This window comes from Gossypium arboreum, chromosome 6, assembly GCF_025698485.1.
Source record: "Gossypium arboreum isolate Shixiya-1 chromosome 6, ASM2569848v2, whole genome shotgun sequence".
NCBI classification, from domain to species: domain Eukaryota; kingdom Viridiplantae; phylum Streptophyta; class Magnoliopsida; order Malvales; family Malvaceae; genus Gossypium; species Gossypium arboreum.
The window spans coordinates 56,433,128-56,505,216 of NC_069075.1; the positions used below are offsets into that span (position 1 = coordinate 56,433,128).

The 72,089-nt window shown below is 35.4% G+C and overlaps 3 protein-coding genes across 3 annotated transcripts; 2 read left to right on the forward strand and 1 right to left on the reverse strand.

Moving 5' to 3' along the window:
• Positions 1-33,274: 33,274 nt before the first annotated feature.
• LOC108485503 (uncharacterized protein At5g01610-like) lies at positions 33,275-34,312 on the forward strand. Its single transcript, XM_017789355.2, has 2 exons — positions 33,275-33,881; positions 34,074-34,312. The coding sequence occupies exons 1-2, from the start codon at positions 33,449-33,451 to the stop codon at positions 34,127-34,129; spliced, it is 489 nt and encodes a 162-aa protein (XP_017644844.1). The 5' UTR covers positions 33,275-33,448; the 3' UTR covers positions 34,130-34,312.
• Positions 34,313-43,904: 9,592 nt separating this feature from the next.
• On the forward strand, positions 43,905-46,376 carry LOC108486677 (pentatricopeptide repeat-containing protein At1g55890, mitochondrial-like). The gene is made up of 2 exons (XM_017790852.2): positions 43,905-45,444; positions 45,967-46,376. Exon 1 carries the CDS (start codon positions 43,978-43,980, stop codon positions 45,100-45,102), a length of 1,125 nt encoding a protein of 374 aa, XP_017646341.1. The 5' UTR covers positions 43,905-43,977; the 3' UTR covers positions 45,103-45,444; positions 45,967-46,376.
• On the reverse strand, positions 45,684-47,133 carry LOC108486678 (oxygen-evolving enhancer protein 3, chloroplastic-like). The gene is made up of 3 exons (XM_017790853.2): positions 46,463-47,133; positions 45,998-46,293; positions 45,684-45,885 (listed from the first exon to the last, which is right to left on the reverse strand). Exons 1-3 carry the CDS (start codon positions 46,761-46,763, stop codon positions 45,787-45,789), a joined length of 696 nt encoding a protein of 231 aa, XP_017646342.1. The 5' UTR covers positions 46,764-47,133; the 3' UTR covers positions 45,684-45,786.
• Between the last annotated feature and the right edge of the window lie 24,956 nt (positions 47,134-72,089).

Below are 72,089 nucleotides of genomic sequence, written 5' to 3' on the forward strand. Positions count from 1 at the left end.
AGCTTATTTTTGTCCACATGGGCATGTGTCTCAGCTGTATGTGACGCACGGTTACATTACACGGCTGTGTGTCCCCTGGTGTTGAAATTAAAATCAAGTCATTATGCTCCACACGGCCTCACACACGGGAGTTTGACTTGGCTGTGTGGCATAAGTCAGTATACCCTACAAGTTTGGCACGGCCTAGCACACGGCTTGGCACATGGACATGTATGGCTATTTTTAGGGCACACGGGTTAGCCCACACGAGCATGTGTGTTGGATGTGTGACCCAAGTCAGAGCGTTACATAGGGTCGGACACAGGCTGGGACACAGTCATGTGCTTCCATTTCCAATGTCCACACCCCTATTTTTGAGAAAATTTTCTAAGTGTTCTAATAATTTCTAAAGTTATCGGTTTAGTCCCGAACCACCCCGAATGCATGTTTAGGGCCTCGTAGGCTCGTATTAGGGACAATATGTTTGAGATTGATTGATGATTGCTTGAAATGTGAAAATGTTTTCAAAATGAATGTCTAATTGGTATATAAGTTCGGTAATGCTCCATAACCCTATTCCGACGTTGAATACGGGCGAATGGTGTTACATAATCATCCCTACTCCATTAGCATCACATTGCACTACTAGATTCACCTTCTTAGAAAATTTCAAACCATTGATTTTCTTACAAAGAGCTTCAACTTGATTTGCTAACATAGAAACTACATCAGTATTAAAAACACTAGTTGCTTTAATTGGTTTCTTTCTTATGACTTGCCACTGATAGGTATTCAGTGACATCTCCTCAATAAACTCTTAAGCTGCCTCAAGTGTCTTATTATTCAATGTTCCGCCAACTATTACATCAATTAGTTGCCTAGTGGAGGGATTTAAAACCGTTGTAAAAGTTTTGAACTTGTAACCACAAAGGTAACCCATGATAAGGGGCCCAAAAGATCCTTAAATCTCTCTCATGCATCATATAATATCTCCAAATCAATTTGAACAAAATAAGAGATGTTCCTCAATTTAGTTATTTTAGCCAATGGGAAGTACTTCAACAGAAACTTCTCAATCAACTGCCTTGCTCCTCAACCAAAATGGGAACAATCATAAGCATATGGCATCATTAGTAACGACATTGATCTTGAAAGTGTCGCAAACCTCTAGAAAGTTAGCCAAATGAGCATTCAGATCTTCATCTTGTAACCCATCAAACTGAACATACTATTGTACCATTTGAATTGTGTTAGGTTTCAGCTCAAAATTATTTTCAGCAATAGTCAGTCTGACAATACTCAATTCAGCCCCAATTAGAGTAGGCTTAGTATAATAAAACATAGTATGAGGAGCAAGGGATTCAAGAGGCTACTGATTATTTTGATTATCATCCATCTCCACAGTAATATCCTTTACCTCTATATTGTCTATTAAAACCTATTGGTCATGCTTTGCTTCTCTAACTTCTCTTCATTTTTTGCGAGCAGTCTTTTCAATCTCATTGTTAAAAATTAATAGTTTCTATGGGTTTCCTCTAGTCATAAACCAAAAGAACCTGTCATAATCAAGCATACAAAAAATTAGAATGTAAAAATTAAATTAAAAACAAAATATTAAATTAAATTAAAAATTGCTAAATTAATAGAAATAAAGTTTTCCTAATATTTTAGTCCCTAACAACAGCGCCGAAAACTTGCTGCAATCGTAAACCAACTAAAAATCTGACTAAGGCAAGTGCACCTATTAATTAATAGTATAGCTATAGTAAGCAAAGATATCATCCCCACGAAGACTAAAAGTACTAGTAATTACTACCTTTTTATTATTTAACAGATAAATTTGTGTAATAGCCTGATTTCCAATGGTTTCGGGACCACATTTTTTATATTTCAGTCTGTAAATATTAATTATTTAATATTTACAAGATCATTAATGTCGTATTAAATTTTGGTTAAGAAATTTTAATGTTTGATGAGTTCATTAAAGGAAAAGGACTTAATCGTAAAAGCTTGAAAAGTTGGTTCTAATAGTTAAAAGTATTAAATTGTAACAGCCCAATTTTAGGTCTTGTTGGAATAGTGGTTTTGGGACCACAATTCCAACATAGAAAAAAATTTATTTTTATTATATTTTTATGGTCTACAATTTTAGGGAATGATTTCATGAAAATTTCGTTCGAAAATTTTGACGTTTGAGCACGCAATTTAGCAAAAAGGATTAAATTGTAAAAAGTACAAAAGTTGAGTTCTACATGCTAGAGGTGTCCAATTGTTATGAAATTTAAATTGAAGGTCCTTAGATGGTAATTAGACCATTTCTTAAGTTGGGAGACAAAAATAGACATGAAGTAAGAGAATTTTAGTGTTTTAAGAAAAGGGCATTTTGGTTATTTAGTTAATAAAAGAATTTTATAATCAAATTAAAAGCCAATTTTTGCTCCTGTTCTACCCATGGCCGAAAATTTCAAAGGGGAACCATAGCTAGGGTTTTTTCATCTTTTAAGCTCGATTATAAGTCCGTTCTTGTCCCGTTTTTAATGCTATTTACATTTTTGAAGTCGTTATCACTCGATCTACCTATTTCTACCCCTAATTTGAGAAATAATTAAGGTCTAGGGTTTGACCCATGTTAGACATGTGTGTATTTTGATGTTTAATGATAGATTATGTAAGTTTGATTTTTGATAAACGACTTTTACTAAGTGATTTTCGATGAAAATGCCTAAAGGACCTATTTTTAAAAGTTATAAAATTAGTAAAAGTGTGATTGAATGAAAAATTTGGGCTGGTATGAGTACAATAAAGATTTGGCTAGGCTTGGGTAATGAAGAAATTTGATAAAAATCATTTTACAAGCCTAGGGACCAAAGTGTAAAAATGTCAAAGTTTAGGGGAAAAAACGTAATTTTTCCATAATGCGATTATTGAATTGAATTGAGTAATGTGAATAATAAATGAGATAAATTTTCTATTATAGATCAAGAGAAATGAGGTTCGGACCTAGATCAGGGGAAAAACAAAGTGTTTGACAATTAGGTCCCATTTCTACTATTTTTGTACCGAGGTAAGTTCATATGTAAATAATGCATTGTTTTAATTAATTTTTAAATGCTTTATTATCTTATGAATTGTGATTGGCCCTTAGACGTATTCGACAAAGTTTCAACAGGTGTCAAATCCCGATTGAACCTTTGGAATAGATAGGATACAAATGTCATGACATTAGGGTTACCAAGATTATGTGTAAGACCACATCTGGGATATGGCATCGATATGAGATTTCGTGTAAGAACATAGCTGGGCTATTGGCATCGATATGAGATTACATGTAAGACTATATCTGAGATATGGCATTGATATGGTAATGTGTGAATGAGATTCTCGAGTATACTTTACTATTCCAACTGGTTCAATGGGTAATTTAACGAGTATGTCAAAGATGAATTGTGTAAAAATCCAAGTTCGAGATGACTCAGGTATGTACGTAAAACTCATACGATATGAGCTCGTTATGTGATGAACCCTCGGTAAGGTTATGATTGAGTAAGTTTGACTATGAGATTAATAATAACATTTACGTTAATTTACCTCATGTTAATTGTATGTTAAATGTGTGTTCATGATGCTTATTATTTTATAGGAACTTACTAAGCTTTATAGCTTACTCCTATTTCTTTTTCCTTGTTTTATAGTGTCACCAAGCTAGCTCAAGGATAGGAGACTGTCGAAGATCCACTCACACTATCAACTTATTATTTTGTGTACCAATGAATTCAACATTTTGAGTTATGGCCTGTATAGGGACTTGGTCATTTTTTATGGGTGATAATTGAATTGGCCTAATGTGTTGGCCTATGTTAGTTGGTAATTCATCTTGTAAATGGCCATTTGAAATTGGCTAATATTGGTATAAGTATATATGTTTATGATGATACTTTTCATTAATGTGAGAAGTTGCATAATTTGAATTGATAAACGTTAGTATGTGAATGAGGTGTTGGTGTCTCGGTTGTGGCTGACTTGGTTGTATGCATATGCTTGGATTGGTGTTATATGTTGTTGTGTAGGTGTGTATAGCAAAAGGTGACAAAATGGCTTGGTAAATAACCTTATTTTTGTCCACACAGGTAGACACACGGGTGTGTGTCTAGACCGTGTGTGATACATGGCTTGCCCCACGAGTATGTGTTTAGGCCATGTGTCCCCTACACCTTAATTTTGAGAAACAGAATGCTTAGAATTGAGCTCACGGGCGTGTGTCTCAGCCGTGTGGATGACACTGCCTCAGGCACGGGCGTATGTACTAGGTGTGTGAAGTTTGCACCTATTTTATGAAAAATCAAAATTATCAAATCAACCACACGGCCTAGCACACGGGCATGTGACTTGGGTGACAAATAGAGAGTTACACGGGTTTGGGACACGGGAGTGTGTGACCACATGACCTGCCCACACGGGCATGTCCCAAGCCACCCGGGCGTGTGACCCCTGTTTAGTGAAAATATTTACTAAATGTCATTAAAATTTCTAAAGTCCTCAGTTTAGTCCTGAACCACCTCCAATGCATGTTTTGGGCTTCGTAGGCTTATAATAGGGACTTTATGATTAATTGCAAAAATTTTTAATTTGTACGAAAATTCATGACTCGGAAATGTATGTTTACTTGTGTTTGAGTTCGGTAATGCCTCGTACCCTATTCCGGCGTCGGATACGGGTAAGGGGTGTTACATAAATGGTTAGTAAAATGTGAGTTGATGGACCTATGTGTTAATTAAACCATATAACAATTTGATGGGCAATTATAGACTAAGTTTGATTAGTCATTTTGTTATATTAAAAAGGGTAAAATGGTAAAATAATAATTAAAGCTATCATAAACAAATAATAATAATAATGCAAATCATCATCATCTTTATGACATAGCCGAATTTAGGAGGGTGAAAACCACCATTTTCAGGTTTGAGTTTCGGCAAAGCTTGGAGTAGTGCATGTAAGTGATTTTAAATCTCTTTTAGTAATTTTTATGTTTTTGTAATCGTTTTAGCTTAATCTAGTTAACCCGGGGGTTAATTTATAAAAATATTAAAGTTTTGGTAGATGCCATTAATGAATATTGTAGATTTTTGAAGTTTAATGATGGATTACTATGTTTAAATGTTAAATAGAAAGATTTTGTTAAGAGATTTTTCATGGTTGTACGTTTAGGGATTTGTTTGAATAAACTAAATTAAACATGATTTTCTTGTGAATTTTTTATCATATGAGGACTAATTGGGATAGTTATAAATTTTGTTTAATAGATATGATGTCCAATTATGGGAAATAATCATATTTTGATCTTAGGGACCAAATTGTGTAAAATGTAAAAATTTGGGTCAAATGTGCAAAATGGTAAATAAGAAGTTATATGTATTAAAATGAAATGTATATGAAATTAAGGCTAATAATTGAAATAAACTATATTATATATCAAGAACAAGTAGATAACCGAGGAAAAGGGAAAGTTGTGGAATAAGCCCTAACTTTTATTGTTTTTGTAGTTAGCCTTGGTAAGTTCGCACGGTTTAATTTTGTATAATTTAAATATTTTTTTTATTTATGAATTGAAATTGTTAAATGTCTTGAAAGCGTTGAATTGTATTAAGTGGATTGATTTGAGAAAGTAAATATATTAAGCGTTACTATTCAATAAATAATTGAGTTGATGAACGTAGGATAGGATACAATTGGCATGCCAATAGGTTATATTATGTGTTGTACAGGATTGATTGGTGTTAAGATGATTTTTATTTATTTATTCTTGTTTACTAAATATACTGAAGTTCAGCATTTGTTGCAGACTATCGTGTTATATTATAGTGATTCAGGTGTGTTTTCGGGGGCAAATGTAAAGCCTTCGGGCTTGGCACTCAGTGTGAAGGTGTGTTTTGGAGAGGTGTAGCCTATGGGCTTGGCACTTGGTGCCTAGGTGCGTTCTTGGATGGTTAGCTCATATGAGTGATTTGATATGTTCTAGATGGTTAACCGTGTATCTGAATCTGTTATAACGTTCATCGAGCATGTTTTCAATGATATAATGTACTTGATTGGATTGTATCGTTTGCATTTAAGCATAAAGCTTACCCGTGATTTGATTGTGATTGATAGGATTTTGATTTATTATCTATATTATGTAATAGATATGTTTATTTGGTAAGTTTATTATTTTAACAGTTGAATTTACTAAGCTCAATTAAGCTTACTTGTGTATTTTCTCTTATTTCCTTGTAGATACATTTTTGAGGAAATAGGCGATTAGATTGACTCAAATAATCACACTATCCAGAAACCTTTTGGTAGCTTTTGAATGTTCACCTTAGGTTATACATCATGTAATAGGTGAATTGTAATTGTGTTGGTTATTTGTGAAGTTTGTTAAACTTGAATGATGTTTGTCCTTTGATAGATTTTGGTACATGTGAATATGTTTTTGGTTTAGTATATATTTATGTTTGGAGCTTGTTTGGTCTATTTGGTATAATGAAAGTGTGGGTGAATATGGAAATTTCAATTATAGATTGAAAGGAATGGTGTTTTGGTATGAATTGTTAAAGGTGTTTTAATACTTTGAATGCAAGTACTTTCGTTTGAAATGTGATATTGATTTGACTATTGAATTGTGGTGTCAATGAGGGCACATTGGTTAGGCACCTAGGATGGATGTTTTGACATGTTTTGAGCTTGTGTAATTGTGTTTTGAGTAGGTATAAATTATGGAAATTGGGTTGCTTGATGTCCAAGTAAGCATGTTTCGATAGACTTGATTTTAAAGTTACAATTAGGAGCACACAGCCTGGGACACGAGCTGTCACACGGCCGTGTGCCACACAAAGCCCCTCCATACGACCCCTCCACACGACCGTATGTCATTGTTGTTTTAGGTGCAGGTTTCACACAACCTACGACTCGGTCGTGTGTCTCAAGTCAGTTTGTAACACAGTTTGTGTAACAGCCTGATTTTGGGCCTAATCGAAACAGTGGTTTCGGAACAACAAATCTGAGGTCAATAAATTATTTTAATATTATTTTATGTGTTATAGCATGATTATATGAGTGCGTGAAAATTTTGATGAATTAATTTTAGTGTTTGTGAGCTTAATTGCGAAAAAAGACTAAATTGCATAAAGGGCAAAAGTTTTGTTTTACTAACCAAATATGTTAAATATCTAGGGAACCAAAATTGGAGGTCTTTAAAGTGCAAATAGGCCCTTTTGGGGAGTGATGGCCGACCATAGGTACAAAAAAATTTGAAAAGTCAAAGGTTGGTGGCATTAGATGACTTTTTTTGTAATAAAATAAAATAAGGAAAAACAGGTTGTCATCTTTTTTATTTCTTCTTCTTCAACTACCGAAAATGGCAGCAAACATGGGGGTTTTGAAGCTCAAATTTTCAGCAACTTAAATCCTTTGCTTGTAAGTGAAATTTGTGGCTGTTTTTGTTCATTTTTGTATTTTTGGAACCCTTGTAGCTTAATCTAGCTAGTGGGGGGATTATTTTGTAAAATGGTTGAAAGTTTAGGGTTTTCCCATGAGAGCATTTATGTTGTTTGCTGAATTTTTATGGAAGAAAATGAGTCTTGTTTGTGTAATAAACATCTTTTATGAAAGGATTTTCATGAAAACACCTAAAAGGACCTTTTTATGAAGTTTATAAAATAGGTTGTAAATGTGTGAAATAATTGGAATTGTAGGTTGCTTCTAGTATAAAAAGAATTCGGCTAGGCTTGGTTAGTGAGAAAATTCAATAAAAATCGATTTACGAGCCTAGGGGTAAAATCATAATTTTGTGAAAGTTTAAGGGCAAAATGGTTATTTGGCCAAAGTATAAATATGGAATGTATTGGTTAATGTGATGATTAATGTAGTGGATTTTATTATTTTAGATCAAGAAAATCGAGATTCGGGCTTAAATCAGGAAAGTATGAGATTATGGACCAAAATGAAATAATTAGCCGTTCTCGGATTCTAGGTAAGTTCGTATGATAATAATAATGCAATATTATGTTTGAATTGTAATTCTTTACTATTATTGCATAAATTGTATGATTGAATACATTGGAAAAGTTGATTGAATGGTGTACATGATGTGGAAATATGACATAGAAGAATGTTACACGAAATGCAAGAAAACAATGATATATGACAAGTGATATTGGAAATAGGTGATATATATATATATATATGTTTAAATGTTTTCTTGCTATCATGTATCATAATCTTACTTGTTACCACGAAAGTATAAATAATGTGATATAAAAGTAACCTACATTATGAGCAACTATGACGACATCGAGTTAGATATGAAATCCTGTTGAACCTCAGGAATAGTATTGGATACAACAAGTATATCATGAGGAACTATGTGGTCTGAACTCATGAGTTGTGTCTGAGTTCATGAGATAAATGTTATATGTAATGTGGGTCCGGGTACTGACTTCGTGACCAAACCCATGAGTAACTCATTGAGCGAGCATTTCATGTCAACACTATATGGGTCCGGGTGCTGACTTTGTGTACAAACCCGTGAGTAGCTCAATGAGCAGGTGTTACATGATAGTGTTATGGGGTCCGGGTACTAACTGATGAATAGGCCCGTGAGTAGCTCAAAATGCAAGCATTACATAGTATGAGGTAGATCTGGCTTCTTACATGGCACTTAGGTGCAAAGTTCCCATGTATCCAATAGTATTCTGAGTGTTCAACGGGTAATGCAATACACATGATGAAAGTCCTAAGGAGGGCATGTTAAAGAGGTATGGTTATATGATATATTACGATGATTACAATTATGTACACTAAGCTTATGGCTATTGAGACTTTGAAATGTTGAGACATCAATGAGCTAAGATGTATGAATTATGATTATAAATTTTGTTGCAATATCATGCTAAATTATATTGTGCATTTGAACATGGAATGCATGAAATGGTGAGTTCATGATTAGTCGAAAGGTAACTTATGATAGTTATCATCATATTGCACCAAAATAGTGTTGGACAACAGCAGTTGTATGACTTTGAAAATCTACCAAAAATTGTGGAAATTGAGTTAGAGGCTAAATAAAATATGAAATTAAATCTTAATAAGTTTAGTTTTACATAGAAGAAACAATGTAAGCAAAAGAGTTTCATATTATGAAATATTTAAATTGTTGTAAGACGAGTTAGAATGATTTCAAAATACCCTATTCTGATTTGAGGAAATCATTGAAAATTGTACAAAAATAGTTATGGGTTATAATTTATATGCTTAGAATTATTAATGAGTTTATTTTCAAGAGAAATAGACAGGAACATCATCCAAGTCTCGTCTTATGAGATAATTAATTTTTAGTAAAGAGATGTCGAACTATCAGACAACGAAAAAGGGTTAAATTTAAGGAATAAACTGTACTTATTGGCTAGACCAAAAATTCTAAAAATTTTATGGTAAGAAGATATGTAAGTCTAGTTTCAGGTAAAATTATCAGATTTTAGTTTGGAGTTCCGTAGCTCCAGATATAAATAATTTAGTAACTATGACTCGAGAAAATAGCTTGACTGGGACATAAGTAAAAATGCAAATAGGGTTGTACTACCCGAAGAAACAAGTTGATAAATTGCTTATTATTTTCATAAGGTCTTACTAAGCTATAAATATTACCCCTCTCATTTCCATTTCTTTTAATGTTGTCAGGTTAGCTCTAGGTAGGAGATTGTCGGAGGCAGCATCACACTATCAAGCCATCACTTTCGGGGTATTGATGAATCTTAAACGTCTTCAAGTAAGTGGCATGTATAGGGACTTAGTTATTGATATGTGTTCTTATGATTTGGCTAAGATGTTGGCCTATATTAGTACATTGTATATAGCCATGAGATGTGGTTTATGATGGTCATGGCTTGTAAGCCTATTTATCCAAGCTAAGTATTAATGCCTTGAGATGCGGTCATGTGATTATATTTGTTTGATATGAATGGTTAGTATTACGGTATGTGTGTTTGATGAATGTCTTATGACCAAACGAAGTGGTTATAATCAGAGAATAAAAGTGTGATATGGCAATAAGTCAATAATGCTTGAACATGAGATTGGTGTGGAATGACTTAGGCAAGCATGGTATAAGTGTATAAGTGATAATCAAAATGACATGTTCAATTGATTGTGAATTGGTGTGTTTAGACCTGGTATAAAACGAGTAAGCAAAACACATGTATGGTGACATATGAATATTACAATTGAGTCTTAGTGGATGGTGTTTAATCATTTACTTGATGCTACATTATATGTGTCTATAATGTATTTAAGTATGTGAGGTATTAATGGTAACCAAAAGGCTTGGAAAATAGCCTAAGTGCTAGCCACACGGGCAGAGACACAGCCATGTGTCTCAGCCATGTGGAGGACACGGCCTAGCATACGGGCGTGTGGCCTGGCTATGTGGTTCAATTTGTTTTGCTAACATCATAAACAGAGAGTTACACAGCCAGAGGACACGGGCGTGTTGAAAACACACGAGCGTGTTCCTGTGTCCACACAGGCACGTCCCTATGTCCACACGGGCGTGTGACCCTGTTTCTTGAAAAATTTTCTAAGTTTTCCCAAAGCTCTCCAAAGTTCTCGGTTTAGTCCCAAACTGCCTTTAATGCATGTTTAGAGCCTCGGTAGCTCGTGTAAGGGACATTATGCATGTGATTGAATTTTTTTAATTTAAATTAAATTTTATGGCCCGATGTCATGAAATTGTGTATGTTTAAGTTCGATAAAGCCTCGAACCCTGTCCCGGCGTCAAATACGGGTAAAAGGTGTTACAATTTGGCACACAACATGCGACACGGCCATGTGGCCCTATTTTGAATAATCATATGGGTGGACGCACGAGCTAGGACACAACATGTGTCCATACTTTGAGTATTCACACAGTCTGGGCTAGTCACACAACCTAGCCACACGACTGTGTGACCCCTGTTTTTAAAGTTTTACTGATTCTTCTGTTTTGTTTCAAAATGACCCTTAATTCTTTTCAAATTTATTTTAGGGCCCCATAGACTCTATTTAATGTTCATAAATGTATTTCTACTTTGACTTATATGAGTTATTAAATGTTATAAATTATTTTTTAATTGTTTTTATTTGAATTTAAATGTTCTGAATTGTATTGTAATGTTTCATAACCCTAATCCGGCAACGGACGAGTTAGGGATGTTACAATTCGAATGGTTGATCGAAAACTAAAATTAACTAAACTAATTGCTAATGAACACGACAAAGAATCATTCAGGAAAATAAATAGTTAATAACCAAGAAGCAAAACAATACACAGGAAAGAATTCACCTAGATTTCATCTATCATTATCAATCTAAATTACGCAATTTCTTCACTTAGTGTCTTAATCCATAGAAATCCTTAAATTATGCTAATATCTCTCTTAAAAAATAATAGCAACTGACTCCAGGTTGATTAATTGAAATTTCTTTCTAATTAAAACCCTTATTATCACATTAACTCGATCTATGGATTCCTCTATTAGATTTGACTCTAATATGGTAGATTTATGTCATTCTATTTCTAGGATTGCATGGAACTCCGCTCAATTACGCTAGATCTACTCTTAAATAGGGTCTATTCCTTCTCTGATTTAAGCACATCAACTATGGATCAATAGCCTAAAAATATTAAACCAAGAATTAAGGACAGATAATTAAGAACAAGATCTAAGTCTTTATTGTGTAAAATAAAAATAAAAAAAATAGAATTCATCATAGGGTTCATCTCCCCAAGGTATTTAGAAAATTAGTTCATGCTTGAAAATAAAAATATCCCAAAGATACTATATTAGAAAGAAATAAAGAAACTCATTATAATCTCCTAAGAAATAAACTGAGAGTCTTCAATCTTGATGAAAATTTACTTCAAAATCGACTTCAATGGTGTTTTTGAAGTTTTTTTCTTGAATATTCAATGACAGCTCATTCCCATCTTCTTATTTTTGTCATATATAGGCCTTAAAATGCCCGAAAAACCTAAAAAATGTGTTTTCCCATAGGTTTGGAGTGCAATTCACAATATCCACATGGTGGCACATGGTCATGTGGCTCTTGAAACTTGCTTTGATTTTTTTTATTTTCACTCGTCTTTCACTCCTTTTGCTCCCAAATGCTCTCCTAATTATAATAACATGAATTTAAAGGATTAGGAGCATAAAATTAACCATTAATATCGAATAATCACCTAAAAACGCATTAAGAATGGGATTAAAACATGTTACTTGTAGCACCTATCAATAGGAGGGAGCTGTCATAGAATATTCAAAAAACAACTTGAAAAACACCGTTGAAGTCAATTCTGAAGTAGGTTTCCGTCAAGATTGAAGATTTGTATTTGATTTCTTATGCGATTATCATGAGTTTCTTTATTTCTTGTGGTTATATTGTATTTTGTTTGTTTTTATTTTCAAGCATGAACTAATTTTCTAAATTCCTAAGGAGATAAACCCAATGATGAATTCTACAATGATGAATTCTATCATTTTATTTTTTTTTATTTTACGCAATAAATACTTAGTTTCTTGTTCTCAATTATGTGTGTTTAATTCTTGGTTTGATGTTTTTAGATTATTTATCCATGTTTTATGTGCTTAAATCAGAGGAGGAATAAACCCTGTTTAAGAGTAGGTCTTGCGTAGTTGAGTGGAGTTGCATGCAATCCTAGAAATAGGACGACATAAATCTGTCGAGTTAGAGTCAAGTCTAATAGGGGAATCCATAGATCGAGTTAATGAGATAATAAGGTTTTTAATTACAAAGAAATTTCAATTAATCAGCCTAGAGTCAGTTGCTATTACTCTCGAAAGAGATATTAGTATAATTTAGGTATTTCTTCGAATCAAGTTATTAAGTAAAGAAATTGTGTAATTTAGATTGATAATGATATATGAAATCTAGGTTAATTCTTTCTTGGGTATTGTTTTGCTTCTTGGTTGTTAATCATTTATTTCCTGATTTATTCTTTGTCGGGTTCGTTATTAATTTAGTTAATTTTGGTTTTTGATCAATCACTCAAATTTATCAGTTAAATAATAAAAAGACGATAATTAGTATTACTTTTAGTCTTCATGGGAACAATATCTTTGCTCACCATAGCTACACTATTAATCAATAGGTGCACTTGCCTTAGTAAGATATTTAGTTGGTTCACAACGCATCAGTAAATAATCTGGATATGATAATATTTGATACCATTGAGCCAAACCTATAACTATGTGAATTGAAATAAAGAAAATATATGATCATATTGAGATTTAATTGAAAATGAGCCCTAGGGGCCGAAATGAATTCGAATAAGTCCTTAGACTCCAAAAACGACCTGAATGGTATAAAAACCAAACCAATGGAGATGAATATCTTGGTATATGAATAATATGATGATATTGGCATATTGTATAAATGCATAAATAAATGTTTGATCGTGGAATGATATGAAATTGGTATAAATTGAGTGATTAATGATTAAATAAGTTAATTCAAGTTATATATGATGAAATGTTGGTAAGGTTGTTTTGGACTTGAAATAGGTATGTTACATATGCAAATTGATGCTTGAAAATTCCTTGTCACTTGGGAACATGAATTGGTTGATTTATTATGGGCATATAAGTATGTTTTAGCTTGAGTTACATTGTTAATGCATTATACATATATCTTTAATAAAAAAATATACCATTCATCCCTATTGCTCAGGGTATGATTTGTTTTCTCTATACGCGGGTTCAAGTGTTTCTCGAAGCCTTGGACTTGAAGTCAGCATCTGTGACAGCCTTAAAACGACCCTAGTTGGAATGTGGTTTCGGGACCACAAAACCGAGGCATAAAAATAATTTAAAATTTATTTTGATGCCTATAATGTGTGTTAACTCATGTGTGACATTTTTGATGTTTTGATTTAGAGTTATAAATGTGAATTTCACTAGAAAGGACCTAGTAGTAAACTTTGAAGGTATGATGGGAAAATGTGTGATGACTAGTTGATCATGCATGCAAAAAATGAGGGGTTTGCATGTCAAATTTCCCCATTTAAGAACTAGTGGCCGGCCATGACAAAGGGGGATGGGCAAAAAAATGTCATGAAACATGTTTTGTAAGTGGTTTATGTTGGAATAAATAAAACAAGTTGTATGGTAATAAAAAAATGAAAAAAAAAAATGTGTGTGAAGGCTTCTCCCCCTCCCCTTTGCCGTGAGTTGAAGAAAAGCAAAGAAAAAAAAATTGTTCATCCTTTTTCATTCCTTTTGGCCAAAAATACTAAGGAAGAAGGAAGGAGTTTTGCTTCATGCTTGGTTTGGAAGAGGATTAGGAGGAGGTTTGGCCATACTTGTATCTAGATTAAGGTATGTTTGAGGTTGTGCCATGAGATTCATGCATGTTTTTAGTTGATAGCTTGATGCTCTTATTATCCCATGGTTCAAATATTTGTTATATCATGGGGATGGTATTTGGCCAAGGTGGATTTTGTGTTAATGCCATTGCATGTTAAATATGAAGCTTGCTAATGATACATGTGATGGTGGATTGATGGCTCTTGGACTTTCTTTTTAGTATTTTTGAGTAAGACATTAAGTTCTTTGTTTAATCATGACCAAAAATTATGGTGTTGTGATGTATTCGGCTATGGTACATCCATAAGTATGATTTATGCTCATTGCATGGAAAGTAAGATTTGTGTTTTGGATTTATGTTCATGTTTAGTTACAATCAACTTGAGATTCGGCTCTAGCATATATATATGTATATATGTTTGCACATGATGTATTGGTATGACATATATACTATCTCAAGGTATATATTTACTTATGATGATGTTTCGGTTATGAAGGAAATGATAGATGTGTATTGAGTTACAATATGGAATGCATTAGTTAGTAAAATGTATGCTGTTTTTGTGTGGTATTAAGTGTATAATTGGCCTCAACATGGACATGCATATTCGCCACATGAAGGGGGGTTAGTGTGCATGCATTCGGTTAGAGGCAAGCATATTGATGCCTATTCTTGGCTTGGAAAATTCAGCTAAGGAGAGTACTAACTAATGTGTTGAATTCGATTCGTGATTTCGTACACATGTGACTCTAATGTCTAATGTATATAAGGGCTAAGTACCTTGAGCTTCACTTTGATGTTTGAATGAATTGTATTGAATTGCTTGTTGTGATTAAAAATTGTGCATGACCATTGTGTATTTGAGCTAAAGGATGGCCATATGACCATTTAAACTCCTTGTCATATTTGGCCATAAGCTATCATAATGAGATTCTAATAAGTTAAATTTGTGTGAATTAGCTCAAGAGCTTAGAGGACCACAGTTGGATAAGGGAAAGGAAAAAGTGATCGAATAGCCGTCGAAATCGTTCGACAACATCCGAGGTAAGTCTTCGAGTAATGACCCTACTTGAATTATATTGAAATGATTTGTCATATTATGGCGGACAGCCGAATGTGCGTAGGGACTAAGTTATAAAGTCAATTGAAATCATGCTCTTTGTGTGTGGCTATTGAGCCGAAATTGGAAAGGTTTGATAAATGTTTTATGTTTGAGCCTTAGTAACGAGAATGAAATATGGATGTGTCGTGATTATTGATATATGTGTACATGAACATTTGAATGATACCCGGGCTAAGTCCCGAAGGCATTTATGCTAGTGATTATATCCGGGCTAAGACCCAAAGGCATTCGTGCGAGTTGTTATATCCGGGCTAAGACCCGAAGGCATTTGTGCAAGTTACCAAATCCAGGTTAAGACCTAAAGGCAATTGTGCTTGTGGTTATATCCGACTAAATTCCGAAGAAACTCGGTTTGAAGGTGAGCGTTTTGGTGCTGTAATAAATTCAGTTAATACGCTCGAAAAAAACCCATACGATAAGGTATGTTCACATGTGCATCGGAAAAGTTGATTCGTTTGAAATAGTGTTCGTTCAATCGACTAACGAACTTTTGGCTCTTAGATAGGTTGATACCTTGTGTGTATATGTTGATGAAGTGTGAAGTAAGTATGATTATGAGAATGTGTATTAATAAAGTGATTCATTTAGCTATGTGAATGTAATACTTTAGTCAAAGCTGATTTCATTACTTGAGACTTACTAAGCATTAAAATGCTTACCCCGTTGCTTTGGCTCTCTGTTTTATAGATTTTGCTCGTTAGCTATCAGATTCAGGATCATCGAAGTCGAAGTCATCCACACTATCAAAGCCGCCTTTTGGTACAAATTTTGGTTGAACTTGAAATGGCATGTATAGGACTACTCTTTCATTTGTTGGTCATAGACCCCTTTGATTTTGTATAAATTTGGATAGCCATGCGAAAATGGCTTATATACACTTTGGCATGGTATCGTAATCATTTTGTATGTTGTTCATTAAGAGGTATGGAAATGTTTGGAAATGATTAGCCATTGGAATGGTTAATCATGATCATTCCTTGTGCCATGTATGCTAAAAGGGCTAGTTGAATCAAAGAAATTCTGAAGTAGGTAAAGGTTACCTTGAAAACAGATGCTGACAGCAGCAGTGATGTGGATGTTAAAAATCACTAAAAATAGTAGGAATGGAATTAAATAGTGAATAAATTATTTAAATGAACCTTGATGAATCTACTTTCATATGGAAGAAACGAAACGGTAATATGAGTTATATGTTAAGAGATATTAAAGTTCTCGTGAAATAGGGCCGGAATGGTTTCTGGATCCCCTGTTCCGACTTTGGAAATTCATTGTAAATTAACCAGAGATAATTAGGAGTCATTCCATATATTTATAGATTCCTCTTTGATTCTAGTTTCTATATAAACAAACGGCATCAGTATTGAAGCCCTGTACAGGGAGATATCCAAGTCGTAATGCGCGAAGGTCAGTGTAGTCGATCCCTGTAACAGGGGAGACTTTAACTAATAAACTGTACTAATTGGCCAGACCAAAAATTCTAGAAACAATTTTGTGGATGGACATATGAGTCTAATTTCAGGGAAAAATTTCGAAACTGATTGTCGAGCTTTGAAACTCAAGATATGATTTTTAAGGCGGCAGTGACGCGATAACCAGCTTTGTCTGGAAAATTTTAAATGGACTGTGAAAATGATTAAGTCAAGTTTGTGTGCACCTTGTGTTCGACTCCGGTAACGGACTCGGATACGGGGTGTTACAATTTTATTGGTATCAGAGCTACGATTTAGTCGATTCTAGGACTACCGTAATCCGTTTGGGTCTAGCTATACATGCCATTTTATGTGATTATTTGATAGTGTGGTGATTTCTGACGTTTGAATTTGTGTTTATTTATAGTAATGGATCCCGATCCCAACCGAGCGATAGCTGATGATGTGGAGAGTGTGGTGCCTGCTCCCGCACAAGGGACAGCTCCGGTGGACTCTCAACCTGTTGCTAGCAATCCGAATGATGAGGCTAGGCAAGCTTTCTATAGCGTGATGAATGATTGGTTCAACCAATACATTCGAACTAACACGGCTGTTCCACAACCTCCATTCCTGACTAATACAACCCCCGCACCTACAATGCCTCCGATAACTGACCAAATAAGGTCCAATAAGCCCCCAGTTGACAGAATCCGAAAACATGGGGCTACTGAATTTAAAACTACGGATAGCGACGATGCCGAGCAAGCTGAATTTTGGTTGGACAACACTATTCGGGTACTCAATGAGCTATCTTGTACACCCGATGAATGCCTAAAGTGTACTATCTCCTTGCTACGTGATTCTGCTTACTATTGGTGGTGTACTCTGACTTCTGTTGTGCCCCGAGAGCAAGTAACTTGGGAGTTTTTCCAAACTGAGTTTCGGAAAAAGTATATCAGTCAGAGATTTATAGATCAAAAACGGATGGAATTTCTTGAACTTAAACAAGGTTCCATGTCGGTTACCGACTATGAACGAAAATTTGTGAGGCTTAGCCGGTTCGAGCGAGAATGCATTTCTTGAAGGCGTGATGTGTAAACGCTCAAGATGGATGAATGATGATATAAAGTCGTATGTTGGCATTTTGGAAATCCGAGAGTTTGTGGCTCTTGTCGAGCGGCGTGCAAAGCCGAGGAGCTCGAGATGGAGAAAAGAAAAGTGAAGTGGGAGCAAGGGAGTTTCAGAAGAGGTCTTGGGAAGCCCTTCCCACATCATCAAAGAAATTTAGAAATGGCTTAGGCCGGTCTAGAGACACTTCGGGCTTTTCTAGACGAGATCGCGATCGACCCCAGTGACCACACGACTCACTTCGATCGCCGATGGTGGAAATGATCGTCGAGAGAGAACAGAGTGCGAGATTATGGCAAATGGCATTCGGAAGTTGTAGATTCCGTGACCGCTCTGTTACAAGTGCGGATCAGTTGACCACTTCATTAAAGATTGCCCAAGGTTGTGCGAGCAGAATGTAGATCGAGTGGGAAACCGGCGCTACCAACGCCGAGGTAGACCATCTAGAAATACGGGCAATGCTAGTGGTGGTCGAGAGGATCTAGAGATACTACGACCAGATCCGAGGCTCGGCTCCTGCTAGGGCTTATGCCATACGCGCACGTGAGGACGCTTCCTCGCCAGATGTTATTACCGGTACTTTCACTCTCTTTGATACTAATGTGATTGCTTTGATTGACCCTGGTTCTACTCATTCTTATATATGCGAAACCTTAGCATCCAGTAAGACTTTAGCTATCAAGTCTACTGAGTTCGTAATTCGGGTGTCAAATCCCTTGGGTCGTTACGTGCTTGTCGACAAAGTGTGTAAGAAATGCCCGCTAGTAATTCGAGGTTCCTGTTTTCCGGCGGACTTGATGCTTTTGCCGTTCGATGAATTTGATGTTATTCTTGGTTTGGATTGGTTGACCGTGCATGATGCGGTTGTGAATTGCAAAAGCAAGACTATTGATTTGAGGTGCGCAAATAACGAGATGATCCGAGTTGAGTCTACGGACTTGAAGGGGTTGCCAGCTGTAATATCATCAATGTTGGCCCAGAAATATGTAAGAAAAGGGTGCGAAGCATACCTTGCGTATGTACTTGATGATAAGGAGTTAGAAATAAAACCCGAATCTGTGCCGGTGGTTTGTGAATACCCGGATGTTTTTCCCAAAGAATTACCGAGTTTGCCACCTATTCGGGAGATAGAGTTTGGTATTGAGCTTGTACCTGGGACCACACCGATTTCGATAGCTCCGTATCGTATGGCACCAACGGAATTAAAGGAGTTGAAAGCTCAGTTGCAAGAGTTGGTGGATAGAGGTTTTGCTCGCCCGAGTTTTTCACCTTGGGGTGCACCAGTGTTGTTTGTGAAAAAGAAGGACGGAACCATGAGGTTGTGCATCGACTATCGTCAGCTTAATAAAGTGACAATAAAGAACAAATATCCGTTATCAGCGATCGATGATTTGTTCGATCAACTGAAGGAGCCTCGGTGTTCGAAAAATAGATTTGAGATCGGGCTATTATCAGTTGCGAATCCGAGATTCGGACATACCCAAAACTGCCTTCACAACAAGATATGGTCACTACGAGTTCTTAGTGATGCCGTTTGGGCTCACTAATGCCCCTGCGGTATTTATGGATTTGATGAATCGGACCTTCAGACCATATTTGGATCGGTTCGTAGTTGTGTTCATTGACGACATCTTGGTCTATTCAAGAGATGAGACCGAACATGCGGAGCACCTGAGATTAGTGTTGCAAATATTACGGGATAAGCAGTTATATGCTAAGTTCAGCAAGTGTGAGTTCTGGTTAAGAGAGGTTAGCTTCTTGGGTCATGTGGTATCTGCATCAGGTATTCGAGTCGACCCGAGCAAAATTTCAGCCATACTTAACTGGAAGCCTCCAAGAAATATTACTGAGGTTCGGAGCTTTTTGGGACTTGCCGGTTACTACCGATGGTTTGTAAAAGGATTCTCGATGATAGCCACACCCATGATGAAACTGCTTCAGAAAGAGGTCAAGTTTGAATGGACGGAAAAGTGTCAGAAAAGTTTCGATCAATTGAAAACTCATTTGACGGAAGCTTCAGTATTAGTGCAGCCCGAATCTGGCAAAGAGTTTGTCATCTATAGTGACGCCTCCCTACTTGGGTTAGGTTGCGTATTGATACAAGAAGGTCGAGTTGTGGCCTATGCGTCGAGACAATTAAAGCCACATGAGAAAAATTATCCGACCCATGATCTCGAATTGGCTGCCATCGTATTCGCCTTAAAGATATGGCGACATTACTTATTTAGTGAGAAGTGCCATGTGTATTCGGATCACAAAAGTCTCAAATATTTGATGACTCAAAAAGACTTAAATCTGCGACAAAGACGTTGGCTCGAGTTGTTAAAAGATTATGAGCTTGTCATTGATTATCACCCGGGAAAGGCTAATGTGGTTGCGAACGCCTTAAGCCGAAAATTACTGTTTGCTTTACGAGCTATGAATGTACACTTGTCTATTCTACCCAACAATATGTTAATAGCCAAATTAAAGGCCAAACCATTATTGACTCATCAAATTCGTGAAGCTCAGAAAGTTGACGATGAGTTGGTTGCAAAACGGTGAGTGTGTTCGAATAAGGAATCGGAGTTTCAAATTGATGATGACGATTGTTTGAGGTTCGAAGTCGTCTGTGTGTTCCAAAGAATTGAACTTATTTCGATAATTCTGAACGAAGCCCATTGTAGCTGAATGGCAATCCACCCGGGGAGTACGAAGATGTACAACGATTTGAAACGTCAGTTTTGGTGGCATGGTATGAAACGAGACATCTCTGACTTTGTTTCGAGATGTTTAATATGTCAACAAGTGAAAGCGGAACATCAAGTGCCTTCAGGGTTACTTCAGCCGATCACGATACCTGAGTGGAAATGGGATCGAGTCACAATGGACTTTGTGTCCGGACTGCCATTGTCCGCAAGTAAGAAGGATGCGATTTGGGTTGTTGTTGATAGACTAACTAAGTTGGCTCACTTTATCCCCGTGCGTACGGATTTTCCATTGGATAAACTCGCTGAATTGTACATTTCTCAGATTGTGAGATTACACGGGGTACCAATTTCTGTTGTGTCAGATAGAGATCCGAGATTCACCTCGCGATTTTGGAAGAAATTGCAAGAAGCTTTGGGTACCAAGCTGCATTTTAGCACCGCTTGTCATCCACAAACCGATGGTCAATCCGAGCGGATAATTCAGATACTTGAGGATATGTTGAGATGTTGCATCCTCGAGTTCGAGTGGTTCATGGGAAGCGGTATTTACCTTTGATTGAATTCGCACAACAATAGTTTTCAATCAAGTATTAAGATGGCGCCTTACGAGGCCTTGTACGGGCGTAAATGCCGTACACCATTGTTTTGGACCGAGCTCGGTGAAAGTAAAATTTTCGAAGTGGATTTGATTAAAGATGCTGAACAGAAAAGTAAAAGTAATCCGTGAAAATCTAAAGATAGCCTCCGATCGTCAGAAGTCGTACACGGATCTGAAACGAAAAGACATTGAGTATCAGGTGGGAGATAAAGTGTTTCTTAAAGTTTCGCCTTGGAAAAAGATACTCAGATTTAGCCGTAAAGGCAAATTGAGTCCGAGGTTCATCGGGCCATATGAAGTATCCGAACGAGTCGGTCCGTTGCATATCGATTGATTTTGCCTCCGAACTTGAAAAGATTCACGACGTCTTTCATGTTTCGATGCTTGACGTTATAGATCGATCCATCGCACATAATTAGTCCATCGAGGTCGAAATTCAAGCCGATATGAGTTATGAAGAAGAACCGATTCGTATCCTAGCACGTGAAGTGAAAGAGTTGTGAAAAAAGAGGGTTCCGCTAGTGAAAGTGTTATGGCTCAAACACGGGATAGAAGAAGCTACTTGGGAACCCGAGAACTCTATGAAAGAGCGATACCCAAACCTATTTACCGGTAAGATTTTTGGGGACAAAAATTTCTTAAGTGGGGGAGAGTTGTGACAGCCTTAAAACGACCCTAGTCGGAATGTGGTTTCAGGACCACAAAACCGAGGCATAAAAATAATTTAAAATTTATTTTGGTGCCTATAATGTGTGTTAACTCATGTGTGACATTTTTAATGTTTTGATTTAGAGTTATAAATGTGAATTTCACTAGAAAGGACCTAGTAGTAAACTTTGAAGGCATGATGGGGAAATGTGTGATGACTAGTTGATCATGCATGCAAAAAATGAGGGGTTTGCATGTCAAATTTCCCCATTTAAGAACTAGTGGCCGGCCATGACAAAGGGGGATGGGCAAAAAAATGTCATGAAACATGTTTTGTAAGTGGTTTATGTTGGAATAAATAAAATAAGTTGTATGGTAATAAAAAATGAAAAAAATGTGTGTGAAGGCTTCTCCCCTCCCTTGCAGTGAGTTGAAGAAAAGCAAAGAAAAAAAATTGTTCATCCTTTTTCATTCCTTTTGGCGAAAATACTAAAGAAGAATGAAGGAGTTTTGCTTCATGCTTGGTTTGGAAGAGGATTAGGAGGAGGTTTGGCCATACTTGTATCTAGATTAAGGTATGTTTGAGGTTGTGCCATGAGATTCATGCATGTTTTAGTTGATAGCTTGATGCTCTTATTATCCCATGGTTCAAATCTTTGTTATATCATGGGGATGGTATTTGGCCAAGGTGGATTTTGTGTTAATGCCATTGCATGTTAAATATGAAGCTTGCTAATGATACATGTGATGGTGGATTGATGGCTCTTGGACTTTCTTTTAGTATTTTTGAGTAAGACATTAAGTTCTTTGTTTAATCATGACCAAAAATTATGGTTTTGTGATGTATTCGCCATGGTACATCCATAAGTATGATTTATGCTCATTGCATGGAAAGTAAGATTTGTGTTTTGGATTTATGTTCATGTTTAGTTACAATCAACTTGAGATTCGGCTCTAGCATATATATATGTATATATGTTTGCACATGATGTATTGGTATGACATATATACTATCTCAAGGTATATATTTACTTATGATGATGTTTCGGTTATGAAGGAAATGATAGATGTGTATTGAGTTACAATATGGAATGCATTAGTTAGTAAAATGTATGCTGTTTTTGTGTGGTATTAAGTGTATAATTGGCCTCAACATGGACATGCATATTCGGCCACATGAAGGGCGGGTTAGTGTGCATGCATTCGGTTAGAGGCAAGCATATTGATGCCTATTCTTGGCTTGGAAAATTCAGCTAAGGAGAGTACTAACTAATGTGTTGAATTCGATTCGTGATTTCGTACACATGTGACTCTAATGTCTAATCTATATAAGGGCTAAGTACCTTGAGCTTCACTTTGATGTTTGAATGAATTGTATTGAATTGCTTGTTGTGATTAAAAATTGTGCATGACCATTGTGTATTTGAGCTAAAGGATGGCCATATGACCATTTAAACTCCTTGTCATATTCAGTCATAAGCTATCATAATGAGATTTTAATAAGTTAAATTTGTGTGAATTAGCTCAAGAGCTTAGAGGACCACAGTTGGATAAGAGAAAGGAAAAAGTGATCGAATAGCCGTCGAAATCGTTCGACAACATCCGAGGTAAGTCTTCGAGTAATGACCCTACTTGAATTATATTGAAATGATTTGTCATATTATGGCGGACAGCCGAATGTGCGTAGGGACTAAGTTATAAAGTCAATTGAAATCATGCTCTTTGTGTGTGGCTATTGAGCCGAAATTGGAAAGGTTTGATAAATGTTTTGTGTTTGAGCCTTAGTAACGAGAATGAAATATGGATGTGTCGTGATTATTGATATATGTGTACATGAACATTTGAATGATACCCGGGCTAAGTCCCGAAGGCATTTATGCTAGTGATTATATCCGGCTAAGACCAAGGCATTCGTATGAAGTTGTTATATCCAGGCTAAGACCAAGGCATTTGTGCAAGTTACCAAATCCGGGTTAAGACCCAAAGGCAATTGTGCTTGTGGTTATATCCAGCTAAATTCCGAAGAAACTCGGTTTGAAGGTGAGCGTTTTGGTGCTGTAATAAATTCAGTTAATACGCTCGAAAAAAACCCATACGATAAGGTATGTTCACATGTGCATCGGAAAAGTTGATTCGTTTGAAATAGTGTTCGTTCAATCGACTAACGAACTTTCGGCTCTTAGATAGGTTGATACCTTGTGTGTATATGTTGATGAAGTGTGAAGTAAGTATGATTATGAGAATGTGTATTAATAAAGTGATTCATTTAGCTATGTGAATGTAATACTTTAGTCAAAGCTGATTTCATTACTTGAGACTTACTAAGCATTAAAATGCTTACCCCGTTGCTTTGGCTCTCTGTTTTATAGATTTTGCTCGTTAGCTATCGGATTCGGGATCATCGAAGTCGAAGTCATCCACACTATCAAAGCCGCCTTTTGGTACAAATTTTGGTTGAACTTGAAATGGCATGTATAGGACTACTCTTTCGTTTGTTGGTCATAGACCCCTTTGATTTTGTATAAATTTGGATAGCCATGCGAAAATGGCTTATATACACTTTGGCATGGTATCATAATCATTTTGTATGTTGTTCATTAAGAGGTATGGAAATGTTTGGAAACGATTAGCCATTGGAATGGTTAATCATGATCATTCCTTGTGCCATGTATGCTAAAAGGGCTAGTTGAATCAAAGAAATTCTGAAGTAGGTAAAGTTACCTTGAAAACAGATGCTGACAGCAGCAGTGATGTGGATGTGAAAAATCACTAAAAATAGTAGGAATGGAATTAAATAGTGAATAAATTATGTAAATGAACCTTGATGAATCTACTTTCATATGGAAGAAACGAAACGGTAATATGAGTTATATGTTAAGAGATATTAAAGTTCTCGTGAAACAGGGCCGGAACGGTTTCTGGATCCCCTGTTCCGACTTTGGAAATTCATTGTAAATTAACAAGAGATAATTAGGAGTCATGCCATATATTTATAGATTCCTCTTTGAGTCTAGTTTCTAAAGAAATAAACGGCATCAGTATTGAAGCCCTGTACAGGGAGATATCCAAGTCGTAATGCGCGAAGGTCAGTGTAGTCGATCCCTGTAACAGGGGAGACTTTAACTAATAAACTGTACTAATTGGCCAGACCAAAAATTCTAGAAACAATTTTTTGGATGGAAATATGAGTCTAATTTCAGGGAAAAATTTCGAAACTGATTTTCGAGCTTTGAAACTCAAGATATGATTTTTAAGGCGACAGTGATGCAGTAACCAGCTTGTCTGGAAAATTTTAAATGGACTGTGAAAATGATTAAGTCAAGTTTGTGTGCACCTTGTGTTCGACTCCGGTAACGGACTCGGGTACGGGGTGTTACAGCATCCATACTATTGTTTCCAACCCAACAAAATTTTTAAAAAGTCATTCAAATTGGTCTTTTGGCATGTACCTAAGGAATTTTGGCTAAATGTCTCAAAGGTTTATGTTGTATATAATATAATCTTTTGCCAATGACTTGAAATGATGTTTGGTTAGTTTAGGGTATGTAGGATTGAAGTTGGTTAAAATGACTAATAATATTAGTATTTTATTACTTGAATTATTGATAGGTTATGAGTTGGTTGCCTGCAAATGTATACATAAAATTTTAGGTCTTTTTACCTTTAGCAGGCTAGATATTGATAGAAACAGATTGCTACATCACGACGGTGAACCCTTGGCATAGCGATGAGGAAGAGAAGAGGATTCTCATAGCGGCATTGTTACTTTGAGAGCCTTAACAGAGAGTCACATTGTGACAAGAAAACTCTAAAAATTTTGTATTCTTTACATTTTGGTCCATATCGATCTCGGTTTAGCAAACGACCTTTCCTAAGCTTATATAAGACTTAGAAATTCTTATATATTGTATAATAAGCATGATTTACTTGTAATTGAATGTATATTGATTGTTGAATTGAAAGTTATAAATTGCAGTTACTCTAGCAACGAATGAGGCACATTGTAGCTCAGACCCACTGATCGGATCGGGTACTTCTCCAAATTTCTATAGTTCCAGGGGCTTGTATTGGTACTTCTCCAAAGGTACCAGTACATCTCCTAGGAGAACTACTTGCACTTCTCCAAAGGTACCTATACTTCTCCCTCAGTTTGCCCATTATACTATTGTAGTCATTTTGGGCCTTTCGAGGCTTTATTTAGTCTCGAATACCTTCAAACACCTACAAATCGATTCTCAATTTTTTCAACCTGATTTTAAAGTTCTAAAAATTGAATTTATCTATTTTCTATGATTTTATAAAAATATTTTAAAGTTTAATTTCTCAAATAAATCAAAGATTTTTTGTCACAAAAATGCCCCGATAGCACCTCCCATTTGTACATGTAACAGGCTAATTTTGGGGCTAGTCGAAAAAGTGGTTTCGAAACCACTAACCTAAGGTCGAGGAAATTATTTTAAATATTATTTTATGTATTGTAACAAGATTAGATAAGTGCGTGAAAATTTTGATGAATTAATTTTAGCGATTGCTTGCTTAATTACGAAAAAAGACTAAATCGCATTAATTGCAAAAGTCCTATTTTGTTAGATAAATGTGACAATTAGCTAAAGAACCTAAATTGAGGGCCTTTAAAGAGCAATTGGACCCCTAATGCTTAGGCTAGCAGGCCATAGGAGACAAAATAAAGAGAAATGGTCAAAATTAGGTGGGTTGGTGACCAATTTTGACTAGAATAAGAATAAAATAAAGAGAAAAAGACATCATCTTTTCTTCTTCTTCTTCATCACCGAAAAATGCAGCCATTAGAGGGTTTTTAAGCTTTAAAATTTTCAGCCACTTAGTCTCTCTGCAAGTGATTTTAATGAGTTTTCTTAATGATTTTTACATTTTTGAGACCCTTGTGTCATGAGCTTTCTAATGAGGGGGCTATTTTGCAAAATGGTTGAAAGTCTAGGGTTTTTCCATGAGAGCATTTAGGTTGTTTTCTGAATTTTTGTGGAAGAATATCAGTTTTAGATGAGTAATAAACAACTTTTGTGAAGGGATTTCTCATGAAAACCCTAATAGGGACTATTTTGCATAAGTTGTAAAATAGATGATAAATGTGTGAAACAGAGGAAATTTTGGATTGCTATAAGAGTAAAAAGGGTTTGGCTAGGCTTATAATATGGATAAATTCGATAAAAAAATCAACTTTCGAGCATAGGAGTAAAATGGTCATTTTGTGAAAGTCTAGGGGCAAAATAGTCATTTTGCCCAATTATGATATTTTGAGTGTCTAAATTGATGTGCTAATGAAATAAATGAATTTTATTAATTTAGATCAAGAGAACCGTGATTCGGGTCTTGATCGGGGTAAGAACAAAGTTTACGAGGATTAAGCTCGTCTTCATCATTTTGTATCGAGGTAAGTACATATGTGAATAATGTGTTATTGAAGCTTACTTTGGAATATTTTGATAATATACATGTGTAATTGGTTCATTTTTGTTATGTATCTAAATTCTATTTGTTGCCATGAATGTATAAATGACATGTTATGTAACGCCACCACGCCCGAGACCATCGCCGGAGTCGAGCTTGAGGGGTTACCGAACAATATTTATCAAATTAAGAACTTCAAATTATTTATTTCTACATTCACAGCTTTCTAACTACCCGCCGTCATTGTTACAAGAAAAATCATATCTCGAGTTACGAAACTCGAAATCTAGATCTGTAAATTTTCCATAAATCTAGACTCATATATCTATTTATTAATTTTTTTTCTAGAATTTTTGGTTGGGCCAATTAGTACAGTTTATTAGTTAAAATCTCCCTTGTTTCAGGGTTTGACTGCTCTAACCTCTGTGTATTACGAATCAGATATTTCCCTATACAGAAATTAAATGACTATGAGGTTTGTTTCTATTAAAACTAGACTCAATAAAGAACCTGTAAATATAAAGAACAACTTCTAATTATTTTTGTAAAATTTATTATGAATTTTTAAATTCAGAATAGGGGACACAGAAATCGCTCTGGCCCTGTTTCACAAAAGTTTAAATATCTCATAAAATATAATTTATATGCCTATTTTGTTCAATCAACATGAAAATAGACTCATCAAGATTCAATTTCATAACTTACTCATCATTTAGTTCCATTTATACTATTTTTAGTGATTTTTCAAATTCATGTCATTGCTGCAGCAATATTCTGTTTTAAGGCAAGTTTCATCTTTCCATGAATTTTTATGAACTAGATAACCTATTAAACTTCCATAATATCAAACATGATCTAAATTAGCCATCACCATGACTTATCAATATCAAACATTTTCTTAACCAAACATGGCCATATCATAAAATTATTTACACAAAATAAGTATATTGCTGCTATACATGCCATACTTAAGTTTTACAAGCCATTTACCCAGATGAAAGTCCTTTGGATAGTGTGATCGAACCTTCGACCCGTCCCGATTCCCGAGCTGGCTTGTTCAAAACTACAGTAAATAAAGAGGAGGGAGTAAGCATAAATGCTTAGTAAGTTCATATGTAAATAACAAGTAACATAACAATACAAATATACCAAACAACTTTAGCATGGTATCACCAAAACATATATCATATTTCTAAACATCATTCATCATCTTACTACCTTATCGTTGTTGTATCTATTATCAACCCGAGGGTTAAGAACATACCTGTCCAAAGTGTCCATTTCACAACACTTACCAAAACGTCGCTTGCATCTTAAGTGTTCTTTCATTTCACTAGAAATTTCACCCGTTGAACACATCGAATACAACTCGGATACGGATAATTTGCACATAAGTGCCTCATATGTAATCAAGAAATCATGTAACCCGCCCCTAAGTGAACTCGGAATCAACTCAACGAGCTCGGGCGTTCGCATCCATAAGTGAACTCGGACTCAACTCAACGAGTTCGGACATTTGCATCCATAAGTGAACTCGGACTCAACTCAACGAGTTCGGATGCTCAACCATCCTAGTGACATGTCACTTGTATCCTAATCTATTCCTAAGGTTCAAACGGGCATTTTCGTCGATCACACATCTTTGCCGTCTTCCACGGAATATCGAAATCGGTACTTCGATGATAGTTCATACTCATCAAGTAATTCACATAATTACATATTATTCAACAATAACCACAAAGCATAATATTTCATGATAATAATCAGCATTCATATCATATAAACAACATTAAATTTCTTAAAATGACAATTATGTTACTACATTTACACATGAACTTACCTTGGTACCAAAATATAAAGATTTTGCAATTTAGTCCACAATCTTTTCTTTTCCTCGATCGCGACTTGAATACCAAATTAATCTTATTTAATACATACATTCATCAAAACAGTATTTAATACGAACTTTGGAAAAATTACACTTTAGGTATAGAATTTCATACCAATTATTATTCTAGAATGCAAGTTTTGCAACTTATTCGATTTAGTCCCTACTTTCAATTTAAGCACTTTAGGTATAGAATTTCATCACGAAATTTTCACACAATCATGCAATCATATCATAATCATCAAAATAATTATAAAATAATTATTTCTATCTCGGATTTGTGGTCACGAAACCACTATTCCGATTAAGCCCTAATTCAGGATATTACATGTTATGTGAGTAAAGTACATTGTGAGCAAGTACGATGCTATCCGGCTAGTTATGAAATCCCGTTGGACCTTAGACATAAGATAGGATACAAAGGGGTTTGTTATAAAAATTATGTGGTCTGAACTCATGAGTTGAGTCTGAGTTCATGAAATGAATGTTATAAGTAACATGGGTCCGGGTACTGGCTTTGTGTACAGACCCGTGAGTGGCTCAATGAGCGAACGTTACATGATAGCTATGGGGTTCGGGTCCTAACCTGATAAAAAGGCCTGTGAGTAGCTCAAATATGAGCATTTCATAGCACGAGGTAGCCCTAATTTCTTATATGGTAATTAGATGCAAATTCCCCGCGTATCCATATGTATTCCGAGAGTTCAACGGGTAACATTGAAGATTTAATTGGTGAAAACTTGATGAGGCATGTATACTGAACTTATGGATAGTACCTGAGTAAGGGACAAGACGCACTAAGTATACATGAATGAAAGGAAGAGTAAGATAGAGATGTTAAAGGATTTATATCTTTTAAGCATGACAAGTTACCGTTTGACGAATATGATTTTCTTTTAATTACACTTTATTTGCATATATGTACTTACTAAGTTCCCACGCTTACCCTCCTTTCTTTTCTTTCCTTATAGTGCTGCCAAGCTAGCATCATGGATCCAGTGACATCTTAAAGCTTCGATCACACTATCACTTAAGACCTTGGTATAGCTAGTTTAATTGTTTTGTTTTCTGGCATGTATAGGGACTTTAGTCTTTTCTTTATTATTTTGTTAGTTAGCCATAATGTGTTGGCTCATATGATAAAAATTTTGTATAAACCATGAATGTTGGCTAACACCAATTATTATTCAATGCAATGTTGCAAATTTCTAATGGTTGTGGCTGTTTTGGTTATGCATGTTATGTTCGTATTGATCTTGGTTGATCTTGTGTAGATAGGGGCACGTAAGGGTGGCAAAGAGGCTTGGTAAGTAGCCTTATTTTGTCCACACGGGTAGATACACGGGCGTGTGTCTAAGCCATTTGTGACACACAGTCAACCCCATAGGTGTGTTGTTCAGTCGTATGTCCCCTGCACGTAAAAAATTCAAGCCAGTATGCATGGTAGTAAACGTACGGGCAGAGACACGGCCGTGTGTCTCAGCCGTGTGAAGGGCACGGCCTAGCACATGGGCATGTGCCTTGGCCGTGTGGCCCTTAAGGATTGCTGACGTCAGAAACAGAATCTCCAAGTTTTTGTACACGGGCTAAGACACGGGCGTGTCATGGCCGTGTGAAGGACACGATTCATGGACACAGGCGTGTGTCAAGCCGTGTGAAAACCCCTGTAGGTTCGAATTAGAAAATAAATTCACTCGGGTAAAGGACACGGGCGTGTCCCAATGTGCTTAGGTTGTGTGAGCCACACGGCCCATCAGCACGACCATGCCTAAATGGTCACACGGGCGTGTTGTCCCTCTCACATGGGCGTGTGCAGAACCCGGACTGATTCTGAATGGGTTCCAATGGATGTTTTGAGCCTCGTAGACTCTTATTAAGGAGTTTCTAATAAAAATTGAAAAAGGTTTTAATTTGACCATGTTTTGGTGATATGAAAACGTTTGTATGCATGAGTTCAAGTTAGGTAATGCCTCATATTTCGTCCCGGCGTAGGGCACGGGTGTGAGGTGTTACATACCATATATCAAGAAAGGTGGGGACCGTTACACTTCTAATCTGAGTAACTTGACCCATGTAGTGGTGGTGGTTGTGCTGTTGATCCACCTTCTTTCATTGCCTTCATAATAACTTGTCAAACATAATATTGTAACCAATTGAATTTGGTGTTTGCTTTAACATCAAATGAAGGTAAAGTATGGAAATATGTTATGGTAATAATAGTGGTCAAATAGTTGGAACAACAAAGACAAAACTTTCACACCAAGATTATTAGTGCGATTCAAACTTATCCTATGTTCGTAGGGCGTTACTCAAAGAATCAAGTTATTTTGATAAGCTTCATACAAAGAATAATGATTTAAGCCTAAACCTAATAGTCAAACTTCCCTTTATATATCAAAGTGTAATTCTCTCAATTCATTATTCTAATCACCAAAACACAAACTTAGTCATTCAAAACAATCACTCACAAAAACAGTCCCTAACATGAACATAGGAGTTTAACATTATTTTCTCTCAAGCACATAAGTTGCCAAAACGATTCAATTAAATAGGTAACTAAATAGTTGATAAGCATTCTATGAAAATTATCTTTAGCTTCGAAATATCCACCAAACCTTTATCTTGATTCGCATAATCTTTGTATTCTTGTGAACTATTTTGTCGCCTATTCACTTACTTTGTAAAAGATAGTCACTTTAAATCCTATTTAAATATTTGACAACTATATGTTTTTATAGTAAAATAACCAAGTAATAAACCAATGTTGTGGTTGTGGTGCAAGTCAAGCCACAACCTCTTCAAAATCCTGGTTATCAAAAAACAGTTTAGGCAGAGTAAGAATAGGGTTTGTGCCTCTAATCCACTTATTTTACATATGTCCTATGCTATCTAAATGTTTGACGACTGGTCATGGAGACTCATTCCATTGGAATCATATAACAATAAGATGATTCGGATCTAATATTCAAATATAAGTGCAAGCTCGTACAATATTAATATTTTCAATTTTATAAGACAACTTGGGTTGAGCAAATACGTTGGCCTTTCTGCCATTATATGTTGGGGGTCATATTGAAACTCAAATATATAAAATATGCAGAACAAGAAATTTGTAGAGTTTGAATTTAAAACAACGCCGGGAACAACAAACAAAACATAGATGGGGTCAGGTGAAAAAAAAGGCATCACGAGACAGTCCAATGGCAATGAATAATCATTAAAGAAGCGGCAAAAGTCATAAAGAGAAGGAAAAGTTGTTCTTGTTTATCCCTAATGATTTTGTTTAATAAATGTGGCAACTAATTAATTACATGTTTTTTTTTTTTTTTATTGTTTCCAAACCTGTTAGGTGATATAATGTATGTATTACAAAGAAAGCTGTCAATCTCAAACCTCGTAATTTTCAAGCATGGCGTTGGGGTATGTAACTACTGTCTGTCTCTTATATCATTATTGGCCGTCCCAACGAGTAATCAACCCTTGTTACCTATCAGATTCCTTTCACTAACCTTCTTCAAAATTTAGATTTCCAAAATCATCCTCTACTTTTCCTATAATTTCATCTTTTACACATTTAAAATTTAATCTTTCGATTTAATAATACCGATAAAGGGTTTTCGTTAAATTGAATTATATGACCCTTTTTCTTTTGAAAGAAATGCATATGTGGCCAATTTAAAATAGTGTTGAAGCCCTATAATTAAAAAATATATATCAATTTTCACTTTAAAAAATGTTGAAAATCCTTACAAACCCATATTTAGAATTTGAAACCTTACAAACCCATATTCAAATAGTTTTTATTTACGTTTTTATTTACTTATTTGGCCTTCAATTATTAAATCAAATTAGTAAAAGGACTGAATTCATAAGATTAAAGAAAAGAAAGACTAAATTTCAAATATGTAAAAAATACAAGGAGTGAAAGGTCAATTTCACATAACAGGAACAAAGTATAAGGTCAACATATAAATTAAAAATTGCCAGGCTAGAAATTGGGCAGTCCTTCCTGGCCCCCATTTCTCATTTTCTATCATAGAATTCGACACAGTACTCTGCTAGCCCTAAAAATCAACCTTAAATTTAAAGTTTTAAACCCTTGGAAGGAAGAAAAACCTCAGATCTCCCAAGTTTGTGTCCCAATCTTGGAAAATCATCCCAACAATGTCTCCATCTCCGAAAATTCTGACATCCATAACTTTATTCGGTACTCTGCTTCTTCTCCCTCTCTTAGTCGCCTCTTCCTTACATGATCTCCTTCAGAGTCAAGGCTTGCCTGTTGGTCTTTTCCCAGACAATGTTAAATCCTATAAATTTGACCCTGATGATGGTCGCCTTGAAGTGCACCTGGAAACCCCATGCATGGCCAAGTTTGATGGGAGGGTACACTTTGACCGTGTGGTCACAGCTAATCTTAGCTATGGTGGACTTGTGGGACTTGAAGGCCTCTCTCAGGAAGAGCTGTTTGTGTGGTTTAATGTTAAAGGTATCACTGTTAATGATCCTTCTTCTGGCCTTATTCTGTTTGATATCGGGGTTGCCCATAAACAACTTTCCCTTTCCCTCTTTGAAGATCCTCCTGTTTGCAAGCGTCAAGGTAATCTTTCTTCTCCTACTAATTGAGTTGGATCTTGGATTTGTTTACAATTATTGGTTTCTTTGGTTATGCTAATTTCCTCTGTTTTGGGCAGAGGATGGTATTAGAAATAGTCTAGATCTTTCAAGTTTTCTATTTCTTTTTCTTAGAATTGTGTTGTTAAATCATCTGAAAATGGGTCTTAAAATGCAGGAGTTCTGGCGGAAATTCTTGGAAGGAAGAAGATGGGATTTCAAGTTCAGAGATGATTTGTTCCATTGCTTCATTTTCAAGAGAGATTTTGTTTTTCTTTTTTTCTTTTTTTTTTCTTTCCAAAACAAGATGGGGAAAATGAGTTTGTATTGTAGATGGTATATGTGGAGATGAATGTAAAGATGGGAAATGGAAGATAAGATTTTGCAATCAAGTGACAAATTTTGGGAGTTCATAAACCTGTTAATGGAATGATCGTCTCTTTCACCTAGCTTCTTCATACTCAACAAACTTAAAAGTCGTTTTCTTAAATTTCCAAGCTAAGAATTATAGAATTTGTTTAGCTATTCTAAAGGGTATTTCCATCATTTTGTTCATGGTATTAGTTAACAGCACTTGACATAAAATAGAAAATGTTGTCTTCTTTTTGGGTTTGTTTAGATTTTGTATTAAAATCATTCATAGATTGGGGCTCAAGTTTTATGTCATCCATCCCTATGTTACTATGAGGAAAACAACTGGTTTTTATTTAAGAAATAAGCGAGAGCTGCCTTTGGAACAAGGAATTAGGTATGGGCCCTCTTAGCTAACATTGTGACTTAAATGTAGCAAGCAATTGCCAACACAACAGCCATGACATAATCCTCCATATATAGAAGGAAGCTTGGAAGGTATCTTGACTGTCAGGATATTTTTTTACAACTGGTAGCTTGTGGTTTGAAACTTAGAAATTGTTCCATTTGTTTTTTTTTTTCTTTTTTGAAGATTCATTTATTTGAATGTTGATGAAATGAATTTTGTGTAATCATAAATTTTAAGATTGGGGATGATAAAAACTTGTTGCTAATTGATTTAATTGAATTTTACGGTTAGAGGAGTTAAAATTTCGATTAAAACTAAACAAATCGATCTAATCGATCTAATTCAATTAATCGGTGGCTTAACCAATGTAATTCGGTCGGAGGTTGGTTAATGATTTTTTGAAAGTTCGGTTATTAGTTAATTCAGTTCGAAATCGGGTAATTAACCGAATTAACCAAATTAACTGAACTTAATAATTGATTATACAAATTATATATAGTTTAATTCAGTTAATTTGAATATTTCGGTCAAATGAACATTATCATTTTTTTATATATGTTTTATACTTGTTTTAACAAAAAAAAACATATAAATTTTGGTTAATTTGGTTAACCGACCGAATTAACCGAACTATTTTAGTTCGGTTAATTTTTTTAAAAAAAATCGGTTCGGTTAACTGTTAAAAGATTAAAAAGTTTGGTTAATTTAGTTAATTCTAGTTCAGTTCAGTTAACCGTTTGAACCCTTCCTACCGTATTACTTTTTAGAAAGGATGGTTTCTAACTAGAATCGTTCATGGGTCGAGTTATTTGCTCCAAGTCCAAAAGATTATTCGAAATTTAGGAAGGTTTAAATAAAAATATTAAGCCTAAAAAATGAGTTTTGACAATAAAAATTTTAGGTCCATTTAAAAAATTGACCAGGCTCTTAAGCATTCGAGGCTCGAGTCCTGATCCATTTTCTTAAAGTTTACAATGTTGTATATTTTTTTATTTTATATATAATAGTACTATAATGTAAACATTAAAAAGCTTAAGATGAATATATATAAAATTTTAAATAAATAAAATATATATAATTATTAAATATTAAATTAAAAATTATATAAATTTTAAATTTTAAATTTTAAATAAATAAAAATAATATGGGTAGGGTTAGTTATTTACAAATAAGTGCGGGCTTGGGCAAATAACCAACTCCCAAGTAGCTTCACACTTGGTTAACGAGGGATCGAACCCCCGTTCTTGGATAAACATACGTTCATCCGTTTCTAAGTAATATTGCACCATTGATTCGCTGTGGAAGCGGCCGGCATAGCTTTCCATCGATGCCTCGTTGGTGCATTGTGCTTTTCGTGGTACCATTGAACAATTTTAATTAAAAGATCTAATGAGCTAATTACTCAAACACCACTTATAACATAGAACAAGACTAGAACAATTAACCTTGTTACGTAATGATCTTGCACGTATCGGGACGTTCGTTGATCCTAATGGGATGCTTCAAACTTGCAAAAAAGAGGAAAAGAACAAAAAGAGATAAAGAATTAACAAAGAAAGAGAAGATAGATATAAGAATCGAAGTTGAAGTCTTAAAAATTTGGCGAAAGATGAAGAGAGGTGTAGCAGTTGTAATAGGTTTTTTAGGTTTCCAAAATATGCTTAAGAAAAGTGATTGGGGCTAACAAGAAGTGAGGTATTTAAAAGAGATGACGGCTACACAGAGAACGGGCTGAAAAAAGTTGCAAAACCCGATATCGTGTTACGATACAACCCCTGTATGTCGCAACACAACTTGTGTCGAAGTTCTATGTCGTAACACAAAGGAACCTGTATCATGACACGCATTAGAAGGTTCAAAATTTGTCTTTTCGGGTCATATCGGACTCTTCAATTTATGTATAATCACTTCAAATCACTCCTAAGGCTTTTCAAAATAATAACCTCTCCAAGCTCAGCAACCATTGTAAATAAAATACATAATTATAGACTCAAAATCAAATAGAAAACGAACAAATGAAAAATAAAGAAAATTAAAATTAAAACAAATTAAAATAGAAGCCTTTTTTAGAACCGGGATGATCCGTGTAACACCCCTAACCCATATCCATCGCCAGAACAGAGTTACGGAGCATTACTAAAATTTATAGATCAAATACAGTTATTTCATATCATTTAACATCCATACCAGAAATCAATCATACTCAACCATTTTGACCCTTACATAAGCCCTCGAGGCCCGAAATATGCATTAGAAATAAGTCGGGACTAAACTGGGTGCTCAGAGAATTTTTCGTGAAATTTCAAAATTTTCACTAGGTGCAGGGGAGCCACGCCCGTGTGGGCATTCGAAGTAGGGCACACGGTCGTATCCCAGCCAGTGTTCGTGCCTGTGTAATTCTCTGACTTGGATCACATAGCCAAGCCACATGCCCGTGTGCTAGGCCGTATGAATAATTTTGAGCATTCTATTTCTAAATTTTTAAGATGCAGGAGACACATGGCCAATCCACACGCCCATGTGCTAGGCCGTGTGTCACACACGGTTGAGACATATGCCTGTGTCTCTACCCGTGTGGACAAAAATAGGCTATTTTCCAAGCCATATTTCTCACCCAAGTTGTCTTCCACTTACATCAACACTTTGATACATTCACAAGGCAATATCAATCATTCAAATCAAGCCAAAATCAAGTCTTAGACAAGTCATTTTATCACATACACCTTAGCATTCACATTTACCATAATGATCAAAACACATATTTTCTTACTTATACCAAACATACTATTTCAATCTTTTCAACTGCATGCTTATAAACTACATATTATTCAACCACACCAAACACATATCAAGCATAATAAAATCACACACATATATATTTACATCAAAATATATTCAACATAAGCAAAACCATTGGAAAATCACAACCAAACACATTCATGCCATCATTTGGCCAAACTTAGCTTATACATGCCATCATACCCAAAAGAAATATTTCTTTTTATACTGAAACGAACTGAAGGATAGTGTGATGTTGCTCCGACCGGCTTCCAACCTTTACAAGCTTTTGATTTACTATAAAACAGAGAAAATAAAACAGATTAAGCATTTAATGCTTAGTAAGTTAGTATAACAAGAAATTAACTTACCATTCATTTTCATTAAAATAAACATACAAAATGCATCCATGCAATTAGGCTAATAGCCTAAACACGCCACTTCACCAAACATGTTAGTCAATCATTTGACATGAATATCAAGAATTGCTTATGAACTCATTAATATCAAATTTCCTTGCATTTCGTGTATATACAGGTAACGGTTCATTTTAATTCATTTTTTTTCGTATAAGGATTTTGCCCGTTAAATCATTTAAAATATCGATGGATATCCAGGTAGTACACACGAAGTGTACAAATCTGAAATCCATTAATTCATATTCAGGATGCTTATACGAGCATATAAACGGGAAGCTCTTTTGAGCCATATAACAAGAAACTCATGTGAGCCATGTAACGAGAAGCTCATAATAACCGTAATCGGGAAACTCATGTGAGCCACTATCAAAAAGGTTCAAGCGAGTTATTATTGGGAAACTCCAGAGAGCCATTAATGAGAAGCTCACAAAATCGAGACAGGTGACTTAGATTAGGGAGTGACACCCTTAGTAAAATATCGAGACAGGTGAGACCGAGAGGATATTCTGTCGAGTATAACTTGTGTCAAATGGTGAGACTGAAAGGGTATTCAGTATGTGTAGGAAGAGACCGAAAGAGTGACTTAGATGGCAATCCTTAGCTAAGGGCAATAAATAACTCAGTTGAAGGTAATTAGTGATTTAATTGATAATTAGGGATTTAAACGATAATAGGCCCAAAGCTCGCATCATTGACACTAAAAATAAGAAATTCAATTAGGTTAATTAATTTAATTAGTTTAATTAATACTTTAAATTGGATTCACACTACTAATTTGTAACTTGATTAGATTAGTAATTATTTTTTGTAATTAATTTAATAATAATTTCTCCAATCTGCAATCCCTTGGGTACAATCCTCAGAATATTTATTAGTGTTCCATTGTAACACTAAACTATATTATAATCTGACTTGTTTACTTACAGATACCGCACTTAATTATATATGTATATTATTTGCACGATTTTGCTCTAAACGTTTGCACCGTTGAAGTGGTCAAGTTGTTGGTGTCATTATCGAGGATTGCAAAAGTGAAAATCCAAGAAGAAGGGACGACGACGCAAGCCCATCAACAGCACCTACACAATCACCAAGCCTAACAGTTCAATTGATGACACCCACATCACAGCCTTTTTAGATTATGCCAGGTGGTTATCCTATCCGTTATATGTATACTAACCCTTATATGTTTCCTTTTCCTAGTCCTATGACAGGTTGGAATCCATGGCCCGGTTCATCTCCGTTCCCGATTATTCCGAGTCAACATTGGATCTATAGGTCACCGTCACATGAGGGATTGCACGAGGCACCATCGGGGAGCTCTTCTTTCTACCAATCTCTATCACTTTACGGGATTCAAACACCTTCGCCATGGATGATGCAAACACCGCCATAGTCATTATTCTATCAAGGTGGGTCACCCTCCCAACACTCACAACCAAATCCACTACCAGAAGAACCACAACCCCACCGGAAGTTGATCGAAGGAGGAATCCAACACGGACCCGTCGACAACCCCTATGTGGCATTGATTCTGACCGTCACAGATATTGATTTTTTTTAATATATTTGTACAAAAAATTTTATATTGTTTCATTTAATAAAAATAAAAGTTCTTTTGAATAAGATAATTGTAATACAACATAGTTTTATTTAATAAAATATAAATAATACAACATAGTTTTTTACGACAACTATCAACTATTTTGATTTGGACATGATCTACTTGTATGGCCCTGAGTTTCTACACCATCTGCACAACTTCTGATGATTGGTTATTTCTCAGATATCCATATTGGTACGTATTCTAGTTGAACAAAGTCGACTCTTTGGTTTGTGATGCAATTCTCTATTCAGTAATAACTTAAACGGAGCAAGCGATACAGGCGGCCACTTACGTTCATCTGGGATAGGTAGGAATACGTGTTTCCACATGTTGTAAATGGTTTCTAGTTTGTACACTCTGTCAACATAGCTCATGAGGTCTAGACGGAGATTCTGGCAAGCTACAATTATATGAGCGCAAGGATAACGAAGTGCGTTAAACCTCCCACAGTCCCAAGTCTTATTTCTCAAGTGTATATGATATTGCCCGCCAATAATACCTTCATGCGGTCTATCAAACTCCGTCGCACGTAACTATAGATTGTCTTGATCGTGATAGACTGTGTGCATGGTGTTCGCCCACGCCTTTGCCTTGTTAATTTCTTGCAATACCTTTGCGCACCATACACGACCTCTTTGCATTTGGCCTTTATAACTCGCTGCTCTCTTCAGAAATAGTGCCACTAAACAAAAATATGTCTCTCAAACAACTGATGTTATCGACAAATGATGTGTTCCTTTTAGAACAGAATTTATGCATTCAGCTAGGTTTGAGGTCATATGACTATATCATAGACCGCCATCGTATGCTTGTGTCTACTGTTTGAAAGGTATGTTACAGAGGTAGTCTGCGCCTTCTTCGTTAACTGAATGCAAAACCGCTAACATCTCATGAAAATGGTCATTACTTATCTCATACTCTGCCAATATAAGTTGATAGCGAAAATGACATACCACTTTTCCATTTAAAATAAATTCAATATTTCAAACGAAATTACATTAATAGATATTAAATACCCATATTGGTCACTTGTCGTTTTTCATTTGTAAATCGAAATTGCCCGTAGTAGTTGGATGCAACGTGTCTTAGGCAATACCGATAGTGTGTGCGCTGCCACAGGCTTCCCTGTCGCTCAATTACGGCTAGTATTCTGGTGCCTCGATCCGATATGACGCAGATATTAGGTTGGAGGTAGACATGCCTCCTTAACCTAGAAAGAAAGAACTCCCAATCATCAGCTGACTTCCCTGGTGTTATTGCAAACGTAATTGGAAGGATTCTTCTACTGCCATTCTGTGTCACAGCTAGCAATAGTCAATGGGTATATCAACCGTACATAAAGGTACCATCAATTTGTACCAATGGCTTGCAATATAGAAATGCGTTTCGACATTGTTTAAAGCTCTAAAACAGACGCTTAAATACTTGGCATCCACCGAGCAATCGGTTGTTGTAGTACGCAGGTTCCGTTTCAAGGTCTGTTACGCAACCTAAGACATATCTCTCTAGCACCTGACACCACTGCCATACTTCATTATATGAAGTGCCACCCACCATGAATCTTTTCCAACGCCTTCTGCTTAGCTATCCAAGCCTTGCGATAAAAAAGCGTGTACTTCAACTGGCTACGAATATTGGCAATTAAGACCGGCACTAAAGTTCTAGGATCGGCATTCACCGTTAGTGGTATTAAGGTAGTTAACATATCTGAATTCATCTTGGGATGATCTTCTGAAACACCTGTCAACGAAATACGTTGAAAAATGCAACAGTACGTAATAACAGTACTATTGAAAAACTCTAAACAGTTAGTGATACTATACCGGCAACACATGTATGTGGATTTTTGTACTTTTTCATCTCCCACAAGCCTGTCTTTTTCCTCAACGAGACCATGATTTTCCATGAACATGTACCGTCTTGCACTGCACACTTGGCCTCAAACTTATTGAATTTGGATTTAACCACATTATAGTTAACCCCGTTCGTGATGCTATATTGTTTTAATGTACCAAGAAAACTATCTTTATTGGAAAAATCCTTACCAACTTCCAATTCACCTAAATCTAATAAGGAACTTGGATGGTCACGCCTTCTGTGTGGTAGATCTGGAAGCTCCGACGCATCATCTTGAGATAGATCGATATTATGCATATAGGCTGGAGGTGAGTACGCCCTAAATCGCAGATCTTCTTCTTCATTATCTGAACCCCCTTCAACATCTTCAAGTATGGTTGGAACAAGCTCTGGTTCAGAAAATAATGCAACTTCTACACCATCGAGACTGGCCTCTCGAGGTGGATCCACATCAGACTCATTATCTGACCTATCATCATGTACAACGTAGAAGGTCCCCTCGTCGGTGGACATCGTAGGGAGTATATCATCCCTCCTTATGGATGTTTCACAATGTCTCCAAACAGATGTGGATTGCCAACCACTAGAAGTTGATGTCATTCCCTAGTACATATTTCCAGCATCAAACATGGACCCACTGAGGTGCATGTCCCATCCACTAACGGAGTGTCGTATAGGGGTTGGATATTCCATACTGCTACTAAACACAGACGCTTCCGTGTTTTGCCACCTACTAACGGAGTGTCGAACGGGGTCGTGTATTCCTCTCGACCAGCAGTAAATATTGAAGCTGCAAATGAATCATTTGACGATGAAAATTGTACATATAACTCAAGATAAAGTGACCCACTAGCGAGATGAGTCTGCACCATTGCCTCCAAGCTACGAGCGTCTTTGATGTCGAATGAGTCATATGTCACAGGATCAACTGAACCACTAAATCAATACTTAATAGACAAAACTTTCATTGGTGTCGTTCCGAAGATTTTACGCCTAATTCTTTTACGAAGTTCTGTCAAATCTATGTTCTGGTTAAAAACCAGTCTCGTTGTGTTCTCTGATAGAAAAACAACACCGTTCTCGGTGTTACAGACCTCACCATCATAGTAAATAATAGCACAAATACGTTCACTCATCTTCAATTTCTTTTCTTCTTAACCTCTCTAATTTTTTTTGTTGTAAGTTATGCAACCTGAGAATAAAATTTGGCTCATTTATAGCCTCATTTTTCTACGAACTACTGTAGCAAAAGAGTGTCCATGTGGGAGCTTTTTTCTAAAATTTTGCTGACAATGTATCCTGCTTGAAGCATTTTCGACACTATTTGTTCAGAAACGTTTACTCAGAATTATTTTTCTACGAACTACTGTAGTAAAAGAGCGTCCACGTGGAACCTTTTTCCAGAAATTTTGTTGACAGTGCATCCTTTCGACACTATTTGTTCAGAAACGTCTACTCAGAATTATTTTTCTACGAACTACTGTAGCAAAAGAGCGTCCATGTGGGAGCTTTTTCCAGAAATTTTGCTAACAGTGCACTTAAAGCTTTTTTCGACACTATTTGTTCAGAAACGTATAATCAGAATTATTCTTGTAGAAACCCTAAACCTTAAACCCTAAGACAAAAAAATTTATATTGCTTATATGTTTTTCTAATACCCTAAACATAAATTTATTTAAAAAACCTAAACCCTAATTTAATGAATTAACCCTAATACCTTAAACTCTAATTTAATATTTAGTATTTAAAATTAATAGTTAATTTAATGAATTAACCCTAAAATCCTAAATCCTAATTCAATTATTTTTTCTCGAAACCTTGAACTTAGCATAGCGCCAGTATGTATATATGCTGCAATCATGTTATCTTTGAGAATTTTTTTTTCGTGTTATCTTTGAGAATTTTTTTTTTGTGTATGTATATTGAAAATTAATAATTAAAAAAAAACAGAAATGAGCTTGTTACAAAGTAAAAGAAACATCTAAGCCATTGATAAGGGAAAAAACCTAAACACTGAAGTAATCGAATTACCAACTTATTATTTACACGTTAAGAGTTATTTAAGGGTTTTTAATAAAATATTATAAGAAATAAAATATTAAAATAATATGTTTAAACTATTATGTATCAATTAACCCTAAACCCTAAATCAATCCCTAATTTAATCAATTAACCTTAATACCCTAAACTCTAATTTAATATTTAATATTTAAATTAATAGTTGATTTATACCCCAATTCAATTAATTTTTCCTAAAATCCTAAATCCTAAAACCCTAAAAAACCATAACTTAAAAAACCTAACTCTAAATTCTAAAAAACCCTAACCTTAAATTAATTAAATAATAAAAAATCATAACCTTAAAAAACAGGCAAAATACTTTTCTAAGGGAGCGTTTTGTTGACACGTACCCTAAAAACGCACTTATGTAGATGCGTTTTTGTGAAAAATGGCCTAATCCGATAAATAAACCAATAAACGGCTCATTTCCGTAATTAAATTTTTTAAAGGGCCTTTTTAGATAAAATGGCTGCTTGACTAAGTGTTTTTTTTTTATTTTTAAAAAAAACTAAAAGGAAAACCAACAATAAAACCGAAGCTTCTTACGCTAAAACCCTCATTCTACACTCGTACAGCTACACGCGTCCTTAAACCCCTAAAAATGTCATCTCTAACTCGCGTCCTCCGCCGCACCTTCTCCACAACCCCAAACCCACAGCCCGACTCCGTTCGGAAATTCTCGGAGGATCTCTACAAAGAGCGGGACCTCAAGCGTCTCGTTGAAAAATTCAAGAAATCTTGCGAGTACAGCCGCTTCCGCAGACGAAGCGGCATCTATGAAGATATTGTTCGTCGCCTTGCTTCAGCTGGGCGCTTCCAATGGATCGAAGAAGTCCTGGAAGATCAAAAGAAATACCAAGATATTTCCAAAGAAGGCTTTGCTGCTAGATTAATCCATTTGTACGGTAAATCGGGCATGTTTGAGCAAGCTTACAAGGTGTTTGATGAAATGCCGAATAGAGGATTGCTGTCTTTCAATGCTCTTATGGGAGCTTGCGTGAATGCCAAAAAGTTTGATAAGGTTAATGGGTTTTTCAAGGAGCTGCCGGAAAAGTTGTCAGTTGAGCCAGATTTGGTTTCTTATAATACGGTTATAAAGGCTTTCTGTGAGATGGGTTCTTTAGATTCTGCTGGATTGATGCTTGATGAGATGGAGAAGAAGGGTGTGCAGCCGGATGTGATTACTTTTAACACGCTTTTATACGAGTTTTTTAAGAATGGAAGGTTTGATGATGGGGAGAAGATATGGGGTAAAATGGTGGAGAAAAATGTGGAGCCTGATATTAGGAGTTATAATGCTAAGTTGCTTGGATTTTCAACTGAAAAGAAAATGAAAGAGGCAGTTAACTTGGTTGAAGAAATGAGGAGTAAAGGACTTAAGCTTGATGTGTTTACCTTCAATTATATGATTAGAGGATTTGTTAATGAGGGAAAATTGGAAGAAGCTAAAGAGTGGTATAATCAGATAGGGAAAAATGAATGTGCACCAGATAAGCTGACTTTTACGATGTTAGTTCCATTCCTTTGTGAGAAGGGTGATTTGAGTTTTGCCATTGAGCTGTGCAAGGAGATTTTTGGTAGGAAGAAATTGGTTGATGCTGCATTGTTACAGCGAGTGGTGGATGAATTGGTCAAAGCCTCCAACATTGAAGATGCAAAGGAACTCGTGAAGCTTGCTAAGACGAATAATTTCTGTCGTTATAAGATGAAAATGCCTGCAGAGTAGTGCCATGGTTTTACCATAGCTATTTTATCTTTCATTTTAGTTAATCTAGTCTGAACGAGTATCTAAAAGCAAGTGGTTTTTTTTTACCTCTTGCAGCCAACTACTTTCATGTTAGTGGCGGAGGTAATATTGATCTGTTTTCTACTCAGTGGTTTTCTGCAGCTTTAGCTTTTGGTATCGAACCTCAAAGTTACATGATGAATTGAATTTTGGAACTGAAACTTTGATAATCATCTTTGTTTTGCAGTTGGTATTTTATATTAGCTCTGTTTTGGGATCAAAATGAATTGTATGATTTTGGGATGCGCCTGTTCTCTCTACTTGAACTGCAACACTTCAACTGTGAGTGATATTTGGTGGTTCTTCTTCTGTGCCTATGAACTGATGAGTTAAGGAATGATAACTTGTTTACAAATTAAGCTTGGAGGATCATTTTCTTACGAACTTTTGTGAACTTTAATGGAATCTAAGGGGAAACAGTTCAGTCTAAACATTCCGACTGCAAGGAAGCTAGGCAAAAAGTGTGCCTTGTTTACCAACAAAGCTTAAATTGATTGGTTATTAGTTTAAACAAGTTTCAATTTCGTTAAGTGGTAAAGGTTCCTTCAGATAGCATAGAAATGAAAGTGTGTCTACAAACGATGAACAAAGCTATCTTACATCAAAATACAATTAAGCATTCTCTTAGCCCAGTTTGGCAAGAACATCATTCAGACTAGATATGGTCTGAGCGTAAGATTTCTCTGCTTCAGGGGTGCTTTTGATCTTGGCTGCATGGTCAAGCTGTAAGAAAAACCAAAAGGAAAAAATATATCATAAATTCATGATAATTTACCATGTTAAATGATGCTAGCAATTATGCAGGTAAACCTAAAGCAAAACTTCAAAAACATACATCATCGATGGTACTGAAGAGCTTCTTGGTGAGGTCCTTGAGAGTTTTCTTCTCATCTTTGGACTTGGCAGCAATGACGGTGTTGAGGTCATAGCGGAGATACTCGGCCTTGAGACGGAGATCATTCATGACATAAGGCCAGGCTTTTTTGTCAATCAAGTTCTTGACACCCAGAATGTCCTTGGCTGATTCCTTTGCTCTCTGTGCTGCCTGAGCTGGAGTAAGTGGTTGGAGGAAGAACCTGTCTTTGTATGGCAGAACAAGGTCTCTTGGCTCATCAGAGTTCAGAGTTCCAGCTGCCGACATGCCGATTTCATCATCAAATTACAAAATTTGAACATTTATAAAATATATAATGATTCCATTTTTCCAGCTAAAATTCCAGTTCTCAAGTTCTTTATGGACCATGGCCTACAAAACAATGTTGATTAAATTTGTATAAATTGAAAAGAATGGATGACTTACGCAGTCCACCAGAGGGAGGGGGAGGTGGGCCAACCTTGATGCTTCTGGCATCGGCAAGCACAGCTTGAACAAAGGAGCCAGTGGCCAAACCAGCAGCAACAAGACCCAACATGGCTCTGCGTCCAGTCTCAGGCTCGGCCGGTGTCTGATGAGCTCTGACAGTGAAGCCAGACCTACCCACAGCCACTCGGTTGTTGCTAGGAATGTTGAAGCGGGTTTGGCCACTGAGTTGAAGGCTGCCGTCCAGGACAGCCTGTGAAGAGCCACGTAAACCAGCCATTGATGCCATTGCCTGTGCCATCTCCACAACCAGAGTGTTTTTTCAATCTGAATGAGCCAAGTGTAGGTTTTGATGTGGGGGGTGTTTGATTTGATGGTGTTAACTTCTGCGATGTAGATTGGTTGTGGTTTGCGACGCACCTTATCTGCGATTTTCCACTTTGGATAAGTTGGATGTGGTCTTAACCAATAGTTGTTAGACATATGGGGTACACTATGATTCTTGCTCTTGGCATTTGACATGTTGGATTGGTTTTTCCTGGTGACCTGGTTTCTGTTCTGACACGTAGACTTTGCATGTCTTTTTTTTTATTCAACCGGGTTAAGATTTCTACGCATCGTAGCCCAAGGCGAAGTTGCAGTAATCTTACAACCTAAATAAAAGAAGCATTGGATTAGAAAACTTGTTCATCAACATTTATTACAATATAAAAAGAAATAACTTCAATTCTTAAAATTCACTAACAATTGGTGGTGACTTATGCATGTACCCAATTGGAAGTCTAGTCAAAATAGGTCCAAACAATTCGACCCAAATGGGCCTAAAATAACGTTATTTTTTCTTTTTGGTATAAATACTTTGTCAATTTGGAACTTAATGAATTGATATCTCTCTCCAGTACTTTACAAAATTGAGAAAACATCAAATTGTGGTTGATTGATTTTAAAATTTCCCAAAAATTATATAATACTTTAGAAATTAAAATATAATGTAGAATTTATAAAAAAATAAAAAATTCAAAATTATTTAACAATTAAATATTGTTTAAAATTGTAAAAATATTAAAATTTATCAGAACTTTGAAAATGTTTACAAACAATTCAAAATAATCTTCAAAATTTTCAAAAATATGGAAAATATTTCCCAAAATTCATACAAATTTATAATTTTTAAAAATAAAAAGTATGTAATATTAATAAACAATTATAAGAAATTTCTTATAAAAATTTAAATTAGAAAATATTAAAGAATTTATAGATTTTTCCAAAGTATGAAAACTTTTGTAGAAGAAAACAAGTTTTGCATTTTTTTTTTTGTAAATGGCATAGTATGGCTTAATCAACAATTAATATGTTGATGTGGCTGTTAACGAATGCTTAATGAGCCATTTTGATCTTGGTGTGGCACTGCCAGGTAAGTAGAAAAATTTTAAATCAAATTCAAAAAATTAAAATTATTATATTAAATAAGAAAATTAAATTTTCTAAAAATTATAAAAATTCTAAAGAAATTATTAAAAATATTGTAAAATTGTAAAAATTTTCAAAAAAAGTTTAAAAAACAAAAATCAAATATTTTATTAAAAATTGTAAAAAAGTTTCAAAATATTAAAAATTATGAAAAATTAAAATATATATACATAAAATTATTAAAAAACTTTAAAATGTTTAAAAATATAAAAAAATATAGAAAAACTTATAAAATTTCACAAATAAAAATTGTAACCCAAAAATATGAATAGAAAGGTTTGGTTGCAGAAGAATCTAAAACACCCACTATGATGATGGTACAAACTTACAAGGCTTAGGAAGAAGAAGTTGTTGAAAAGTCAAAAATGGTGGGTGGTGGGAGGTGCAATTGGCACCGAAAGAAAAAAAGTGGCAAGCAACTTGTTTAAAGTTGAATGGGATAATTACAATTTTGGTCCCTAATTTTTTAGGCCATTTGCAAGTTAGTCCCTGAGCCTTAACTATAAATAGGCCTAACCATTTCTCATTTCAATCATCCCAACCAATCTTTCTCTCTTAGTTTTCTCTCTTCTCCCATTTGAGAATTCTTAAGGAATTTTATTTGTTTGTAATATTTTGGAGATAGTAAAGTTATCATCTGGTGTTAGTGCCCGAGGGCGTAGGTATAATTTACGAACCTCGTTAAAACTCTTGTGTTCTTTCTTGTCCTATTTTTCTTTCAATATTTGAGGGTATAATAGTAGTATTTAATTGTGCTATTAAATTACTATAAAGGGATATTCGACTAAGGAAAGACTTGGTATTTAAGAGATCCTTGTGATCCACCTCTTCCCCGGAATTGAACTTTGTGTGATTTTTAGTACAATAATTTACACGCTTCCGACCCTATTGAAACAACAAGTGGTATCAAAGCCGAAGGTTAATCGTAGTATGCTCTGTGGTTGCGCTTTAAACCGATCTTCCACATCGTAAAAGATTTCCTTAGGTATATTGAAAGATTATGGAGAAAACGGTTGGTGTAGGAGCTTCAACATCGTCCATGTGGACAAGACCGACAATTGCAAATGCAAGATTGGCCGTGGAGATCTTTGATGGCACGGGCCATTTTGGTATGTGGCAAAGTGAGGTTCTAGATGCCCTTTTCAGCAGGTCTAGACATTGCCATTGATGAAGAGAAACCAGATGATGTACGGAGAAAGATTGAAGGCGATCAATCGGTTGGCATGTGGCACAATTCGATCATGCCTTTCTCGAGAGCAGAGGTATGCTTTTTCAAAGGAGACTTCGCAAATAAGTTGTGGGTGGCACTTGAAGAAAAATTTTGAAGAAAAACAGTCAAAATAAGCTCCACTTGAAGAAAAGACTGCTTTCGCTTCACTTACGTCCCAAGTACCACAATGAATGATCACATCACCAAATTTAATCAGTTAGTCACCGATTTGTTGAATATGGATGAGACATTCAAAGATGAAGATTTGGCTTTGATCTTTGTTGGGGTCACTTCGAGGAGTTTGAGTTCCTAGAAACTACTCTACTTCATGGCAGGAGTGATATATCTCTGAGCGAAGTCTGTGCGGCCTTATACAGTTATGAACAGAGAAAGAAGGACAAACAGAAAAACTTAATCAGAGATACAGAAGCTTTAGTAGTCCGAGGTCGTTCATACACTCGGAAGAAAACTCAGAAAGGGAGATCAAAGTCAAAGTCCAGACTCGGGAAAGATGAATGTGCCTTTTGTCATGAGAAAGGCCACTGGAAGAAAAATTGTCCAAAGCTGAAGAATAAGGGAAAAGCTGCTGTAGATGCTTGTGTTGCAAAGCATGATACCAGTGACTCTGAATTATCACTGGTTGCATCATCATCGTCGTTCCATTCAGATGAGTGGATATTGGATTCGGGTTGTACCTATCATATGTCCCCTAACCGGGAGTGGTTCTCTGATTTAGTAGAACTAAATGGAGGAGTTGTTTATATGGGCAATGACAATGCCTGTAAAACTGTTGGGATAGGTTCAATCCAATTAAAGAATCAAGATGGATCAACCAGAGTTCTAACTGATGTTCGGTACGTGCCCAGTTTGAAGAAAAATCTCATCTCATTGGGAGCCTTGGAATCCAATGGTTCAGTTGTTACTATGAGAGATGGGGTTTTGAAAGTGACATCTGGCGACTTGTGATATTGAAGGGCATCGGGAAAAATAACTTGTATTACTACCAAGGTAGTACAGTTATTGGAGCGATCATTGCGACTTCCAGTAACAAAGAATTGGACTCAATGCGGTTGTGGCATATGAAGTTGGGACATGCAATGAAAAATCCTTGCAAATTCGCAAAGCAAGGATTGTTGAAAGGTGCAAAGGCTTGCAAATTAAAATTTTGCGAGCATTGTGTTCGGGAAAGCAAAGAGAGTGAAATTGAAGACTGCTATCCATAATACAAAAGGTATTTTGGAATATGTTCACTCAGATGTGTGGGGCCTTCCAAAACACTTTCGTTGGGAGGAAAACACTACTTTGTTACTTTTGTTGATGACTTTTCCGAAGAGTTTGGGTGTATACCATGAAAACTAAAGATGAAGTGCTTGGAGTTTTTCTTAAATGGAAAACTATGATCGAAAACCGATCGGCAAGAAAATCAAGCGGCTTAGGACGGACAATGGAGGGAATATAGAAGTGATCCGTTCTTCGATGTGTGCCAAGAGTATGGTATTGTTCGACACTTCACGATTAGGGATACACCACAGCAGAATGGAGTGGCAGAGCGTATGAATCGAACATTTTGGAGAAAGTTCGATGTATGTTGTCCAATCTTTGGGTTGGGCAAGCAATTTTGAAATGAGGTGTGACATACGCCGCCATCTTGTTAATCGCTTGCCATCATCTGCATTAGAAAGAAAAACTCCTATGGAGGTATGGTGCGGAAAACCGCCTCTGATTATGATTCCTTACATGTGTTTGGATCCACCGCATATTACCATGTGAAGGAGTCAAAGTTAGATCCGAGGGCAAAGAAAGCTCTCTTTATGGGAATCACTTCGGAGTGAAGGGATTTCGTCTTTGGTCCTAAGCACAAAGAAAATGATCATGCAGAGATGTTACCTTTGATGAATCATCACATTGAAAAAGGTAGCAGATGAAGATATTCAAACAAGCGATACTCCACAAGCGGTGGAGTGTACTCCAAAACAGTGGAGTTTGAGCAGATGGGGATTTGCCCAGTTAATAAGTCTAATTCTCCACCACAATGGAGGAATTAGAGGTTGAAGAGGATCGACCCAAGAACCATTAAGTACACGAACCGATTGCGTTGCAAGGCCAAGGAGAGAAATTCGTAAACCCGCTTCGATTATCGATATGGTGGCCTCACGCCTTCCCGTTGTTGATGATGATATTCCTATCACTTATCAAGAAGCAATGCAAAGCTTAGAAAGTGATAAATGGAAAAGCGCCATGGATGAAGAAATGCAATCTCTCCGAAGAACAATACTTGGGAGTTGGCGCAATTACCGAAAGGTAAAAGGGCAATCGGATGCAAGTGGGTATTCGCAAAGAAAGATGGATCTCCTAGCAAGAAAGATGTTCGCTACAAGGCAAGGTTGGTAGCTAAAGGCTACGCTCAGAAGGAGGGAATTGACTACAATGATGTTTTTTCCCCTGTTGTGAAGCATTCCTCCATTAGAATTTTGTTGGCCTTGGTAGCACAGTTGAATTTGGAGCTAGCTCAACTTGATGTTAAAACGGCTTTCTTGCATGGTGAGTTAGAAGAGGAGATCTATATGATTCAGCCCGAAGGATACAAAGATGCTGGTGGTAGAAATTGGGTTTGTAAGCTGAACAAATCGCTATATGGATTGAAGCAATCCCCGAGGCAGTGGTACAAGCGATTTGATAGCTTTATGAAAAGGCAGAAGTACACAAGAAGCAAATATGACAATTGTGTGTATTTGCAGAAGCTACATGACGGATCTTTCATTTATCTACTCTTGTATGTTGATGATATGTTAATCGCTCAAGAGCCAAAAGAGATAGATAAGCTGAAGGCTCAGTTGAATCAAGAGTTCGAGATGAAAGATCTAGGTGAGGCCAAGAAGATTCTCGGCATGGAGATAAGTAGAGATAGACAGAGAGGCAAGCTTTGTTTGAATCAGAAGCAATATCTGAAAAAGGTATTACAATGTTTTGGTGTAAATGAAAACACTAAACATGTAAGTACCCCACTTGCTTCTCATTTGAAACTTAGTGCTCAATTATCTCCGAAAACTGAAGAAGAAAGAGAATATATGGCAAAAGTCCCATATGCTAATGCAGTTGGGAGTTTGATGTATGCGATGGTGTGTACGCGGCCTGACATTTCACAAGCTGTTGGAGTTGTGAGCAGGTATATGCATGATCCTGGAAAAGGACATTGGCAAGTCAGGAAATGGATTCTACGGTATCTTCGAAAAACCGTAGATGTTGGTTTAATTTTTGAACAGGATGAAGCACTTGGTCAGTTTGTAGTCGGATATGTTGATTCCGACTTTGCTGGTGATTTAGATAAACGTCGTTCAACTACGGGGTATCTGTTTACTCTTGCGAAAGCCCCAGTGAGTTGGAAGTCTACCTTACGATCTGATGAGTGTATCTACTACTGAAGCGGAATATATGGCGATTCTGAAGTCATTAAGGAGGCTATTTGGCTTAATGGATTGTTGAAAGACTTGGGAGTTGTTCAAAGTCACATTAGTCTATATTGTGACAATCGAGCGCTATTCATTTAGCGAAAAATCAAGTCTATCATTCAAGAACCAAGCATATCGACGTAAGATATCACTTTGTGCGGAAGTCTTTGAAAAAGGAAAAATTCTACTTGAAGATTCCTACACGATAATCCTGCAGATATGATGACCAAAGTGGTAACAACAATCAAGTTTAATCATTGTTTGAACTTGATTAACATCCCGAGAATTTGAGCACCTTCAGTGTATGGCGCTCGAGCGCATTTGGAGGCATTACAAAAGATAGCTTTATCGAATTTGGGGAGTTGAAAGAAGTGAAGATGTGATTATCCTAATCAAATCTTCAAGGTGGAGATTGTTGAAAAGTCAAAAATGGTGGGTGGTGGGAGGTGCAATTGGCACCGAAAAAAAAAAGTGGCAAGCAACTTGTTTAAAGTTGAATGGGATAATTGCAATTTTGGTCCCTAATTTTTTAGGCCATTTGCAAGTTAGTCCCTGAGCCTTAACTATAAATAGGCCTAACCATTTCTCATTTCAATCATCCCAACCAATCTTTCTCTTAGTTTCTCTCTTCTCCCATTTGAGAATTCTTAAGGAATTTTATTTGTTTGTAATATTTTGGAGATAGTAAAGTTATCATCTGGTGTTAGTGCCCGAGGACGTAGGTATAATTTACCGAACCTCGTTAAAACTCTTGTGTTCTTTCTTGTCCTATTTTTCTTTCAATATTTGAGGGTATAATAGTAGTATTTAATTGTGCTATTAAATTACTATAAAAGGGATATTCTGACTAAGGAAAGACTTGGTATTTAAGAGATCCTTGTGATCCACCTCTCTTCCCTGGGAATTGAACTTTGTGTGATTTTTTAGTACAATAATTTACACGCTTCCGACCCTATTGAAACAACAGAAGTAATTAGTGAAGTAGTTTTGAATGGGATCCAAATATTTTTGAGCATTACGAACATAAGTTAAATTAACATTTTATATTGCTTAAAAGTCTAAAGATTAATATATTTATTCATTTAATTAAAGTTTGAGTTACATAAAATTTGTAAATCCAAATATTTAAATAGTTTTAAGAGTTTTTAATTATTTCTTTATTTATTAAATAGAGTTTGACTATAGATAATTTTCTCAGGAATTTATATATATTGAAGATAAACAATATTTAAAGGAAACTAGGGTCCCTGTAGTCCAGCTTGGGAAGACCCTGAACTATCCAATTGAAGAATCTGCTGTAATACATCTGGTGGACTTTGGAGCCATCTGAAACCAATTGGTTCGCCATTTGCCAGCTTTACTAAGAAATCTGCAGCTATATAAAGAAGGTTTAGCCGGTTAAATTAGACAAAATTCAATAAATTGGTGAAATTTTATTTCTTTTCTTTGTGAGATATAAAGAGTGTTTTGGGAGTTCAAGTGATTCAACTTTTTTTCCTTTCAAATTTGTTACTTTTCAAGTCTTCCAGAATTGCTGGATTTTCAATGCTTCTAAGAGTTGGATTTCGTAGGAGAAAATTCGTCCAATCATTGACGTTTATGAGAGCAAATCTAAAGTTCCACAAGGGATTTCTGTCCTTTACATTTATGTTTAATTATTTTATTTGTTTTCTATTATCTAAATTTGATTAATTTTTTTTAGATTTGGTCTCTCATTCAATTCAACAAAATTTCATTCCTTTCGCTGTTTACTACATCTCTTCTTTCTTTTTACAACTTTATGTTATCAATACAAATGATTTATCTTCTTTATTTTTTTTTTACAAATTATTCAAGGATCACAACAGGGTTTCCACATCATTTGATATCGCATTAGTTGCTATCAGATTTGCAGGTTTCTTTTCAAAATGTTGGACGTAAAGGCACGCATAATTCTATCCTTTATTTTATCTAACATATATATCTTTTATAATGTTTCTTAGTGTGAAGACAAAAAAAATTCTTGAAAAGAATTGCAGATTAAAAGTAAGACATGGAGCACAAAACCTAAAATCAAGGAAAAAAGTTATCTAGTGTATGCTTGTCTGAATAAGGTGTATAACAGAGAAAGATTTTTGATTGAGCTTTGGTCTAATTTTCCAATCTTTTCTACATCTCAAAATCATTTAAACGAATTTACCTTGTGAAAAACAGATTTGTGTCAGCGGTGAATTTTTGAATTGCAAGGTAGTTTTAGGTAGTGCGATTACCACATGTAAAAAGACTAGGTGTAAAGAAGTGTAGAGAGAAAAAAAAAAAATCATATTTTGAGCCCACACTTTGTGAGAGAAAACACAAATGAGATAAAATTTGATAATTTTGCTAAAAAAGAAGAATAAAAAGCATGCAAAGAAACAAGTCAACCATACCAAAAAGAAAAGAGATAATGGTTTAACTAACCATGACTCGAATGTTTTTAGTGGCATTTCATTATTTTAGGATTTTGTGGATCCAATGGTTGGAGCACCATACTCTTTCACACATGATGCTTGGATTTGAGGATGAACCTTTTTTGATAAAGGTGGAATGATACAAACTTAGGATGGTTCGGAATATCAGCCCATTCTTTGATGGGATTTTATTATTTTTAAGCACTTTTGGAAATGAATCAAATTAAAGTTTTATATTACTTAGATATTTATTTAAGATATTATATATTTATTCATTTATTTTATTAGAATTTCGATTAGATAAGACTTGCAAATACCAAATATTTAAATAGTTCTAAAATTTTTAATTTCTTATTTATTTATTAAACAAAGTTCAACTATAGATTAAATTATTAGTGCCATTTTTCCCTAGGAATTTATATTTCTTTTAAGAATTTTTATTTAAGTGTTTATATAAAGGAGGTTTGGCCAGTCGAATTAAATAGAATTTAATAAATTATATTTTGATTAATTTTAAATTACACAAAAAATAAATTAAAATATACTCTGAAGGTAGGTTTGCAGTTCTTGTACGTCTCTAGTCTGTTGCTTTAGCATGTGTGTGGTTTTTGCATTTTTGTGTTGTTGGTCGGCAGTGTAGTGGGTGGGTTTGATTGTTTTTGACTATTTGTTTTTTGGTTTTGGGGTAGGCGGGGGTTTGCTATGGAAACGGATCTAGCAGGGTTAACATTAAATGATGGAGTGGACGAGGTTTTGTTGTTACCCAATGAATTTGAGCCTAAAAAAATAGTGGATGATTTTTGTTTGGCTGGGTGTTTCCTCACGGTGAGTGTTGTTCATTTCTCAATAGTGAGGAGTACGATGGCAAATCATTGGCATTTGTTAGGGGGAGTTCATCTCTCAGATCTGGGAGAAAAGAGGTATTTGTTTAAGTTTTTTCATAAGATGGACATTGATCGAGTGATGAATGGGGCTTCATGAACTTTTAATAATCACCTTTTGGTGATGCATCGATTGGAGGAGGGAGATGATCCAGTGCAAGTGCCCTTGGTACTGTCATCTTTTTGGGTGTAAGTGCATGATTTACCCCTGAGGTTTTTCTCATAGTGTGTAGCAAAGAAATTAGAGGATTTTATTGGGAAGTTTCAAGAATATGATTTTAAGCAATCTGGGAAAGGATTAAGAAATTTCATGCGGATTCGGGTGCAATTGGATGTTAGGCGACCGTTAAAATGGAAGAAAATGATTTTGGTCTCCTCTGGAAAGTGTACCTATGTGAGTTTTAAGTATGAAAAATTGGCACTTTTTTGTTTTTTCTGTTGCTGCTTAGGACATAATGATTCTTTTTGCCTGGTTAGATTTAATAGAGGAGAGGAAGATTCAATTTTGGGGTGGGATTTATCTTTGAGGGTGCAGTTGTCACAGGCCAAAGTGCAAAGCCCGTGAGTATCGCACAAGATGTGTCTCATGGAGGTCTATCGACTAGATGGGGATCATTTAACCCACGAGAACTAGCCTAATTCAAAGAATTATTGGAGAATCCTATCAAATTAAAGCCTGAGTGGCCCAATGATGAATATATGACAACATAGGCTACCTTAGTAAAGAGGGAAATTAATCTTAGAAGATTGAGGGGAATCATATCTTATAAGATTAGATTGGATTTGATTATGTAAATTGATTATATAATTTTGTAAATCCCTAGATTTAAGTGATAGGCTAATCCCGTCCGTCGATGTAACTTGATCTAGATTGTCGGTTTTGGGGGAGCTCAACTATAAATAGAGAGCCTCCCTTCACTTGTAAATCATCCATTGTATCTTGAATTCTTACGAGTAATAGAATTCTTTGAGATTATCTACTTAAACAAATCTTGTGCATTGTTTTATGTGGCTTTCTATTCTTTTATGCTTTTTTTTTCTAAAGTTACTTCCGCTATATAAATTGGTATGTTGAAGTAATTCTTTGTGATGGTGGTTAGGCTTACTTAGGCATGTTTGCATCGAAAGGATTGCCTAAGGTCACACAGAACACAAGGATAAAGTTCTAGCCCTATAACACAGTTTAGAAAAGTTGTTTTAGTGAATGGTGTGTGGCTGAGGGAGAAAGGAGACAGTGGGGTGGGTTCTAGGATGAGGTTGGATTTTATCTTGGGTTTAATCTGAAAGGAGTTTTGAGGCATTGGTCTAAATTGGGTGAGATTTCTTCTAAAATATTAAGTCATTCGGATATGGAGCATAATTTAAAGGAGAGTCCGATTGAAAGTGGGGATGAGAAGAAAAGACCCCAAAGGGAGATTGTGGGTCAAAGTAGTTCTTCTGTTGAGGATCCATTTGGGGCAAATGAGGAGATTCATATAGTTCGAGCTCAAATTTTATCGGCAGTTGCAAAGCGGCAAGCCGACTGGTCTCAATAAAAATAATATGTTGGGATATTTATGGTTTAGGAAATTCACGTGCTACAAAAAGACTTCGGTATATGTTGAATGTCTATAATCCTTAGGTGGCCTTTTTTATAGAGACAAAATTGAGTACTTTGTGTATGGAGAGGGTGCAAAGAAGGTGTGGTTTTTTGAATGGTATTGATGTGTCGATAGACGACACACAAGAGGTCTATGTTTGGTATTGAAGGCAGATTTAGGGGTAAGTTTAAGGAATTTCTCAAAGAACTATGTTGATGTTGACGTTCAAGAGGATGGGGAAAGTTAAAAATAGAGATTTACTTGGTTTATAGGGCTCCTTTTGCACGTAGTAGAGAAGAATCTTAGGATTTGTTGAGGTGTTTAGGTCATTGTCAAGATTTTTCATGGCTTGTGTGGGGGGATTTTAATGAGATAATGTATTCCTTTGAAAAAGTGGAAAGGGTGCCAAGGGAGGAAAGGTGTATGGAGAAATTTCGAAAAGTGTTAGATGGGTGTCATTTAATGGATGTTGGGTTATTGGGGACTTGGTTTACTATGGAGATGGGGAGTTTACCTGAAACAAACATTAGAGAAAAACTTGACAAGGGTGTGGTGAATGTTGAATGGATGAAAATGTTTTCAAGTGCTATGATAAGGCATTTACCACACTCATTTTTGGATCATTGTTTGCTCATGATTGATTTAGATCAAGGAGGTGTAAGATTGGGTAAGAAAATATTTTGTTTTAAGGCGTGGTAGACCATGGAGGACTCTTTTGAAGATGAGGTGAAACAGATCTAGGGCTCATCCTCGGGCGATGTCATTACAAAGTTGGTTGCTTTATGAATTGGGTTACAGAAATGGATAGGATCTCGTAGAGCTCAAAGGGAGGGTCTTAAGAAGAACTTAACAAAGAAGTTGTAAGAATTGGAGGCTAAGTATAGGGATGATGAAAATATTGCGGAACTCATTGATACTAAAATTCATTTCAATTTGGAAATAGATAAGGATGAAGTGTATTGAGAGCAGAGAGCACGGGTGAATTGGTTGAAGTTGAGGGATAAAAATACAACTTTCTCCCATAATTAAGCCTCTTAATAGAGGTGAACAAATTATAATCATAACCTACAAGATGATAATGGTAGGGTGCCTATTGATGTGGAGGTGATGGAAAAGATTGTAATGAATTATTTTCAAAATCTCTTTTCGATAAAAAGGGATAAAAGATATGAGTCATGTGATTTCGGGGTGAATAGGTGTATTTCGGATGAGATTAATCAAATATTGACAACAAAGTGTTCAGAGGAAGAGGTCTATTTGTCATTGAAAGGGATAAGGCCAACAAAAGCGTCTGGGGCAGATGGCATTTCGGTTTTGTGTTTTTAGAAATTTTGGCATATCATTGGGAGTGATGTCAATTATTATTGTTTGGGTGTCTTGAATAAAGGTATGACTTTAGATCCCCTGAACATTACTAATATTGTTTTAATTCCAAAAATATCTTATCCGATGAGCTTAGTGAATTTTAGGTCGATTAGTTTATGTACAGTACTTTATAAGGTGATTTCAAAGGTCATTGCTAATAGATTTTTGAAAGTTTTGAACTACTGTGTAGATGAGGTGAAGAGATCCTTTGTGCCGGGTAGGTTGATTTTTGATAATCTGCTTTTGGCATATAAAATTTTGCATTCTTTTAGGCAGAAGGGAATTGTGCGTAAGGGGTTTATGACACTGAAATTGGATATGAGTAAACTATATGATCGGGTTGAATGGGCTTTCTAAAAGGAGATGATGAAGCACATAGGTTTTGGTAATTCTTGGATGGAGCTTAAAATAAGGTGCATTACTTTCATTTTGTATTCAGTGATTGTTAATAGAAAGGTTGGTGGCACTTTTATACCTTCCAGGGGTCCAAGGCATGAGGATCCATTGAGTTCATTCCTTTTTTTTTTAAATGTAATGAGGGGTTATCGAACCTTATCAGAATGACAATGGTAGAGGGTTTGATAAAAGGGGTTAAGGTAAGTAGGAGAGGTCTTCAAATATCCATTTGATGTTTACTAATAACTGTATCTTGTTTGGAGAAGTAACTGAAGGGGGGGCTCAGATTCTGAAAGACATTCTAAGGGAGTATGAGTTCTATTCTGGACAAAATATCAACTATGAAAAGTCAACAATGTTTTATAGTTTGAATATGCCACAAAGGGAAAGGGAGGGGGTGTCGCAAATCATGGGGATTAGATTGTCGACAGATCTAGAGAAGTATTTGGGTCTGCCAAGTATGGTAGGGTAAAGGAATAAGTTGTCATTCTAGATTTTGAAGGATAGTCTCAAGAAAAAAATTGATAGTTGGAGTATGAGGTAGTTATCATAGGGCAGTTAAAGAGATTTTTATTAAAACTATCTTGCAAGCTATCCTAACGTACTCTACGACTTGTTTTTTATTCTCTTTGTAGGGAGTTGGAGAGCATTATGGCGAGATTCTAGTGGTAGAAAGGCTACTAGAGGAAGGGAATTCATTGGTGTGATTAGAAGCCATTGTGCGAATTAAAAGAAAATGAAGGGTTGAGCTTTAGGTGCTTAACGAAATTTAATCTCGCATTATTAGCTAAATAGGGTTGGTGTCTTATCAATTATCCAAATTCATTGTTATCCCATGTTTTAAAATCTAAGTGTAAAAATAAAATAAAACAAAACAAAATAAAATAAAATAAAATAAAGAACACAGAGATTTTACGTAGAAACCCTTTCGGGAAAAAAATCACGGGCAGAGGAGAAGAAAATTCACTATGTCAAATTCGAATGAATACAAGAGGAATAGATTATGTCTATTTATAGGCTTGTAAAGCCATATTCTAGTAAGATTGAAACACCTTATTCTAATCAATATAAAATAGATGGAGTTTAATAAGGTTTAAAAAACCTTATTCCAAAATAAAATAAAAGAAGTGTAGTTCTATATGGATTTTACTTTTATTTTATTTTACCACTATATTTTATTTAAATAAGGATTTGGGTCATTTAATTCTAACTCTAAGTGTTACCCGGATTCAGACTTTTTAAATGCTAGGTTAAGGAATATATCTTCATATACCTGGAAGAATATGTGGGTGACAAAGTGTCTGTTACAAGATGCCTTTATTAGAGAGTTGGAACTGGTGAATGTATTTTAGTGTTCGGAGATGCGTGGGTATCGGGGGCTGACAATTATAGGGTGGGAAATAATGTTAACAATTCAGCCATAGCATTGATTGCATATTTAATTGATAACAATTCTACAACACGGAAAATTGATGTTGTTAGGAGTACTTTTACGGATGACGTTGCTGCCAGAATTAGTCAAATTCCTTTAACAAAGGAAGCATATGAGGATTTATTGGTTTGGAGAGGGGAACTGTAACACCCCAAACCTGACCTAGATCTTATGGTCGAATCTCGGAAGTTACATTAACAATGCTTGAAATTATTTACTTTTTGAAATTGACTAAGGTTGAGGTGTTTTGTAAAAACTTAAAATTTTGAATGTTTAATGGTTTTTTTTTTTGAAAAATGTACTTATTAAAAATATAATCTTTTGAAAGTAAAGTGCGACATTATATTATAATGTCATTTTAAGTTATTTGAATATAAATATTTTATATTATATTTATTTATTAAAAAGGTTTTGGGTAAAAATCTTTCTCAACAAACTTCTATAAAACTACTTGAAATTTACAAATTATAATTTTATTTTAAACCATGTAAAATCGTAAATAGTTTAAATAACTCCATATTTTAAAAAACTTGAAATTGCATAAATTTTTCATGCATGAATAACAGTTCTAAGTTATAAAATAACTAACAATCCAAAGTAAAAGAAGTGTCCAAAGTCCACAAACATAAACCACATAGTTTAAAAATCCATGAACTAAACCATCCGAGAGGTTCCACCGAATGTTGAATCTAAGCCTTATGTTCGAGTATTACCTAAAAGCTTATAACACTAAAGGGGTGACCTTTCAAAGCCTAGTGTGAGTTCTACATTAATTATAAAAAAAATGAAAAAATGTTTTATGTTGTTAAAATTTTATTAGTATTATTAAATGGTGCTTATCAAGAATACTTTATGTATTCGAAACGTGGAATAAAGACCCATCAAATTGGAATATCCAAGTAAGTGAACCTAAACCGTTGTTTTTGTGATTTGTATGATATGTGATCTTGATTATTATTATTGATATAAAATTTTTTGAACTCATGGTGCATGTCATCGTGCGGCTCAAGAAGAGTTATTTACTACTCGAGTACCTACACAGGACCTTGGTGTTAACGAGAATGAACTTGTTATGGATAACCTAAGTCATGAGCTTGAGGAGTTTGTTGATAAGGAGGCAAATCTTGAACTTGTTGATGGTGCAATATCTTAAGCACTGTTGAGGGTTTTACAACGAGTTACTGGAGGCCAATCTAGTATTGGAGACCGCAAGTCTATTACTAAGAGGCTTCGATCTAGTGGAGCCGAGGTGTTTAGGGGAGTTGCTGGGATGACCCTTATGGTAGGTGAATATTGGATGACATATACCGAGAGAATCTTAGATGATTTGGACTGTATCCCAGAACAAAAACTTAAGGGTACAGTGTCCCTTCTAAGAGATGAGGCCTATTATTGGTGGCAATCCATTATGGAGGGTACTCAGGCTGATAGGATAACTTGGGATTATTTCAAAACTGCCTTCCAAAAGAAGTATGTGGGATCGATGTATGTTAAAGCCAAAGGACTAGAGTTTATCGATTTGAAACAAGAGGACAAAACTGTATTTGAGTATGATGCTGAGTTCTTGATGTTGAGTTGATATGCACAAGGGATGGTAACTTCAGAGTAGGATAAGTGTGTGAGGTTTGAAAATGGGTTATGATATGATCTAAAGGTCCAAGTTACTATGCTACAGGAGAGAGCTTTTGAGACCTTAGTTGAGAAGGTGAAAATTCTTGAAGAGGTAAACGGGGCTGAACGTGAAAGAAAGGAAAAGACTAAGACTCTAGTGAAGAGGGACTTGGATTCAGAAAGTGCTAACCCGCATCTAACTGAAACGCAAAATAGAAACCAAATTCATGAATATGCTCACTGCGTGAAATCCCATGAGGGAGAGTGTTGGAGGAAAATGAGAGCTTATTTAAAATGTAGATCCATAGAGCACCAAATTAAAGATTGTTCATGTGTAAAGGGTCAGAAGCAAGCATCGTAACTCCAACTGAATCAAAATCAAAAGGGGCGTGGTAATAATAGAGATGGTAATGTTAGGTAGAGAACAGTTGGTTAGGGTGTGAATTGCACCAATGCTAGACAACCTGCCTTGGGTTACGCGGCGAGGTGCAGATAGGATCGTGATGCAGCTGATGTTATTGAAGGTACTTTTAAGATCCATTCTAATTGTGCCTTGCACTAATTGAGAATTGGTATTACCAAATTGGTATCACCAAAAAATATGAAAATATGTTTGATGTTGTGAAAAATTTATTAGTATTTTTAAATGGTGCTTATCAAGACTACTCTATGTATTCGAAAAAAGGAATAAAAACCCATCGAATTGCAATACCCATGTAAGTGAAACTAAATCTTTTTTTTTTGTGATTTGTATGATGTGTGATCTTGATTATTATTATTGATATAAAATGTATGAAAATCTCATTCTCATGTTATGTGATGTTAGGACATATGTGAGTTTCGCATGGTTTATAAAATGTTAAATATTGATATATATTGTGTAAATATGTGATTAGCATGTTAAGCATGCCCATGTGTTTTTAAGTGATAAGTGATATAATGAGCATGTCTCACATGCCAAAGTGAAAAATTAATTTTTAAAGTGAAAAAATAATTTTTGTGGCCATATTGTAACGCTCGGGTTTGTGCAAGTGTACACAGTCATTATCAAGTAATAAGTAAGTATCGAGTTATCGTCTCCACAGGGATTGTATTCATGCTAAGTCACTCAATTATAAAAATATTATTAACAACTTGGTAAATAGAAACACAATTTGATTTGGAAGTATTGATTAAAACTATGTAAAATTAATCTAGATGCAATGATCCCTAATGTGATTTATCCTAACATGCAACTATATGAATGAAATAGATTTTAGCAGCATTCACACAATAAGCAACAATTATAACATAAATAAGCTAGGACAATTACTTTAATTAAACTCAAATTATTATCAACATGCTTATCAATATTCGGAAAAACATTCCATGGCAAGTCAATCTTTCATGAGTTTGGAAACCACATTAGGTCCTTTCGGAATCCTTTACTTAGTAAATAAGCATTTTGCTAATCCTTATTTACTAAGGGTTTCTTAGTATTCGTACGAGGTAACAGGGACGTGTTAGGTTTGAAACAGTTTAATCACACAAATCTAAAAATTATGCAGATAATAGAGCCTGATTAGGGTTGTTATGCAACTTGCAATTTAATCGGGTGAGGATCTAAATTGAGCATGCACATTTCAATTATGCGTCCATTAACCATCGTCTTGTTAGGATCGCTTAGCTAATTTAGGTGCATTTCAATCACGTATGAACGAAATACAGACTTGATTTTAATTGAAAACATGATCGATTGAGACACAAACATTATAAGCATGAATCAAATAATTATTATTTAATCAAAGCAATCATCCTAACTTAAATAAAAATAAGCTATCATTGTTGTAAACAAGAACAGTGAACACATAGCAAACATTCTTGAATTAAATTAAAGAAAAGAAAGATTAAACCTAAATCAAAGTAGCTGTCACCCAAGATTCTGACTGACGAGGGCTCCTTCGTTCCTTCGCTTTTCTCCTTTGCTGATGGCTCTCCGAGGTAGCCGACCAAAGGCTCTTTAAGAGGTTAATTTGCTAAAAATCCTTATGCAAAGATGATGATAGGTGTGAGGGAGAAAAAAATCTAAGAGAGGTGAAAGAGGAGAGAATGATGAATAAGTGAAGGATGATTAGAAAAGTGAGAAAGGGGGTCTTATTTATAAGTGAGGCAAGGGAGCTAGTTTGCTAAAAATAGGAGTGTCCACCAGTTGAAACTTCATCCACGAGTGGCCGGCCATGATTTGTCGAAGTTTGGCTGATTTTTGCTTGATTTAAGTGCCACAACATCATCAGGATCAAGACTCAGTCAATTGCAAATCTCTGATTTCTTCAACTCTTCAAGGGCCTTGTATAATTAAACCAAAATTTGATTTATGAACATCCACATGCAGCCAAATTTTGGGTTGACTTGGTCCTCCATTTGGATGGTTTTGTAATCAAAACAAAGCTCTCAGACCTGTCCAAAAATTGTAGATAATTTAGAGGACCAAAGAATATAATTTAACCACTTTAATTAATCAATTAATTAATCAATTTACTTAATTAATTAAAACCCAATTTATTAATGAAATGTATTAAAACAAATTATTAAATATAACTTTATATTTTATTATTTAATTTAATCATGCATGACCCACTTAATAGCTTGAAAATATAATATGCTCAAATTAATATAAAAGAAGCCATTTTCGCATGAAAACTTTATAATAAAGCATAAAATCACATTTTAATAATTTCTATGTCCCAATTTCATATTTTTATATATTTCATTAATTTATTAAACAATTACTTGGTTTTAACAACAAATTTAAGTAAAAGGTGATAAATTATATAAGAAAAATCCTATATATTTTTCAGTTTACACATGTCACGTGTATGGGGTGGGATATGTGAAATGAGCAAGAAATGGCAGTTTATATGCAAAGGTGGTGGCTTGTCCACAATATTATAAAGTGGTAGTATATCTAGAAAAGTGGTGGCTTGTCCATAATATTATTAATTGGAAGTTCATCTTCCCTTCTGTGACATTGTTCACAGATTGGAATGTTTGGATGGATGAGTTATGGGGAACTCGATTGTGGTGTGTAACGGTGATGGGTAAGATGTTTTAAATAAATTTGCATAAATGTTTTATAAAACAACATCACCACGATCATGTGCATAAAGTGAAATATTTACATGATTGATGATTATATATTTATTTACATTTATTTTTTTAAAAGACCCACACTAGGCTTTAATAGCTCACCCCTTTAGTGTTATAACCTTTCAGGTAATACTTAGACATAGGACTTGGATTTAGCACTCGGTGGAGCCTCTTGGATGGTTTATTTTATGGATTTTTAATAATTGATTTTTAAACTATGTGGTTTCTATTTGTGGACTTTGGACACTCCTTTTATTTTGGGTCATTGGTTATTTTATAACTTAGAACTGCTCCTTTTGACAATTCTCCAAGCACTACTTCCATGACAACCATCATGCGCCCCCGCAGTTTCACTTTTCTTCTCTTCTCCACCCTATGTTAATGACTGAACCCTTTTGCTATTTTCCCCCTACACCTTTCGTCGGGCCGCCGCCATAGCCGTTGTAGCTCCACCATCGGTGGTTAAAATTTCTCATTTTTGTTTTTCTTCTTAGTCTTTTTTCTCTATTGATCAAACTTAAATCGTTTATTGCAATGTTTCTTTCTTTTTAGATTCATTAGCCTACTAATTTTTTGGTAGATCCTTCGACTCTTTTCTTCATTAAGACGAATCATTAATCTCATTATGTTAACCAAGTAGTGTAAGTATACTGGTAATATTGAAATTATCCTCTTCCCTTTACTTCCATTCTTAACCGAATGGTGCAGTGGTCTTTGAGATTTATTTTTTCTCATGTATTAACGCCTGATCCTTATGTTTATTGAAGGACCTAACAATAATCTAGGAAATCCCTAGCGTTTAAGATGAAATCGTTGGTCTGAGTGTCAGATCGTGGGGTAAGTAAAGTGGTGAGACTTAAGTTATATTTTTATGACGTTCATAATAAATCCTAACTTTTAATCATCATTTCGTTTTATTATATAGGTCTTTTGAGGCTAGATCTAAATGAGAGCGTTCATAAGGAGTGTTTCACATCGGATATACAAATTAGGCATGGGTTATAACCCTAAACAAATAAATCAATATTTATATTATTAAAATCATGATTGTTTAAATTATGATTAAATGAGGATACTTGTTGTACCTATAAAGTGAGATAAGCCATTCTTATGGATTTTTTTATCAAGTAAGTATCTTTCCTAAACTGTATACTTCTGAAAAACATGTTGTGTGTTATTGATGTTTGTTAATAATATGAAAAATATATACATCTCATTCTCATGTTATGTGATTATTTGGCATATATGATATTCATATGAAAATAACATGTGAAAATTTGGTACATTGAGTACATATGTGACTTGCATGTTAAACATGCTTATATGATTTTGAGTGTTTTGGTTATATTACATGCATGGGGTGGGATATGTGAAAGGTGGGAGTATGAGTCAGTTTATCTGCGTTAATGTGACACTGTTCACGATTATGACTACATGGCAGTTTATTTGCAACTCTAGTGGCTTGTCCACGAATTTCATTATATGACAGTTTATTTGCATTTGTAACACTATTCACAATTTGGTGTGTTAGTTGGATGGGTTTTGGGAAAACTCGATTGTGGCATGTAGTGGAGATGGGTAGGACCGTTTTCAAAAAATCTCTCGGAATAGTTAATTACAGCCAAGATGAATCTAAGGTTTTTTGTAAAAAAATATGGAACTTAGATCTACCCTTTAAACAGTTAATTAAGATTTGGAAAATTTCCTTAAACTTTTTGTCTACTCTAAGTAATTTGTATTACAAGAGAACAGTGGCTAGTGTAATCTTTCTTAGATGTAGGGGTGTCGTGAAGAGTTTGGAACATGTCTTTCAGTAGTATCCTATATCAATGGAATTTTGGTAGAATTTAAATGTTGTTTGGCTATTGCAAATGATGAACTTAGATAGTTGGGTATGGCTTACTGCGTTTTTTTAAGAATAATTTTGTCATCCAGTGTCTTCTGTTATTTTTTGCTTTGTGGGTAATTTGGACTGAAAGGAATAAGGGGTTGTATGAGGGAAAAAGAACACCTGTAAGAATCATTGTTGAATTAATTCAAAGTTATATAAAGGAGCTGGATGGGTTAGGGGTTAAGAAACCTAGAATGGGATAAATGGTGGTGCGATGGAGTCCTTCGGAGGATTAAACTTTAAGATCAATTTTGATGCTACTTTCGATAATCATTTGAAGCGTTCTGGGTCGGGGTTGGTGATAACGGATGCCATGGGAGAGGTTCTAGTTTTAACGTTTGTTTTGAACTAAAATATTGCATTACCGTTCACTATTGAAGCTCTCGCTTGTGCTTAGGTATTGTGTTTGGGGTTGGATTTGGGTTTACAGTTGGCGGTGGTTAAGGGAGATGCACTGTCAGTTATAAAGAAGAATCAGTCAAATGCGGTAGATAAATAAAAGATTGGAGCTTACATAAGGGATATTAATCATCATTGGTTGAGTTTTAACAAACTATCCTTCAAACATACATCTAGATCGACAAATTTGGTGGCTCACAATACAGCCAAAGAAAGTTTAAAAAGAGGGGATCAATTTTACTTGGTAGGAGTGGTGCCTGGGTATGCCGTGGAGTCGCTGGAATAGGTTCAGAGGTGGGTCAAAGAGGTAGATTGAGAGTTCAGCCATGGAATAATCTGGAACGGGAAAAGGAAATCGTCGATAAGTTTGAGATCGAGGAGGACAGCTGGTTTGTTTTCTTAAAAATAGAAACCATTAGCTGATAGAAATCAAGAGTCTAGATTGAGAGTATGTAACACCCCTAACCCGTAACCGACATCGGATTAGGGTTACGAGACATTATCAGAATCACAGGTATTATTTGTAATATCCCGAATTAGGGCCTAATCAGAATAGTGGTTTCGTTACCACAAATCTGAGATAGAAATAATTATTTTATAATTATTTTTAGGTTTATGATATGATTGCATGATTGTGTGAAAATTTCGTGACGAAATTCTATGCATAAAGTGCTTAAGTTGAAATTAGGGACTAAATCGAATAATTTGCAAAACTTGCATTCTAGAAGTTTTTAGTATGAAATTGATTTGGAATATTAATGAGGAGGTCTTAAATAGAAATTTGACCAATTTCTAAGTTTATGGACAAAAATTGGACATGGATGGAATTTTTGAAAGTTTAGTAAGGAAGGGCATTTTGGTCATTTGGATATTAAATGAAATAAAATGGGAAAAATAACACAAAAATGATCATCATCTCCATAACTTGCTGCCAAATTTTTATCTCCACCATAGCTAGGGTTTCAACACTTTTAAGCCTTGATTGTAAGTGATTTCTATGCCCGTTTTTAATGATTTTTATGTTTTTAAAATCTCGGTAGCTCGATTTAGCTTATGCTAGCAATAATTCAACCTAGGGTTCATATTTGGAAAAATACCCATAGGTTAAATTTGTGTATTTAGGTGTTTTATGATAGAATATGAGGTTTTAAATTATGCTAGACAACTTGTGCTACTCGGTTTTAAGTAAAAACGAGTAAAAGGGCTTAATCGGTAAAAGTACCTAATATTCATAAGTACGTGTTAGAGTGTGAATTTGATGTTGCCATAGAAGGGAAAAATGATCAGAATGTCATAAAACATAAGAATAAGAGATGAAGTTTAATTCCCGAGCCTAGGGGCAAAAGTGTAAATATGCAAAAGTTTAGGGGCAAAATGGTAATTTTCCCAAAGTATGTACTAGGGGCTGTTTTGATGAATGTATGTATTAAATAAATTAATTTGGTATTATAGATCAAGAGAAACAAGATTCAAGTCGTGATCGAGGGAAAAATAAAGTTTACGAGGAATAGGCTCGATTGGTAATATTTTGTATCGAGGTAAGTTCATGTGTAAATAAGGGAACATAATTTTATTTTAAGTGATTTAATGATATTTGTATGATATGATATTTATAATCATGAAATATTGTGCTTTGTGAATTATTATTTGGTAATATGTAAATTATGTGAACAACTTGATAAGTATGAGATGTTAGCAAGTATCGGTTTTTACATTTCGAAGAAGGTGATCAAAATGTAAAACTGAGAAGAATCCCGTTGGAACCTTGGGAATATATTAGGTTACAAGTGACATGTCACTAGGATGGTTGAGTTCCGAACTCGTTGAGTTGAGTTCGAGTTCGTGAGATGTAACTAGGCATCTGAGCTCGTTGAGTTGGGCCCGAGTTCACTTATGGATGCGAACGCCTGAGCTCGTTGAGTTGAGTCTGAGTTTGTTTATGGGCGGGTTACATGGTAGCTTGGCTATATAGATTTCAAAAGCTATTGAACTTGTTCAGTTATGAGTATAGCACTTACGTGCACACTATCCGCGTATCCGAAATTATATTCCGATGTGTTCAACGGGAGGATCCTAAGAGAATATGAAGAATACTTAAAACGAAAGTGATTTGATGATGAATGTGTTGAAGAAGTGAAGATGAATAGGTATGAGTTTAATCCTTAGTTGAGAACTTGGTAAGACAAAATTGTGGTAAGATAGTAAGTATTCTTATGATATGAGTGTCTTAATGATGTTTATGTTGGATTGCATGATCATGTTACTTGTTATTTGCATGTGAACTTACTAAGCATTTATGCTTGCTCTTTCCTTTTCATTCATTGTAGTTTTGAAAAGCCAGCTTGAGAATCGGGATAGGTCGAAGGCTCATTCACACTATCCAAAGACCTAAATTGGTAAAATGGCTTGTATATTTTGAGTGTGGCATGTATAGCAATATACTTACTTTGACTTGAGATCAGCTGCGAGTAAAAGATTTATTTGATCAGCTGAAAGGAGCGACATGGTTTTCAAAGATTGACTTGAGATTTGGGTACTACCAGTTGCGAGTAAAAGAGTCGGATGTGCCTAAAACTGCTTTTAGAACAAGGTACGGTCATTATGAATTTTTAGTTATGCCATTCGGGTTAACAAATGCTCCTGCTGTGTTTATGGATTTGATGAATTGCATATTTCGACGATACTTGGACAAATTTGTTGTGGTATTTATAGATGACATCTTAATTTATTTGAAAGATGAGACAGTGCATGTCGAGCACTTGAAGATAGTTTTGCAAACTTTGAGAAATAAGCAGTTATATGCCAAGTTTAGTAAAAGTGAATTTTGGCTTTGGAAAGTTGGATTTTTGGGTCACATTGTTTCAGGTGATGGTATACGGGTTGATCCTAGTAAAATTTTGGCCATTGTTGATTGGAAACCACCGAAAAATGTAACCTAAGTTAGAAGTTTCTTGGGGCTAGCTGGGTATTATCGGCGGTTTGTAAATGGATTTTCTATAATTGCTGCTCCTATGAATAGACTACTCCGAAAGGATGTTAAATTTCAGTGGACGGAAGAATGCCAACAGAGTTTTGAAGAATTGAAAAAGTTATTAATTGAAGCACCAGTGTTGGTACAACCCGAATTAGGTAAAGAATTTGTGGTGTATAGTGATGCTTCTCGAAATGGCTTAGGATGTGTACTTATGTAAGAAGGAAAAGTGGTGGCTTATGCTTTGAGGCAGTTAAAATCTCACGAAAGGAATTATCCGACTCATGATTTGGAATTGGCTCCTATAGTGTTTGCTTTGAAGATTTGGTGACATTATCTGTATGGTGAAAAGTGCCGAGTATATACCAACCACAAAAGTCTTAAGTACTTGATGTCACAAAAAGACTTGAATTTGAGACAGCGAAGATGGTTGGAGTTATTGAAAGATTACGAGCTTGTTATTGACTATCATCCGGGAAAAGCGAATGTGGTTGCTGATGCTTTGAGCAGAAAGTTGCTAGTTGCTTTGAGAGCTATGAATACTCAGTTAAAGGTATCAGATGATGGTTCGATTTTAGCAGAGTTAAGAGCAAGACCGATGTTTTTACAAGAGATTTGTGAAGCTCAGAAAAGCGATGAAGATTTGCAAGCCAAAAGAAAACAATGTGAGGTTGATACGAGGTCAGATTTCAGAATCGGTTCTGATGGTTGCTTGATGTTTAAAAACCGAATTTGTGTACCAAAAAATGATGAGTTGATTCAAAAGATTTTGCATGAAGCACATAATGGGTGTTTGGCGGTTCACCCGGGCAGTACGAAAATGTATAATGACTTGAAGAAAAGGTATTGGTGGAGTGGAATGAAAAGTGATATCTCTGAGTTTGTATCAAAGTGCTTAATTTGTCAACAAGTGAAAGCTAAGCACCAAGTACCTTCGGGACTACTCCAGCCTATCATGGTTCTTGAATGGAAATGGGATCAGATTACTATAGATTTTGTATCAGGGTTGTCGTTAACTTCGGGGAAGAAAGATGCCATCTGGGTAATAGTTGAAAAACTGACTAAATCGGCTCATTTTATTCCGGTATGTTTGGATTATTCTCTTAATAAGTTGACTAAATTGTATATTAGAGAGATTGTTAGACTTCACGGAATACCTTTTTCAATCATTTCGGATAGAGATTCAAGATTTACTTTGCAGTTTTGGCAAAAGTTGCAACAGGAATTAGGTACGAAGTTAAATTTTAGCACTGCCTTTCATCCACAAACTGATGGATAATCAGAGAGAGTGATTCAGATTCTTGAAGACATGCTCAGATGTTGTATGTTGGAATTTCAAGATAGTTGGGAAAGATACTTACCGTTGATAGAATTTGCTTATAATAATAGTTATCAGACGAGTTTGAAGATGGCACAT

Bases quoted from the DNA above. Each gene is read 5' to 3' on its own strand.
- LOC108486678 (XM_017790853.2), bottom strand. From the start codon at position 46,763: ATGGCACAGGCAATGGCATCAATGGCTGGTTTACGTGGCTCTTCACAG. The intron at 46,294-46,462 runs GTAAGTCATCCA...GCATGTCGGCAG, and splicing joins CCCTCCCTCTGGTGGACTGC to CTGGAACTCTGAACTCTGAT. The intron at 45,886-45,997 runs GTATGTTTTTGA...TTTTTCTTACAG, and splicing joins TCTTCAGTACCATCGATGAT to CTTGACCATGCAGCCAAGAT.
- LOC108486677 (XM_017790852.2), top strand. From the start codon at position 43,978: ATGTCATCTCTAACTCGCGTCCTCCGCCGCACCTTCTCCACAACCCCA.
- LOC108485503 (XM_017789355.2), top strand. From the start codon at position 33,449: ATGTCTCCATCTCCGAAAATTCTGACATCCATAACTTTATTCGGTACT. The intron at 33,882-34,073 runs GTAATCTTTCTT...CTTAAAATGCAG, and splicing joins TCCTGTTTGCAAGCGTCAAG to GAGTTCTGGCGGAAATTCTT.